This window comes from Aethalodelphis obliquidens, unplaced genomic scaffold (assembly GCF_003676395.1).
Source record: "Aethalodelphis obliquidens isolate GAN/ISIS:26980383/991018 unplaced genomic scaffold, ASM367639v1 scaffold34, whole genome shotgun sequence".
NCBI classification, from domain to species: Eukaryota; Metazoa; Chordata; class Mammalia; order Artiodactyla; family Delphinidae; genus Aethalodelphis; species Aethalodelphis obliquidens.
In genome coordinates, this window is record NW_020837978.1 from 2,344,183 (window position 1) to 2,413,950 (window position 69,768).

The 69,768-nt window shown below is 50.3% G+C and overlaps 2 long non-coding RNA genes across 2 annotated transcripts; one reads left to right on the forward strand and one right to left on the reverse strand.

The window, feature by feature from the left end:
- Positions 1–30,373: 30,373 nt before the first annotated feature.
- On the reverse strand, positions 30,374–36,922 carry LOC113631685 (uncharacterized). Its single transcript, XR_003437499.1, has 2 exons — positions 35,712–36,922; positions 30,374–32,306 (listed from the first exon to the last, which is right to left on the reverse strand). It is a non-coding gene; the product is annotated as an uncharacterized LOC113631685 (long non-coding RNA).
- A 10,727-nt stretch (positions 36,923–47,649) lies between these two features.
- LOC113631686 (uncharacterized) lies at positions 47,650–54,303 on the forward strand. Its single transcript, XR_003437500.1, has 2 exons — positions 47,650–48,195; positions 53,886–54,303. It is a non-coding gene; the product is annotated as an uncharacterized LOC113631686 (long non-coding RNA).
- The last annotated feature ends 15,465 nt before the right edge of the window (positions 54,304–69,768 follow it).

Below are 69,768 nucleotides of genomic sequence, written 5' to 3' on the forward strand. Positions count from 1 at the left end.
GGATGCTGTCTACTTGCTAAAGGGACCACATATGCTTTCCTGCCACCTAACATTTTGTTATTCCCAGAAATAGTACTTGAATCACTATTTTGATTACCTGAGCCCATCCATGGGAAAAAACAACTGCAAAAAAATAAGAATAGCCTTGGGAAATATGAAACAGACAAATAGTAAAACAAACAAAGAAACAAAAAACATCCTTACAGGAAAGAGCTGGCGCTTGGACATGAATGCTCCCTCCCCACCCAGAACCCCAACGTAACCTGCTCTGCTGTAGGGGGTGATGCTCGTCCCTCAGGCTTGGGAAACCCTGTCTTCCTGAGTGTCAGTAACAATGAAACCGCACCTCAGTGTGTGTCCTTTTTCTCACAGGGGTCACGTGGGGTCTCCTTTATCTTTGCATCAACAGGACGCCTGCTCCACAAAGCCTCGGTGGGGGGAGGGGGCGCCGTCCTTTGCTCCTCTTTGCCTGTGACATTTACTGACCTCATTGCAGAGGCTATTTGCTAATCAATCCTTCTCAGAGGTCACTGCCCGGCTGAAGAGGGCTTTGCTCACATGACAAAGCAAAACTGAAAAGGGAAGGACTTCGGGGCGGGGGGCGGGCGGGAAACTTGGACATCTACCCAGGGCTCTGGCTGGGAACACGCATCCTCCTTGTGGTTCTGTGTCAGGGGTGGGTGTGAATCTAGAAACAGGACGCATCTGGGGCACCTGGTCCTGGGGCCCCAGGTATGAGGTTAACTGCTCTTAACCAGCCCTCAGCTGTGAGTTCACCACAGGTTCCAGAGGCCTCCAGGGGCCACTAGTTAAGGAACTAGCTTTGAATCTGAGTCCACACCGCTGGCCTGGTGATTCAGAACCTGCTGACAATGAATCAGGTCAAAGTTTTCTACTTTTTAAGGGTGAATTAAACCTTTTATGGCCCCCAGAGAGCAATTAGACCCCAGACAAGGGGCTTCTCAATGCCACTGCAGAGCCTGAAAGAGTTAATTGACTACGTAGGGGAGAGATTTATTGCCAAGGATCTTAGGAAGGGGGTGGTTGATAGGATTATCTGGATAATACAGATAAAGGAAGCCCTTGCTAGGGTGGTGAGTTAACTGGATGGTGCTTCGATCCCCACGCAGAGCCCTGGCTAATAAACATTTTTTCTCATTTTGGAATCAGGCTTATTTATGCTGAGACCTAGACCAGGGAGAGGCAAGTTTTTTCCATGAAGGGCTAGATAGTAAAATTTTAGTCTTCGTGGGCCAGATGGCTTCTGTCACAACAGCTCAACTCTGCCATTGTAGCAGGAAAGCAGCCACAGACAATAGTAAACCGATGGGTATGGCCATGTGCCAATAAAGCTTTATTTACAAACACAAGCCGTGGGCCGGATTTGGCCTGCAGGGTCTTAAGTGGGGGCAGCTTCTTTCAGACACACGCTCTTTTTTTTTTTTTGCGGTACGCGGGCCTCTCGCTGTTGTGGCCTCTCCTGTTGTGGAGCACAGGCTCCAGACACGCAGGCTCAGCGGCCATGGCTCACGGGCCCAGCTGCTCCACGTCATCTTCCCGGACCGGGGCACGAACCCGTGTCCCCTGCATCGGCAGGCGGACCGTCAACCACTGCGCCACCAGGGAAGCCCCAGACACACCCTCTTTTCGAATTACCTGATTGAGTCCTCCCAATGGGCAGATTCATTTGGCAGATTTTCGTTGAGTACCTATTACTGAGGTTTTCATGGATGTATCATAGTGAATCAAAGTCAAATCCTCTCTTCATGCAGTTTACAGGCATGTCTAGTGGAGGATACAGGGAAATGAACAGGCCAGGACACCCTGTATGAAAAGCCCTGAGTGGGGTTATCTAAGGGGTAAGACAAGAGCAGAGGACTCTCCACCCAGACTTGAGAGATCAGAGAAGACTTCCTGGAGGAAGTGGCCTCAGAGCTGTGGCTGGAAGGAAGAGCACACATTGGCCAGGCTGTCCAGGGAGGAGAGCTGGAGAGGAGGAAAGGGACCATCCCAGTGAAGAGGAAACGGTGTGAATCTGAGCAACAGAAAATAAGCATTGATTCCTGAAGCATCAGATTCTGGGGCCGGGGGTGAGGGGTGAGCGGGAGAGAAGGGTGGGGGGGTGAACCACACAGGGTCTCGGGAGCCAGGGAACCGAGGTTGAACTTTGTCCCCAGGGCTACAGGGAGAAGTGACATCATCAGATTTTCATGTAAAGAAGAATCTGTCCACTAGCGCTGCAGCGAAAGCACCAGCGAGGATGTGGGGCAGGCGGAGAAGATGGTGCCTCAACCAGAGCAGAGCAGGTGGGGCTAGGCATCTGCCCCTGAGTTGCTTAGGAGCTGAACTAGTGGACGCTAGGGAGTCTACGTGGATGACCAGCTATTTCTTAGATGAGGAATATGTGGGTTGGAGGCCGGGGAGGCGACAAGAGTTGGCCTGGAGCCAAACTTGGATTGAGCATCAAAGGGGCCCTGGGGAATTCCGGGGGGAGAGATGGGGTGGTGACCGTGATGGAAAGATGCTGATGATTACATACTCAGGCAAGAGCGGGGAGGCTGGCGGCTCAGGGGAGGCTAAACGGAGATGCCACAGTGACTGTCAAAGATACACAAAGTCAGGCTCGAGTTCCAGTGGGAAGGACGGCCTTTAATCAGGAATAAGTATTGCCATAGGGAGAAGGGTCGAGCATGAACACGACTTTGTACAGAGGCGGACAGAGGGGATGGTGCTTCACATGGAGAGGTAGGAGACGAGGAGGGGTGACGGGGCTCAGCGGAGTCGGGGAGTGAAGATCTACACGGGGAGGGTGGGTCCGCGTGACACCACCTGGCGTCGCTCATTGGCGCTTATGGAAGTTAGGTTCCCGCGGAGGCCGGGAGGCGGGATGCGTCTTCAGGTGTGGCTGGGACAGAGGGTCGGTTCTTGGGGGGCTTGAGCTTTCTGAGCAGGCACTTGGAGGGGGCCTCGTGTCCCCTGCGGACGCAGCCTTGAGCTGTTATAAATGACGTTACTGTTTGTTCATGTCTTTTCAGGCCAAGGCCGAGGCCGGGCTGGGAAGAGGGCTCGGAGGAGTCTGGCAGAGTTTGGCGAGGAGTGTCCGTCACCACAGGACGCTTAGCTGCCACGGGGACTCTGGAGCCGATGGCCCTCGGGAGCTGTTGCACGTGTGACCAGCCGTAGCCTGTGGCCGCCCCACGACAGTGGTGTGACCTCAGTCCAGTGGTGGGCAGTTCCTGGAGGGGACTCAGCCCAGGGCCACCAGGGAAAGTGGGTGCCTCTGTCCTCGGGGGGATTCAGTTGAGAAAGGTTATGGATCAGAGGCCCGAGAATCGGTTCTTCCCGTCAAATGGCAACTTCCAAACAGTAGCCCAGCTCCGAAGCAGCTGCGGCTTAGGGATGTCCAGAGTTAAGTCACGTTATCTTCAGTATTTGCGGGGACAGGAGGCTGGCAGAGGCCCAGAGACAAGCCTCACGGCCCCCCTCCTGCTCTGTGGCTGTGAACTTGGTGGGTTTGTGTCCCTCTGTCATGTCAGGTCCCAATTCTACCAGCAGACTCCACACTTAGCGACCTAAAATTTACAGTCTTCATTTTGTTTTAGTTAGAAATACCTAAGCGTCATACCGTCTGTCTGAACCTCCACGTCGCAACGAGGATTAAGGAGGCAGCTAGCTCGGTGGAGGTGCGCTGACGCCCCTGTGCCCTGTCCCCTCCCTAAGGCGGTGCATCGTAGCGGAGGCCACAGGGGTTCCCACGGCGGCGACGCGATGGGTCCCCCCGCCCAGAGCTTTGGGGAAGCCAGGCCACTGAGGGAGGGCGGGGCTCAGCTCTGTTTCCCATCTGGGAGGATTAGACTGTATATTTACTACTTTCACCATCATGTTTCTTTTCAGATACAATCAATTAAAAAGTAGACATTCAGGAGAGCCTTGAAGGGAGTTACTGAAGTATTCCAAAGAGTTTCTCTTCTTCACTTTAGTGTGGAATATCCCAAAATGTATGCCCACCACTGTCTCCAGAAACTGCCCAGCCCCCCAAGAGAGCACACAGGCAGCAGAGTCTGTATAATCAGTAACCACAAGGTATTTCTTGCGGGTGGGAGGATGAAACCATATCTCAGGTTGTATGATTCTAAGAGATTATCATTTATTATTCAGAATAAAAGACCCAAGTTTAATATCAAAAGAAGATGGCCCCGTTTGAGTTTGGAAACAAATTTAAAGCAAAGTGACTACTCTCCGAGTTCTTAGGTCAGGAAGATGGGTTGAATTGCAGAATAACCCCCTTATTCTATCATTAACCTAACCTCACAGGTCACTGGGGCACGCGAGCATCTTACAGGGGCCTAAAGCTGGGAATTAAGTGCTCTCTTTCTCTTTTTCTTTCTTAGAGGCACATAGATTCCGGTGCTCGACAGCCTGGGTTAGAATCCTGGCTCTGCTATGGGACGGGAGGCAAGTTAACGCACCTCTCCGTGCCTCAGGCTCCCCCCGTCTAACACGGGAACAGCAGTGGCTTCTAAGCTCAGCAGGTCGTGAGCGAAGGAACGGATGCCGAGGACGCAGGGACCGGTACCGGTCGGGAGCCCACAAGGTTAGCTGTTGTTACTATTTCCCACTCCCCCCGGGCGGGGGTGGCCCATCCCAGTATCAGGGGAGTTGGTTACAGTATCAGCACCTGATCCAGACAATAGTTGTAGAAAGAGACCCAGCCTTTGAGCTCAGGGGTCATGGTAATTACCTTTTCTTATTTTCAATGTGTGGTTTTCACAACTACTGTAAAAAGGGCTCCTGGGCTCTGCTTGTCGCTGTGGAGGGTGGCGGGTGATAGTTAGCGGAGGCTTCAGAGCAGGGGCTATGCTGAAGACCACCACTCTAGGTGCCCCTGGGGACTCCAGATCCCCGACGTTGCCATTGGCCGCGGGGGAGCTCGTACGGCCTGCACGGAGGGGCTGGACTGGATGACTCGCTCTGACCTCGAGTCTTGGTCTGCACTCCTGTTCGGCCCTCGTTGCAAAGGCAGGAGCGAGAAGAACACTCCTCACGCTCACTGCAGAGTGTGCGCAGATTGTTACGGCGTAAAAGTCTTTTCTGGACTCTTCCAGGAAATATTTTGTTTATACTTTTCTACATCTGTCATCTCCTTGACGTCTAACCCTTGGCCCTGGAGCAGTATCTACGGAGAGCAGAGATCGATACGAGCACCTGGGTGTGTTATGGGGGCGCCATGAATCTGTGCTGGATGAATAAAGGGTTCAAAGTGCTGGGTGGGCGAATAAATGAATCCGCGAGGCGTTCGGACGGAGGTGGAATCACCCCAAGCCCCCATCTGAACGACTGGTGGTTGACATGGTCCCCCAAAGGTATCCATGAGTTTCCAGACAAGAGTGGGAAACCCCATGGTCCAGAGGGTCTCCAGGACCCTACCTGAGGGTGTGCCGAGGGTCCAAGGCCACGGGCAGTGCTGAGGGTGCAGGCAGCTGGCACTGGCAGGACGTGGGCATTCATGACCACGTGGATGCAGAGGGTAAGCGTGTTTGTTTCACGTTCTCCAGGCAAGTGGCCGCAAAGCCATGACTGCTGAAGGGGACCCCAAAGCAGGGCAGGCCCCCAAACGAATGCTGGCTGGGGGCTGCTGGGACAGTACAGTCAGACGGGAAACACACATGCAGGGGACACACAGCCCGGAAGGAGTGCCCTTTGATCTTTGCTATTTCAGGCCACTGTTTTCAGGAAGTAAAGTGTACAGATTATGGACAAGAGTTCCAAGCAGGCAGCTGTCAGGCTTCCCTCTCTGGTGGTGGAAGTGGTGGAGTCAGGGAACTGCATCAAATCCCTGCTCCTGGCTTAAAAGCTGTGTGACAGTGGGGAAGTTGCTCAACTTCTCTGAACCTCATTTCCTTTTTTAAAAAAATTTGAACCTCATTTCTTTATCTGATCTGGGGATGGGATGTAAAAGTTTGGGATAAACCTCAGTAGAGCTGTTAAGGAATAAATAAAAAAATAAAATCCACCTTAAAAAATTAATTGAGATACACTGTGTGAAAACGCTTACCTGGGGTGACACCTGGCACGCACATACAAGGTAGACGGCGCTAAATGAAGATTTCCTTCTCCTCCTTCCCCTCACCTTCCCTCCGCTCCCTTCCCACCCCCTCCTCAGAGGGACACGGGTTCCCTAGCCCCTCAGGAGCCCAAGGTGTGGGGGGTGAAGCATGCTCACCCTGACTTGTGCGATTCCCAGGGATTCTCAGACTCGCCCCCCCCCAACCCCGGGGGCAGTGGTGAGCAGTGCACAGGCTCAAAGCCCAAACCCAAGACAGGAGGGCGAGGCGGGCAGGGAGCCCGGGGGGCCTGCTTGTTTATTTTTGCCCTTTACCCCAAATATTTATTTATTTATTTTATCTTTGACTGCGTTGGGTCTTCACTGCTGCGCGCGGGCTTTCTCTAGTTGCGGCGAGGGGGGCCACTCTTCGTCACGGTGTGCGTGCCTCTCATTGCGGTGGCTTCTCTTGTTGTGGAGCACGGGGTTCTAGGCGCGCGGGCTTCAGTAGTTGTGGCACATAGGCTCAGTAGTTGTGGCTTGCGGGCTCTAGAGCGCAGGCTCAGTAGTTGTGGCGCATGGGCTCAGTTGCTCTGCGGCATGTGGGATCTTCCCGGACCAGGGCTTGAACCCATGTCCCCTGCATTGGCAGGTGGATCTTAACCACTGCGCCACCAGGGAAGCCCCTTTACCCCAAATCTCTTTTTTTTTTTTGCGGTACGCGGGCCTCTCACTGCTGTGGCCTCTCCCGTTGCGGAGCACAGGCTCCGGACGCGCAGGCTCAGCGGCCATGGCTCACGGGCCCAGCCGCTCCGCGGCATGTGGGATCTTCCCGGACCAGGGCACGAACCCGTGTCCCCTGCATCGGCAGGCGGACTCTCAACCACTGCGCCACCAGGGAAGCCCCCAAATATCTTTTAAATAAGGTTTCTCCTGTAGTAAGCAATTGCCAGGAGCAAAATACTGGGTGGAGCGAACACAGAAATACTCCCCTGCCTTTCTTTGTGGTCACTTGCTGCCGGGGAAGAGTGGTGGGTAGATCTTAGGAAATGCGGTGGAAAAGAAGGGAAAACTGGAGTTCCTTGTGCAAACGGAACTTTAAAAGAAACAAACTTTCAAATAAAAAGGAGACTTTAAAGATTAAAAAGAAAGAAAGAAGAGAGAACTGAAGTTTCAGTTTCTTGTCCGACTGATTATTGAGAGAAAAGCTAGAAACTGAACATTGGTGATTAATTACAGGGCCTGTGAAAGGAAATGGTCCTGTGGCCCCAGGAAGTGTGGAATGGGGGAAACATATGAAAGAGAGAAATTGCCTTTCCAAGCATTTGTCAGGTGTTTCTTTTTATGCCTCTCCAGATCTGAACAATTATTTTAAGAGTAAAATGTGTACAAAGTAGGAGGGAAGACATCCCTCAGCCCCCGCGCCCTCATGCCTTCATTCCCTGGGACCCCGCCTGCTTCCCAGAGGTAAAGGTCTGGGTATCGTACTAGACCTTCACCTCACACTGCAGCTCAGTGGTGCTGAGAAAATTAGGTTCATGTCTTTATCTACATCTAATCTGGTCTTCCTTCTGAGCTCTACCTGCTGGTTAGCAGGGGAAACATTTAAAATTAAGCTATATCTTTAAATTAAAAATGTAAATTAACGTCCAGTGTGATTCCAGTTTTGATTTGAAAATGTGAACGATTTCTTGGGATAACTCTCTTTCTCTGGGCTGGTATGCCCAGACTTTCAGACTGACTTCCCTCCCCCTTCCTGCCTCTCTCCTTGTCCAACAGGTAGAAAATGGGGGCCGTCAATGACCTTGGCCATCCACCTGGCCCTCCTGGGCCGCGTCATCTGCTGGGGGACGCCCCACGCCCCCACTGGGGCTGTCCTCTGGCATTTGCAGCGGACGCTGTGCTGGGGTCGGTCTACTCCGGCCTCCCACTGGTGTCCACCTGGCAGAGGGAGCCTCACCTGCCACGGCTGCAGGCCCCAGAGCTCCCTCTGCATCCAGGCCCCTCACCTGCTCCCCTGGGCTCTGCTGTGGGATCTTTGCAAGTGGCCACGACAGGCCTGCGGCTGGCCCGTGGGTGTCCGTCCAGGCAGGGTCCGTGCCCCTCTGACACTGGGGCCACCCAGGGCCATCTCTGCCCTGCCCGGCTGTCCCGCAGGTAGATGTGGCCACCCCGAGGTGGGCCATGGCGGCTAGGCCGGGAGTGCTTTTCGGAGACCGAGATAGGCAGCAGAAGCAAGAGCCCACTGTGCTCCGTGTTCCCTCCTTTACCCAAAGCACCTTGTCTTCTCTGGGCCGAAGCCACACCCCGCATCACACCAGTCCCACCAGCAAACCCAGGGCTCAGCCCTGTAGGGGGAAGGCAAAGGCACCTCTTCTGCACAATGCCAGTCAGCTCTGAGGGGACAGAAACAGCAGAAGGTCCTCCTTCAAGCCAATCCCCTGGCTCGCTGCCGCGTGGGTGACACTCCTGTCCCAACTCTCATCTCCTCACCTCCCTGTCGGTCAGCATCCTCGGGGAGGGGCAAGAGCCCACAGGTGGCCCTCAGGGGCCAGGTCTGCGTGTCGCTGAGGTGGACCCTGGCCGTGTGGACCCCGGCCGTGTGGACCCTGGCTGTGTGAACCCCGGCCGTGTGGACCCCGGCCGTGTAGACCCTGGCTGTGTGAACTCCGGCCGTGTGGACCCTGGCTGAGGTGGACCCCGGCCGTGTGGACCCCGGCCGTGTAGACCCTGGCTGTGTGAACCCCGGCCGTGTGGACCCCAGCCGTGTGGACCCTGGCTGAGGTGGACCCCGGCCGTGTAGACCCTGGCTGTGTGAACCCCGGCTGTGTAGACCCTGGCTGTGTGAACCCCAGCCGTGTGGACCCTGGATGAGGTGGACCCCGGCCGTGTGGACCCCGGCCGTGTGGACCCCGGCAGGTGGACACTATGGACAGCTCAGCCCCGGCAGGAGGGCTAGCTCCCGTCTTGCTTAGTTATTGACGGTAATATTTTTTGGGGGGTATAATTGCTTTACAATGGTGTGTTAGTTTCTGCTTTATAACAAAGTGAATCAGTCATACATAAACATATGTTCCCATATGTCTTCCCTGTTGCGTCTCGACGGTAATATTTTGACGGCAATGTTTTGTTGCTTCTTTTGCTGTTGGATGTAAATTAGCGGGTCGGGGGAGGAATCTCCAAGTAGGAGGGTTGTGCTGTGGGGCTGGGAATTCCCAGCCCACACAGTGAACACATGCACGCACGCGTGCACACACACACACACGCACGTTTATTTCTGTTTCTGGGGACCTTTCTGTGCATTTCTCTGTCCTGTCGAGTGACAGCTGAGGTAAAGGTTAAGCTCTGAAGTAGCCCATTGGGCTCCAATTGCACGTAGACAAACTTGCTGTAGAAAAGCCCTGAAGGGGGCCGTGAAGTGCGCTGTACAGAGCGCTGGGCTCCCTGAGCTCCACAGACCGCCTTCTTCCGTCGCTGGATCCCATCTCTTGCTTCCGCTTGGGTGCTGGGGAGTGGATGGCTTTCTAGGGGGGCAGAGTCATGTGAACTACACGTATCCTTACATCAGACCCCCCTGGCTCAGGGAGAGCCTCACATCACCAAAGACCCGGCCCCTGGGGCTGAATATCCCAGATCAAGGCGTCACGGGGAGGCCGGTCCTCCCGAGGCCTCTCTCCTGGGCTGTGGACGCCACCTCCTGCCTGTGTCCTCACAGGGTCATCCCTCTGGAGACTCTTCATGTGTATAAATCTCTTCTTCTAGGGACACCAGTCAGAATGGATTAAAGCCCACCCTAACGACCTCATTTAACTTTAATTAACTCCTAAAGGCCCTGTATCCCAACACAGCCACATTCCGAGGTCCTGAGGGTCAGGACGTCAACATGAATTCTGGAAAGGGGGCAAAATACGGATTTGTCAAGATTTTCTTTATGGAACAGTCTCTAAACAATTTTTGTAAACAGTCCATGAGCACTTAAAAAAGATTTTCTGTTTTATACAAAAATAGTATTTGTATTAAATTAAGCTTATGTAATTCAAGTACTCTCATCATGTGAAGCCTTTTCCTACTAGATTTGTTAAATTTTGATATAAAATCTCAAAGGTCTTCGTGATCCTGTCAAAATACCCTTGAATTCCTAACATTTTTTTTGTTTCAAGTATTTCCATGCAATGTAGTTTAGTGTGTAAATGTTTACACACTAAACATGTTACAATTTCTTTAGGGATAGTATCTTTCATCACTAAAATCCCTCTGTGCCTTATTTGATGTTTTGACCTTAAAGTGTACTTTGTATCATGTTAATATTTTTGCCATTTGTCATTGTTAGCACTTTCCTGATATATCCTTACTCACTTCTTTATTTCTAACTTTTTCCTTTATCATTTGTTGTCCGCATGCACCTTAAAAATAACAGCTAGCTGATTTTTTTCTCTTTCACTTGATCTGTTCTTTTCTTCTCAAATGTAAGACAGAGCGCAGAGAATAATTTTATCCATGCATGTTATTTACTGTGTTAATGATACATTCAATCTTTCTCCTGCCATCTTATTTATTATTTATTTTTTACATCTTTATTGGTATAATTGCTTTACAATGGTGTGCTAGTTTCTGCTTTATAACAAAGTGAACCAGCTATACATATACATATGTCCCCATATCCCCTCCCTCTTGCGTCTCCCTCCCACCCTCCCTAACCCACCCTGCTAGGTGGTCACAAAGCACCGAGCTGATCTCCCTGTGCTATGCGGCTGCTTCCCACTAGCTATCTGTTTTACATTTGGTAGTGTATATATGTCTGTGCCACTCTCTCACTTCGTCCCAGCTTGCCCTTCCCCCTCCCTGTGTCTTCAAGTCCATTCTCTACATCTGCATCATTATCCCTGTCCTGCCCCTAGGTTCTTCAGAACCTTTTTTTTTTTTTTTTAGATTCCATATATATGTGTTAGCATATGGTATTTGTCTTTTTCTTTCTGACTTACTTCTCTCTGTATGACAGACTCTAGGTCCATCCACCTCATTACAAATAGCTCAATTTCGTTTCTTTTTATGGCTGCCATCTTATGTTTTATGTTCATTGTGATGTCTTGTTGCTTCCTTTTTTTCCACCTTTCCTGCCTCTTCCTTGTTTGATCATTTTATGTCTTCTTCTCTCCTCTAGTGGGTGTGAAAAATTACATCTAAATGCTATCCCAATCGTGGTTACCCTTCAATTATTACAAACATATTTCATCCTACCTTCCTCTCTCAAAGCCAAGAATTAGCCATTAATCATAACCACCAGCCTTCACATAGTCAAGACTTTGAACGTGCATTTACTTCCCCTTTCCCTCTCTTATCGCCTGGTTTTTGTCAAGTAATCTGGAATTTTCTTCATATTTCTCCCTCTTCCGTTCATTCCTTTAAAAATACTTTAAAACTCACAACACTGTAAATCAACTATACTTCCAAAAAAATTTGAAAAAGAGACAGATCCCAAAATAGTTTAAAACTCATTAATTGTGAACATTACACGTAAAGGTGGAGACCGGCAGCTGCAGTAGTTTCAATGTTTTAGGAAGGAGAAGAAAAGGATTTTGGAGGGTGTACCGCTCTTTATTTGAAAGTGCGTTTTGGTGAACACTTTTGTCATGTAAGAAAAGCATCTACTCATCAGGGGAAAGTAACCCAAGTGCGGCTGCTTCGGACTGATGTCAAGGGTCTTGTTCAGTATGGTGAATTTTTGTGAATCTGGACAAAGGCTGACCCGTGGTGAGACCACGGCTTGTTCTCGGGGGATGCGGACTTCTTCCTATAGGCTGCTTGCTCAGGGCGCGGTTGGTCTATAGCTTGGGTTTCAGGCGCCGCTGATTTCCTCTCCGTGTCATGTGGAAGGAGTGACTGGGCCTGGCACACAGAGCTAACTGTTTTGGAGCAGAGCTGTCCCAACACGCTTCTTTAGGATGGAATGCCCAGGTGTTCGGGAGAAAGCCCTGTGTGTAATTCAGATTCTCTTCACTGGCCTGTGAGCCTGGAACATCAGGTTTTGGGTTGGGTAGGGCCATCTCAAAGGAAATAAAAGTTTTTACTGTCAATTGTCCAGTATTTCTGAATACTTGCTTTGCTCTTTGTGTATATTTTTTGTTTCTGCTGCTGCTTTCAAAGAGATTGATACTGACTCTCTGAGACGTATCCTCGGAGCTCTTATCCTGTCTCCCCTTCACGGTTTCTACCCCTTTGCCTTTTTATCCTGGGGGCCACCTTCTTCAGCTCCTCTATCAACTCCAGAATTGTATTTTCAACAGTGTTCTTTCTGCTGCTCGGTTTCTGGATTAAATATTGTACTTCTTTAATTATTGTTTTCTTTCTACAACTATTTTCCTCATCTCTAAGGGGTTCTTTTCCACGGGAGCCTTTGGTGGTGGTTTTATCCTCTTGGACGTCGCTGTGAACGCGAATCAGAATCTATAAAAGATTCTCTTCTGTTTCCTGCATCTTTTGAACTGGGAGCCCTTCGTGCTCTTCCTTATCTTCCTCCAGAGTCTAGCGACTTGCCTTTGTGTGATCATAGTTATAAGTCAGTCGGGGCTGGTAGGGCATCCTCAGCGCCTAGGGTGGGTTCATGTGTAATTCCCACCCAGGGAAGGTGCTAACCGGAGAACATTCTGGAATCGAGGAGGGCAACCAGCTGCTTTGCTTGAGAGACTTTGAGGGTTCCCAGTGGCTCCCTGCCCCCTCCCCAGCCCACCCCCCAGCAGATTCATTCAACGTATTACATCGTTGTCTTTCAGTGAATAAGGATGGCGTTTAATTCAACCCAAACTGTCTTCAAGTCTGCTGATAGCTCTTCAAGTTGGTGAAAATGACACAGAAGATTTCTTCAGGTCCAGTGTAGTTATAACTCTCAAGATTCCTTTGGGGAGGTTCTTTTCTTTTCTTTTTTAAAAATTATAGGCAATATCATTATCATTCTCAGAAGTCTCCCCCAAATTTTTAACAGAGTAAATGTACCTTCCTGTGTATTTAAATACCTTTTAATGACTGAAATCATGAAATCTGTTTCAATTTCCTTATCTGTTAAATGAAGGTCGATTATTCAAACACCTTGCATCCCAGCAAGGTTACTCGTTCCTTCATTCAGCAGGGATCCGTAGCCAGATATGGAACTATACACACGAATATAAAAATAAAATACTAAAAGAAAAAGAGGAGAAGGAGGAAGACCAGGAAAACCAGGACCTGGAAAGAATTCCTGCTTAATAATTCATCCCAAGTATGATATTTAAATTTAAAGGCACAACGGCCATTTAAATTAAGTTGCTGGCCGGTCCACACAGAGCCATTGGAAAGTAATGGCAGCCCGATCACTACTTCATGAGCTGAGTGACAACACCGTCCCCTCCCCGACCACGTCCGGGATGCTGCTGCCAGCTCCCCTCCCAGCTTCACCTGGTCGCTGGCAGCTGCGTCACAAAGCTCTCCCAGTCAGTGGCTCTTGAGTTAGAAATGGCCACGGACAATCGTGGGGCAGATTCCCACAGGTAACACACGGCCTTCAGAAGCTAAGTTGTACCTAAATGTATTTCTGATTACGCAACAGGAACAATCATTCCAAGCAGGGCCAGCTCAGCCGTTCCACCGCGTCTCAGGTGGAGGTTGGGACACTCAAGGTGGAGTCGTGCCGGGGCAGGGAGGGGGATCCAGTCGAGGCACGGGCTTGTCTAGGGAACACCCACAGGAAGGATGGCATTACTAAACAGAGTAAGATGATTTCACCTTCCTCCACACGGACCTGCAGCCATTGCTTGGTGGGATACGCTGTGGCTACTGTTAGAAACAAGCCCCATCGCTAGGTAACAGTCCTGATGGACTGTCAGACACCATCTCAAAAGTATACGCATCTTAATTTTTCCTGCTATGGTTTTTCTACCCTACATTTGTTTACTATACTTACTTCATATCGACTCCCCCAAATCCTCTAGAGGCGCTCAGAATAAATTCCTGCCACCTGGCAACAGCTGCCCAAAGCCGTGCAAATCCCCTCCCCTCTTGGCAACTCCTAGGACACCCGGTCACCCCTCTACCCCTGCACCCCCACTCTGGGTTCCCAGGCGGGCAGTGGGAGTCCTGGATTTATTGCCGAGGCTGCACCAGGGTGAGTGTATTCCTGGCATCCCAAGTTGGAATGATAGTAGCTTTGCAAAACGATGTTTAGAAAAGCGATTTGGTTGTCTGGAATAATTAGTAATGTAGTCACAGTGCAAAAGAGCATTTGGAAGGGGACACGTGGTGTAGCTGTCTTTGGAAACACAATCTTCTGCAGGGTCTTTCCAGGTGAGGGGCAGGACGTGGGAGGATGGGGAGGACTCTGATTCTACCGTAGGAGACAAAGCAGTATTGTGCTCGCCGGGAGCTGCATTGTTCACCTCTCCCAGCGCGCTAGTAGTTTAACACGACGAGTATGCCCATTGTACAGGGGAACGTGAGTCATGGAGAAATTATGTCATTGTTAGATGTCACCCAGTTAGTAAGTAGTGGCGTCAGGATTCCCACCCTGTCCACACAGCTCTAGCATCTGCATCTCCATCGCAACTGGTACCATCTAGACCCGTGGTTCTCCTTCACAAGCTCCTCCATCAATATTAATTGGGCTAGGGAAGATGACGCACGCAAATTTCAAAGCCCATCTCCTCTTGCTATGTTCTGAGAAAGCCCATCTCCTCTTGCTATGTTCTGAGAAAGCCCATCTCCTCTTGCTATGTTCTGAGAAAGCCCATCTCCTCTCGTTATACTCTAGCTATTAATCTTATATTTTTGCGTATCTAATTTCCACGGTCCTGAGATTTGCAGGCTCTCCTGTTCCCTGTAACGTGGTCTCTGCTTTATCCTCATCATTAAAAACATGTTGATGTTGAATTCCACAGTCCCTCTGTCTGTGACCGTTCCCTGCTCAGCAGAGCACAGGTAACTGTATTTGGAGATATTTCCCAGCCTTGAAGGTAGCTTGCAGCTGCTGGCAACACACTTTAAGCTTGCAGGCGCCAGGCTTCACATGCTGTTGGAAAGCTAAAGGCTTCCATTGTGGGAACAGCACAGGTGGCCCATCGAGTTTTGCTCTAGTGGTGGGAGCAGCTATTTTAGCCCTGCTCTGTAATCTGCAAACTCCAGTGAACCTGGCATTTTTTTGTTTTTTCCCAAATGGAGCAGGCTTATAGATTTAGCTGCTATTCAGAGACATGGTGAGTATGTGTATGTACATGTGTGTTTTATAAAACAAAACCTGAGGTCTAAAAAGAAGCAAGTGAACACTCCCTGCTCCTGTCAGCAGGGGCTGGTGCCTCTCCCCTTTGCTCCTGCAGGTGGGTTTAGAGGAGACTAAGGCCCCCAGGACACACAGACGCAACGTCTGTGTTAGCGACCAAAGACCAGGACAGGTGGAGTGTGGCTGTGTAAGGAATAGAGTCTCATCTGCTTTTATCTTGTTTATTTTTTTCATTTCTAATATTGAAGTTCACGCTGATCTTGTCATTTTTCTGGGAAGGGCTCCAGTCTCATTTTGTCCCTACTCTTCAAGCATTTGCACACAGTAGGTGGTCACCAGATATTTGTCAAATGGATGAATGCGAAATTTTGCCTTTTTATTAAATAACTTTGTACAATGTGATGCCGAGGCAGTCCTAGATCTTACCAGATCTCATTGCCAACGCCAGGATGTCGTAGACTTCCGTGGCTGAGGTCCTGGCATCACCTTCCCATGTATCGAACAGCAGGTGGACAGGCAGGTGGGGGGGAAGGATTGGTCACCAGTGCAGAGAAGACTGTCTGAGGTCTCAGGGACCGCTGCTGTGTGTACAAACAGCCCCGCCTGTGTGAACGTCACTGTCAAGGCTGCTCCGGCACAAGTGGGAATCCCGTCTGGATTTCTGGGCCCCAGAGAGTACAGATGTGGAAGCACCGAAGAATTTCACCCGTGGGAGGGCCTCACCCAGAGCCTGCCCGCCCTCATTTTAGTTGCAAACATGGTCATTCCGTTTCCCGTGGCAGGTTAGAAGTTGTAGGTCACATGGGGCAAGGGTGATGCTACCAGAGCAGCCCAAGCTGGTGTCCTTACGGCAGCCTCTGCCTCTCGGTGGAGGAGCTGTTCTGCCACTGCAGAGACCGTGAACCACAAGTGGTCTCAGCATCCTTCTGAACCCGAGCTGCGGGCGGCTCACGAGAACCTGCTATTCTCTGCTGTTTAGAGGGGCCTCGGATTGGAGGTCTTGAGACGGTGACTCAATGTGTTCCTCCTTGGGCAGGTTGTTTTCTTTTTAATTAAAACATGTTTTTAATTGCTCAGCGTTAATAGTTTTAATGATTTGGGATGAAATTTGTAATTTGTTTTCCATGGTCAAACATTCCTTCAGTAAAAAAGCAAAATTTTCGCAACTGTGCTATTGTGACCCTGTATCCACCCTCCTTCCCCACGGGGCATAGGCAGAGGGACAGATGTTGTTTGGTTTTCAAGCACTCATCTTTAAACAGTTTTTGTTTCTCGGGTTTCTAATCATGGTCTCATTCTATATGCCGTGGAGGCAGGGCCAGAAAAGGGTGCCTTAAAATGTATTTGCAAAAAACAACCCATGGAATCTGCGCTGGGGAAGGAAAGTTATCAGCACTTAAAGTTCTCTCTCTCTCCAAAGAGAGTCTGGCCCAGGATCTCTCATGAGGCTGCAGTCAAGTCGTCAGCAAGACTGTCTCATCTGAAGGCGTGACTGAGGCTGGAAGAGCTGCTTCCAAGCTCAGTCCCTGGGCTGCGGCAGGAGATGCCACGGCCTCAGATCCTCCCCGTTCCTGATGGAGTGGGGGGTCTCCACAGCGCAACGTGCAGCCCCTTCCATGAGTGAGGGGTCCACGAGAGCAAGGCAGAGCCAATGACTTTAATACCCTGGACTCCAGGGCACTCACCATCCCTTCTGCACTTTTGGTCACACAGACCAACCCTGAAGAGTTAGGGAAGGAGCACACAAGGACGCGAATGCCAGGAGGCAGCTTCCTGGAGGGTCGCCCCAAAGCATGACTGCCATCACCCTGCTCTGAGGGGCTGATTCAGACTCGTCTTTTCAAGCCCAGTATGTGGCACAGGTCTGTCTAGGTAGGAGATACCCAGAGAGGTCTGTGGATGACAGATGCTGGACACTCAACAGAAGCTGGAATCAAACTACTCCTGAGGATGAGGCATAATCAGAAATATTTCCTAACGAGCATAATAAATCCTGCAGAATATTTTTTTGAGTTTTTTCAATGGTTTTTATTTATATTAATGAAGTAAGGCTTGAGCCTAAATAGAATACAATTAAATGTCTGGGGGAAGATCTGGATGGGTTCTAGCTGATTATTTCCTCCCTAAGGACCGTAATAGACACTGATTCTGTTCAAGAACCATCAGAAAGATAAGGCATCATCAGAGAATAATCGTCACACTTACATCTCATGTCATCCCACGTGGATTTATAGTGAGTCCTTGCCTTGTATTCTCAGAAAACTGAAGTTGGACTCCTTGGGAAGAATGAAAATTCTAAATTCAACAGCCATGAACTAAGGATTTGTTTATTTATAGACGTGAAAGAAGAAGTTGTCTCCTCTCCTAACTTATTTGCTCTCCATGAGTTCTTAATTCCCAAGACCAGAAGAAAAAAGTATTTTTAGGTATAAAAAAATTTTGGTATAAAAACTTCCCCATCATTTTTCGCACTGTTTTCCAATTTACAGAAAAATAAAGCTGAAGTTAAAATAATGACAGCTACCATCTATCGTGTGCTTCTAACATGCCCCACACCGTGCTGTGAGGTGGACTCATTTTGTTTCTTCCATATTTCATGGTGATGGAGACCCGAGACTAAGGGAGGAAAGTAATTTGCCCGAGGTCATAAATGCACCGTGCGATGTCAGGGTCCCTTAACTACTACCTTATCCGTCACAGCCTACAAAAATATAAATCTTCCTTCAAGAGAAAATGGCACTGAATTACAGAGTTTAATAAAACTTTATATGAGAATGACTGGGAGTTATATATGCAAGGATAACTTTTGGTAAATGAGGTCTCAGTATTTAATGTTTTAGAAAAGATGAACAGACACTGGCCTTTCTTCTACTTGATTCATGCTTTACCTCCCAGAATAGGCTTAAAAGACAAGTCTGAGCAATACAAATTCCTTTTAAAAAATTTTATGGAAATATAGTTGATTTACAATGTTGCATTAGTTTCAGATGTACAGCAAAGTGATTCAGTTATACATATGTATATAATATTCTTTTTACATTCTCTTCTGTTACAGGTTAGTACAAAATACTGAGCACAGGTCCCTGTGCTATACAGGAGGTCTGTTGTTTACCTATTTTGTATATAGTAGTGTGTATATTTTAATCCCAAACTCCCAATTTATCCCCCCCTTTCCCCTTCGGTAGTCATAAATTTTTTTTCTCTGTCTGTGAGTCTGTTTCCGTTTTGTGAATAAGTTCATTTGTATCATATTTTAAACAATTTATATTGGAGTATAGTTGATTTACAATGTTGTGCTAGTTTCTGCTGTACAGCAAAGCGCATCAGTTATACGTACACCTATATCCACTCGTTTTTAGATTCTTTTCCCATATAGGTCATTACAGAATATTGAGTAGAGTTCCCTGTGCTATACGGCAGGTCCTTCTTAGTTACCTATTTTATATATAGTAGTGTGTATAAGTCAGTCCCAATCTCCCAATTTATCCCTCCCTCCCTTCCCCCCGGTAACCATAAGTTTGTTTTCTACATCTGTGAGTCTATTTCTGTTTTGTAAATGAGTTCATCTGTATCATTTTTTTTAGATTCCACATATAAGCGACATCGTATGATACTGGTCTTTGACTTACTTAGTACGATCATCTCTAGGTCCATCCATGTTGCTGCAAATGGCATTATTTCATTCTTTTTTATGGCTGAGTAATACTCCACTGTGTATATGTACCACATCTTCTTTATCCACTCGTCTGTCGATACCCTGTTGGCGGCAATGTAAATTGGTGCAGCCACTGTGGAGAACAGTATGGAGGTTCCTTTAAAAACTGAAAATAGAGTTACCATATGACCCAGCAATCCCACTCCTGGGCGTATTCTGGAAAGGATGGAGCTCTAATTTGAAAAGATACATGCGCGCCAATGTTCATTGCAGCACTATTTACAATAGTCAAGACGTGGAAGTAGCCTAAGTGTCCACAGGCAACACAGATGCTTATTTAATAAACGCCTGCTCTCCTCCTGATACACTTGATGATGTTGGGCTGAAATATCATAATAAACTATAAAGCCAATAAGAAAAATTGTCACTAGAGTTTGGCCTACAAGTGACATTTGGGTCAGTCTAGATGTACTGAAAAGAAACTTTGGAGAAAGAAAGACAAAGGAAAACGGAAAAGACTCACACGCTTGTGAGCCTCGTCCAAATGCAGCAGCGGGACAGGCATCCGATCTCATTGTTTCCATTGCGTTAAAAATGGTCACCTGGGCTTCCCTGGTGGCGCAGTGGTTGAGAGTCCGCCTGCCGATGCAGGGCACACGGGTTCGTGCCCCAGTCTGGGAAGATCCCACATGCCGCGGAGCGGCTGGGCCCGTGAGCCATGGCCGCTGAGCCTGCGCGTCCGGAGCCTGTGCTCCGCAACGGGAGAGGCCACAGCAGTGAGAGGCCCGCGTACCGCAAATAAAAAAAAAAAAGGTCACCTGATCAGCTCTCAACTGACTGACTGTTCATTCTTTCATCCTTCAGCAAGTGCTGCTGAAGAACAGATTTCTATACTCCAGCTACTTTGTCCCTCCAGAGCCTCTCACTCCCAGTCACCCACACAGTCACTCAGCAGGGACATGGCGGGTTGAAGTCTGGGCCCTCTTGTTGGGAAGAGGCAGGTCCTAGAAAAGCACTAGGACAGCCTCCCTTGGAAGGCATTCCTGGTGGCCTGGCCGAGTCCCTCCTTGGCCTTTTCTGAGGAGCAAACCAGCTCCCCGAGGCTGATGAGAGCGTAGGGAAGTCACTGCTGTCCCCTCAGCTCTTAGGGGGAGAGCATGTTCTCGGAGCCCCCGCAAGCTGTGTCCACAGTCATTCGGACGTCCAGGGAGCTGGACACCTCCTTGACGTGAGAAGCGAAGCGGGAAACTCCTCTGGGGGTGGCTGATTCTCGTATTCTGTGGTTGTTCTAAGAAGCTCCCTGACTCTGTAAGCAGCGCGTGGGCTCGGGGCTCCGAGGGCAGAGCGGCCGCTGGGCTCGTGCTTGTCCCCTGCGTGCTGCCGTGACTGTGAGCCTCAGTTTCCCCACCGGGGAAGTTAGGTTGCTGTGGGAATTAAATGGGACGATACGTTCAGAAAATTCACAATAGTTCCTGGCAAACAGCGAATTCTCAATAAATGTCAGTATTTCTTGTCCACGTGGCTGAGTGCATTTCATGGAATCCCCACAGCTGGGTGAGTGAGGTTGCGATCCCATTTTACAGATGATGAGATGAATTTGGAAGGAACTCACAGCCCAAGGCCACCTGTAGCAGGTGCGACCAGAAGGTCTGAATCTCGGGCTTCTGACCCCAGAAGCAAAGCTCGTCATGGAGGCGACAGCTGCCTCAGAAGGACAGGCTGTGGTAGTGGGCCGGTTGTGGGGTGGCAGGATGGAGAGCCCGGGACTGGACCAAACGGGCTTCCGCTGTTTCCCTGCTCCTTCCTTCACTGCAGACTGAGCACCTGCTGGGACCCTGGGGGGTGAAGAGGCGCCACGCGAGGGCGGGTTCCTGCACTCGGTCCGCAGAGACGGACTTCACGCCCTAATGGGAGGAGTGAGGCACAGGGCGGGGGAGAAGGGAGGCTGCAGGCCAGGCGCTTCCGGGGACAGGAGGCCTGCAGTGGTCTGCGGTCCTTCGAGGAGTCGGGGAGGCTGCAGCCGAGGAGCGGGTGGGTGGAGACAGGGCGGGAGAGAGGTCTGGACCAGGTCAGTGGCCGTTCAGCCTCGTGCAGGATGTTACCCTCGACGTGACGTGAGGAGGGATGTTGGGATGAAGGATGGTCCGGCTGAGGGTGGACCGTGGTTTGGGGGGCAGCACTTCAGAGGAGGGAGGAGGCCAGCTCTCTGCTCATCCAGCCTCGTCCCCTGCAGTGCCCCCCGCCCCCCTCTCCAGGAACATTCTAGGCACCCAGGACCATCCTTGAGTCACTCGGGACGCTAAGGGGCTTCAGACCTTCCACCACCGGCTTCCTCACTCCAGTCAGTGCTCCCACTTTCCCTGTGCCCGGAGGCCGCCCCCTTGTGTCCCCTCTACCGACCGTCTTCTGCCTCTTCTCCTGGCCTCCTTGCCTCCACCCGCAGATGCTGCGTTTATTGTGATAAAAACGTTCCACAGCGCCGTCTCCCTGGCAATGCTTCTCCACTAACGTCAGAATTAATGATCTAAATTTGATTTGCACGGGGGCTCACGTTTCATTTGAACCTTTCCTGAGTTAAAAGCATTTTAATAAATGATATTTAACATACCCATGAGGTACCAAATATTAAAATAATTTAATTTCTTAATATAGGGCTTTTTTTCCATAAAATGAAAATTTTTCATCTTTCATAAAATGAAAAAGAGTATTGCCAGTGAGAAGCTCCTTGCCTGGACCACGTTCTCATTGTAATCTGCAATTTTGCTCTAATCTCACGTTGCACGGTGACACATTTTGTAAGGGGGAAATGACAAAGAGTTGGTAGTCCCAGATAGAAGCTTTCCAGTTGGTTTCGGCACTGTCCTCCTCTCCTAACCCCAGGGTTGTCACCGCTCCTTCCCCTGCCTTGGCCTGAGACGTGGACTGAATCGCGTGATTCCAGAAAAGCATAGAGAGGGGTTAGCTGACCTCCAGCTTATAATGAGCATCGGCTGAAAATACGGTTTCTTTCACTGCGTTATGTTGAGAAATAAAAATGCTCATGCGTGTTTTATTGTTTGATCTGAACATTACACCTCACGGCAAATATGATGCGTTTCATTATCCCAGCAGCTATGTCCACTGAAAGTGACCTTTCTGATTATCGCCCCGGTTTGAGGAATTCTGACAAAGGGGCTCATCCCTCACCTCCACCTCCACCCCCCGCCCAGCGCTGCCCATCCCCACCTGTGTGCTGACCTCGGACCAGGGAAGGACTGGACAGGAGAATAATCAAGGAGACACCTGGCCGCTCATTCCTGCCTTGAGCCAGCTTGGGTGTCCTGCCTGCCTAGCTGGGGTCCACCTCGGCTCCGGACACCCCGTGTGCCCTGCGTCCACCTCCTAAGCCGCAGGTGGCCGGGGTCTCTCTCCAGCTGTGCTCCTGGCCCCTCTAGACACCGCCACTCTGCTCTCATGGCCCGTGGCTCTCACCTTGAGCCTCTCTGGTCCTCTGCATCTGGTGGTTGCCCACGAGCGCCCCATGTGTGACCCTCCCCCAGGGACTGGGCCTCGCTTGGCTGGTCCGTCTGGCTGGGCACTGATTTGGGAGAGGCAACGTCTTTTCTTGCTGGGAACAGAACCTTGTCCTCAGGCCCCTGTGCCCCCCTAACCCCATGCATGCTGTAGGCTGATGGTCAGGGCTCCCCACCAAGGTGGGTGGCCGAGGTGTTTCAGAATGTCAGGCTTTGGAGCTCAAGTCCCTGTTCCGACAGCCTGGCGCTAAGTTACACAGGGCCTGGTGTCATGCACCCGTGGTTCTCAGACCTGAGCCCCTCAGAACCCCCTGGGTGGTTGTGAAGACAGATTGGGGCCTACCCCAGAGGTTCTGATTCGGCAGGTCTGGGATGGGGCTGAGAATCTGCATTTCCAACCGGTTCCCAAATGATGCTGCTGCCCCTGCCAGGTGTTTGGGAGACAGCCAGGCAGCTGGTGGGGGGAGGCTGCCCATCCCCTATGGGACCCACACAGGGGCAGAGGGCACCTTCCAGCAGCCGGCCCAGTGGTGGAGGGGGCTCTTTTATTTGGGGGCCTGGCTTAAAGGCAGAGCCACCTTTGCTGCGTAGCTGGGGAGCCAAAGAAAGAACGTGGGCTTTGGAGTCAAGCACGCCTGGGTCAGAATCCGGGCCCCGTAACTGAAGGTTTGCGCAGCCTCCCTGAACCCACAGGAGAGGGGACAAGCATCTGTCTGGAGGGTGAGGCTGTCATGGGGCTTCGATGACGCAGCCAGGGGTTGCGGAAGGAGCTCACTGGGGGGGGGTGGATGTCTCTATGAATAGGTCCCCAGGGATTTTTCTCCTGAATCCCAGCCTCTGGGAATGCAGGGTGGGGGGAGGCTTGCGTATAGTTTTCCTCAGTATTTTTCCACCCCCTGCAGAGTTTCCATTAGGAGGCTTCGACAGGCAGGAAGGGGAGGGAGGGAACAGACACCAGCGTCAGGAGCACCGTCACACTGGGAAAAGCAGGGATGGGAAGTGGGAAAGGGAAACACAGACAGCTGTGTGCCTGCTCCAGGCCAGCATCATGCTGTGTGAAGAAGGCACTGTTCCCATTTTACAGATGAGGAGACTGAGGTTGAGGGACTCGCTGTAGGAGAAGCAAAACTCAGGGGTTAGCTCCAGGCAAGCTCATTTCAGAGATGAGAGAACCAGAGACGTTAAGTGACCTGCTCCAGGTAACAGCTGGTGTGGTGGTAGAGTCATAGGACAGGCCGCTGCTTCTAAAATCTGGACTCGTCTCACGGTGTCATAGGTTCCTTCTCACCCTGCACGTGGAACAGCTAAACCAGGAGGAAAGGGGTGAAAGCATTTGAGCCCTAAATAACTTCCTGGTTCTGTTATGGTTGTTTTAAACAAATGGAAGCTGGCGTTGGTGTCCTCTTTCAGGAGACTAACTGTCATTTAGGGAAAGCTGAGGGTGTCTCTCTTGATGACGGGCTTTGATGTACAAAACCTTAACCCCAGAGGCCACGCCACGCCTGAGGAAGTGGCCCCAGGACCCTTGCCCAAGGCAGCGGTTGCCTTCAATAAGTTTTGTGAAATGTCCTGCCCACACAGATTCATTTTTATGGACCAAATAATGCGTGGTACGTGGTGATTCCAGCTCTGGAGCAATTCCAGACCCCATGGGAGGTTTTCACATCATCAGTAGCGGGGGAAGAGACCTCGGCTCTGAAGGATTAGGGTGAGCTCCAGGAGAGCAGCCTCGGGTTCATGGTTGGTACGAAGAGACCCATCTTCTGGATCTGCCCTCTGGTTTCATCTCCATCCCCTACACACACACACGCACACGCACACGCACGCACACGCACGCACGCACACACACACACGCACGCACACACGCACGCACACATGCACACACATGCACACACACACGCACACGCACACACACGCACACACACACCCCATTTCCTCTCTATTTCCTTGTATCCAGAATAGAGTCTGCACGATATGGAGTCTGAATAAGTAAATTGTACATTAAACTAGGATAAAATAGGATATGATCCCGTGCTTCTGTGGGGTATTTTATTTTAAAAAATCTGGACGTAGAACGTCTTAACCAGTTAAAAACCCCATCGCGATCTAATTTCACTTTTTCTCCGTCTGAGAGCATCTTCTTAGGGGCAGATGGGGTTGTGGGTTGTGGTGATACATCAGGGGACAAAACAGACTCCTGCCCCCTCACCTTAGCAAACGGTAAACGACGGGCTTGGTAAATAGGGACATTTTTAAGGAGATAAGTGCTACAAGGACGAAGCAGAGCGGGGAGGGGCTGGGGCGGGGCGTCCAGTGTGCGTGAGCTGGGGGCAGTGGAGGGGAGGTCAGGCTACGCCTCACTAGGGGAGAGGGGTGAGCGCAGGCTTGAGAGAGGTACCAGGTTATGGTCCGTAATGCGGGGAGGGAAGCAGATTTTCTCTCCAGGGGTTTTCCTTCCTACTCACGGGGAATAGCTCTCTAGAAGCAGCCTGGGGATGAGGCTTCTTGCTCAGGGAAACATCTAGAAGTTCTCCTATTTTCTTGGTAGGCTTTGCTGACGTGAGTCAGCTGCTCACACTGAATGGGATTTAGAAACACAGTGTTCCAAGGCGGCCTCCATGGGACTGACGCGGATGCGCTGTCTCAGGGTGACTGGATGGCGCTGGTCTCCTCAAAGGCAGACAGGGGCGCGGGGGAGGCTGCTGCCGGACTTGCTGGTTTTACTGCCAGAGCAGCCTGGCGAGCAAACCCTCACAGTCGGCAAGGCCAGGGACCAGGACGGGGCAGGGACGGCCAACAGGAACGCCCTTGGGGTCCAGGGAGACAGACATGAAGGATGGACCGCAAGGAACTAGGAAAAACCAGCAAACACACCTGACGGAAGACGCTCCGGCCACCCCACTGCCCTGGAACCTCAGTGTGGCGGAGCCTGGGGTCCTGGGGTCTGATCCTGTTCTGGAGACGGGTGACACGACAGCCAATGTTTGTTGTTATGGGAGGGATCGCCCTGTACATTTGGTACCGGAATACACACAGATGCTCTGAGCCCGCTGCCTGCCGGGTCAGGCTGGCTGCCAGACGGCGCTCCACCCACAGGAAATCAGCCTTGGGGACAGTTACTTGGCACTGTGGGGACACCGGGGTGGAATTTTAGGGCCAGGCACCGAGTTTCATCATGCTTCCTCTTTGCTGTGTGGCCGGAGGGCGCAGCCCTTTCCACGTCCTGCATTATTCAGAACTCGCTGCAGGGCCCGCAGACGCCGGTGTGGTCGCGCGAAGGACAAGGGTGATTGTACAGGCCTGTGGCCTGGGTACCCGCCTACCCTCAAGCATAGACGCCAGATGCTGTTCCAACAGGTTCCAATTACCACGGTCCTTAATGTCACCACGGGTGGAAAGATGGATCCTCAGAGCTTGGTTCGCTGCTGTGCCTAACTTGAAAGATATGCTTTAAAAAATTCCTGCGGAGACGCAAAAAGACCAGTTGGTGCCTTACCTTCCGTTAGAAACATGTCTTCAGCAATGCGGCACAGAGAGTTCTTAGGAAGCACCGCAGTGAGGAATGAGACAGGAAATGCAAGTGGTTCACATCAAAGAGATTCAAAATGAAGGTCTGACAGGAATGGAAGTCCTGTCTCTTTTGATTTTCAATTCCAAGTTTAATTACTGCCCAGAGAGATAGTCCTGGAAAGTTGTGAGTATATTGAATTTTTATATATTCATTTCCTTTACATCCTTGAGGTATAAAGTCAGTACCACCTTTTGATCCAGGCAAACTGGCTCCCGCCTGTGGAGGCTGGGGATGGCAGGGTACCCTGAGCCTGGTCTGAGACTGTGTGGATGTCAGACATCATTTCTACCTTTGGGACAGTCTCTCCAGCCCACTACCCTCTGTCCTCTGCCTAGGGTTGACCAGATGCCCAGAGCTCTGGGTCTCGCACAGCAGGGTCATCCTGGAGGGTTACCTGGTAATCTCTCACCCGCTGGTACCCAACTTCTTTCATGGCATCACATGAAATCGGGCAGCCGAATGATGCCAGCAGGCTGGCTTTGAGTGACTCGTATTGTTCATATAATAGGGACCCCACACAAAAAATTGTGGCCTCCGTCTTCCCACAGTAGGTGTACATAGAGTACAATTTCCACTGATTCTGAATTTCTGATAATTTGGCCAGGAGATGATTTTTAAATTTTTTTTTAACTTTGTATATGATATTGGAGTACAGTTGATTAACTATATTGTGTTAGTTTTGGATGTACAGCAAAGTGATTCACTTCTACATACACCTGTGTCTATTCTTTTGCAAATTCTTTTCCCATTTAGGATGTTACATACTACTGAGCAGAGTTCTCTGTGCTATACAGTAGCCAGGAGATGATTCAACATTTTAATTTTTTACCATTAAGTGTAAAAGTGGTGGGATTAAAAACTGTCCTGTCAGCACAAGTACGACGGTCAAAATATTATATCTTGCTTTAAGAAATATCAGGATAATAAACCAAATTATTATACAATTTACTCTAACTTTTATTAACTCTTAGGAGGTTGGTAAAGATTATAATTATGCTTTAGACTGAATCATAACTCTTAGAGAAAATTTACAATTAATAATTGTGTTTATTATTTTTTCTGTTTCCTCAATTTTATTTATCTTGTTAAGAAACATAACCCTCAAACTTGACAGCACAATATATGTGAAGATTTTTTCTCTAATGTATTTCTTCACTGGGATTAGAATCATAGCATATATTTGGCTGTTAGAAAGCTCGTTACCCGAAAGCCCCTTTTCTCACATTCTTGTTTTTGCCCTCAAGTCTGTCTCTCTATGAAAATCACTGGTTAAGGTGAATTAACAGCCAACTAAATACCTGAAAAATAATTTGCCGTTTACTTCAGCTGAGATAGTGTCAGCTGTGGGACCCTGGAGCAGGTGGCTTCACCTCTCTCAGGCCCCAGGTCCGCTTCTGTGAAATGATGGACCAGGCCACGTGGCCAGTGATTCTGCGTCCTGCACTTGTGAGGTATTTTCCAAAATACAATTCTTTTTTTTTTTTTAATTGAAGTGTAGCTGATTTATAATGTTGTGTTAGTTTTTGGTGTACAACAAAGTGACTCAATTATACATATAAACATATTCTTTTCCATTACGGTTTATTACAGGACACTGAATATAGATCCCTTTGCTATACAGTAGGTCCTTGTAGTTTATCCACTTTACATTTAGTAGCTTGGATCTGCTCATCCTACATTCCTGATTTACCCCTTCCCTCTTTCTCCTTTGGTAAACATAGGTTTCTTTTCTATGTCTGCGAGTCTGCTTCTGTTTTGTAAATAAGTTCATTTGTGTCATATTTTAGATTCTACGTATAAGTGATATCATATGGCATTTGTCTCTGTCTGACTTACTTCACTCAGTATGATCATCTCTAGGTCCATCCATGGTGCTGCAAATGGCAATATTTCATTCTTTTTTATGGCTGAGTAATACTCCATTGTGTATATGTACCACATCTTCTCTATCCATTCATCTGTTGGTGGACACCTAGGTTGCTTCCATGTCTTAGCTATTGCCAATAGAGATAGTCCCAGAGAGATAGTCTCTATGAACATAGGGGTGCATGTAGTTTTTTGAATTAGAGTCTTCTCTAGATATATGCCCGTGAGTGGATCGCAGGATCATATGGTAGCTCTCTATTTTTAATTTTTTAAGGAACCTCCATACTGTTCTCCATAGTGGCTGCACCAATTTACATTCCCACCAACAGTGCAGGAGGGTTCCCTTTTTTCCACACCCTCTCCAGCATTTATTATATGTAGGCTTTTTTTATTTTTTTTTTTTTTTTTTGCGGTATGCGGGCCTCTCACTGCTGCGGCCTCTCCCGCTGCGGAGCACAGGCTCCAGACGCGCAGGCTCAGTGGCCATGGCTCACGGGCCCAGCCGCTCCGCGGCATGTGGTATCTTCCCGGACCGGGGCACGAACCCGCGTCCCCTGCATCGGCAGGCGGACTCTCAACCACTGCGCCACCAGGGAAGCCCTATATGTAGGCTTTTTAATGATGGCCATTCTGACTAGTGTGACAGGCATCTCTCATTGTAGTTTGGATCTGCACAAAATATAATTCTTTATAAAAAGGGGGTGCATGGCCATATAAGTACGGGAGCTGCCTGACATTATATTGTCTTCTTTGGAAATTCTTAGGCACATTTGCATAAGACTCTGAGAGGCACTGAGTAAAAGAAACACATACAACTTGATTTAACTCAGTGCTTCCCAAGTTCGTTAGATCTGAAAACTTTTCTCCAAATAACATCACTGAACAGCCCGCAAAACTAGGGTCGCGCAGCAGAGCACTCTGGGCAGCCTAGCCCACAGCGTGAGCACCTAGTAGGTCCCCGTACGTCTGCCTTCCTTGGTTTGGGTCTCATCCCCAAGTGGAGGGCTGGACCTCTGGGGCTTCTGTCTGCTAAACACACCCATTGACACAGTTTCTAGTGAGGACCCAAAGTCTAAGGAGGGACAGTAAGGCTGTGGCTGGGGCCAAGAGGAAGACACATGGGTGTCAGGCCACCACCCCTGGCCCAGCTTGAGGTTGGAGTGTGTTCACAGGAAAGGGACACCACAGGCCGTCACGTGTGTGTGTCTGTGTGCGTGTGTGCACGTGGGATGTGCCCGGCCATGGCACTGGGAGGCCAGGACTCAGTGCCTGCTGTGGGGTCAGCACACACACACACACACACACACACACACACACACACACACATGCACACACACGCACACACACACACATGCGCAACACCTCGGGGAAACTTCCAGGGTTTAACACAGATGAGTTTTTGGCACGTGCAGTTGAAATTTAGGGTCGTTTGAGGAAGGAATCAGGACGACAGACCAGGAAAGGGAAAGAAGTGGTGTCTGCCTGGCGCTTGTTTTCCTAGAAATGAGCGTGAGGGTCTCACAGGAAGACGGCAGGGTGGATTCCCAGGACACGGAACAAGGGGACCCCAGAGACTCTGGCTCCGCTGGGCTCACTGCGCAGACAGGTGAGGGCGAGGGGTTCCTCCCGCTGCCCCACCAAGGGGACAGCAGCTGCAGACACAGGTGACACGTCGAGGACAGTCGCTACAGGCTGTCCGTGTTTCTCGGCTTCTTTTTTTTCCGTACATTTCTACGGTCTTAGACGGTTTCACATTTGTTCCCTCCTGACCCCTCCTCATGCTTTATCCTTTGAACATATTCTTCAGTGAGTTGATAGTTTTGAATGCCCAGAAGTAAAAAAATAAATTCTTAACTTTACACTGTTCTCCACCAAACTTAAATCTAAAACTACTAATCTGATCTCTGGCTCCTACAGGTAATGTGGAAAGAAATGTGTTTCCAAATATTTATAGGAAAACCCTCACTCACCTCACGTTTGTGCCAGGTCCTGTTTTTGCCTCTGAGAGTTTTCATGAATAAAACAGACCCAAATCTCTAACCTGTGGAACCAACATTCCAGTACAGGGCGTTAGCTCTGTAAACAGCAAATATCGCAAAGAAGTAAATTATGTTGCCTGCTGGAATCGTGCTTCTCAAACCTCAGTGTGTCTGCAGGTCCCCGGGGGCCTTGCTCAATGCAGACTCAGGTTCAGTAGGTCTGGGCGGGGCCTCAGCGCTCCCAGGGATGCTAACGTGCCCATCCTGGAAGCACACCTTTAATGCAGAGTATGAAGGTGAGCGCAGCACGTAGTGGGGGCGGGGGTGCAGGGCTGAGAGTCTGGCCTCACTCGGAATGGGGGAGGAGAGAAGGACGCAGGAGATCGGGCGGGAGCGGCGATGAGCAGGCCCAGGCCGCGGAGGCACGTGTGGTCCACGAGAGAAGCTGTGGTTTTCTGCCAAAAGAAATGGGAGCCAGGGAAAATTCTAACAGAGAAATGCACACATTTTACCAGCGTCCCTCTATTTGTTTAAAACAGGCTGAGTTGAACAAGGGTGGAGGCAATTATCGTTGCCTTTATCCTTGGGGAGGGTGAGGCATCCTCCCCCTTCGCCCCGCGTCCCCTCCCCCCAGCTCCCAGTGCACATGACGCCGGAAGCGGATGCGGTCACGGAACCAACGAGTGGCCTGGACCAGGTTCGGGCAAGCAGCAGCTCCGTAGCCGTGGACGGGTGCAGTGGCTTGTCGGCCGTGAGCATGGGAAACACTGACTAGGCTACCCTTCCCTGTAGCACACGGGCCGGCTTGGTCCCGCTCGCTGGATGAAGCGTTTCTGTCTGAGTCACCCGCCTGAGGCTCAGAGCTGGTACGACTGGCTCTGTTTGGGTTCTGCTTCTGGTCCAGGGAAATGTTTTCTTGATGCTGAGAAATGCTGTCTCAAGGCAACTTTTCTGATTTTACTTTGTCTACCACTGATGTGTGTGTGGAGCCTAGGGGCTAGGGCACCCCTCAAAGAGGACGCTTGCAAAGCCATCGGGAGCAGACACCTCCTACCCCAGTCTATGCTCAAACAGGCTTAATTTTCCAAGCACAATGATTTGTGTTCAACAGAAATCTGAGTCTGCAGTTTCCATCCACTGGTGGTGGTACGTCCTGCAGCCGCATAATGTCTTTAGACTCAAAGCACATGTGCTAAAGGGGAGAAACTCTAACATGATTCTTCCCAGTCACATCACAGGCTCACAGACATGAGGACTGGTCTCCTGTTTACACCTCCTGCTATCAGTGCGGCATCAGAGAATGGAAGTCGTTTTCGTAGGATCACACAAGTGGGTGGTGGCAGAACCAGGACTAGAGCCCAAGTCCCTTGCTTTGCCCGTAAGTCCAAAGCCAGAGGGGCTCTGACGCCACGAGGTGGGCTTGTGTGATGAGTCATGGGCATCGCAGATTGAAACCACGTGATTCAGTGTCCCCATTGCTCAAACCCTTTTTCACAAGGTGCACTTGCTCTGCAGGCATTTTTCACTCTCTTGATGTGGCAAGTGAAAGAAATATCCTTACTGAAAAGAAATCAGAACTTTACTTAGAAATAAATTCCCAAAACAATAGTAGGGAAATTTCAAGTTAGTGAGTATGTGTTAAGCTATTTCATTATTCCTTAATTGGATGAAAGAGTTTGAAAGGTACCTGCCGGAATAAAACCACTGATGTCTACTAATTTCATGTTTCCAATTGGCATAGAGATATTAGTTCAACTCAGCAAATTGCTCTATGTAAAGAAGTGTTCTTTACTATCGGATGTAAAGATTTTGACTACCTGTATCTTACATTTATATGGTCCTTAAACTTTTTCAGACTAGTTTTCATTATATTTTTATCCTCCTTTAACCTATAAAATCTTCTGAGATAGACACTGTTTGTTTCGTTACCCCCTTTTAAAAGACGAGGACACGAAGTCCTGGAAAGAACACATGACTCATTTTAAGATGGTGCATCTAGTTAATGTCAGTCTCCTACCTCCCACTTGGGCAATCTTTCCAGAAGACACAAGTTCTACAAGATCTACAAGGTCAGGTCCTGTCCTACCTGTTTCAATGTTGTCTCAGATGCTGACACCAAATAAAAAGAATATTGCATAAGAACACAGGCCCCTGCTGAGACTGTGGTTGGCGGTTAAGATCTACAGCAAAAGTGGTTTCACCTCCTTATCATCTGGGATCGCTCATGAATGCCCTTACATTTTACTGAATACTTAGGCTGTGTGTCCACTGCTTTGACTGGGATCGGGGTACCTGGAGGAGTTGGCTGGGTTCTCTGGGCTCCCCGTACCAGCCTCTTGAACCTGGCCGTGTGCCGTGAACTTGCACAGACCCTCCTGGATCCCTGTGACCAGCACCTCCTCTCGCCTTTCTCCTGAGTGCCTGATGGTCCACGCAGCCCTGCAGGTGATGCAGGACAGGTTCCTGTGAATGATGATTTCATAGCCCAAGCTTGTCTCAATAGCTTGCTCGACAGAGAATTAAATTCTATTAGCTCCAATTTTTTCCACACTGCCCTCTGGCCCTGAATTTGTCCTGGTCCCTTCAAAGAGGTAGGTCGGCCCTGCTCCTCTGGGCATTTAATTATGTGCCTGGATTTTCACTCATGACCCTCTCACACATCACTGATATTTCAAGGTGACGAGTCAGGTAAGAAGCCTCAAGAATTAATCCAATGGTGAACCCAGGAAAAAAGAGTTACAATGGCCCCAGGAATCTCTGGAAATCTTACAAGTATTTCATGAGACCAAACATTCCGAAATCATACTGACAAAATTGCAGGAGAGTTCATTGCTGTCCAGGGCTTTTTATTCTCGCCTAGAAGCTGTAATGAGGTAGAGTTCACATACAATAAACCACACATATCTCAGCTGTGCAATCGGATGTTTTGACCTATGAATGTACCTGTGAAACTGTCACCACAATCGAGGAAATGAACATGTCTATCACAGCCCGAAGTTTCCTCATTTCTAGAATTTTATGTAAATAAACCACGCAACATGTCTTCTTCTTTGGTCTGTCTTCTGTCAGCCGGCATAATTATTGTGGATTTCTCCACTTCGCTGTGGACAGCAGCACACATTTTATCACTGAGTAACGTTGCAGGCGTGCCATGGTTTATTTCCCGTCCAGCTGTTGATGGGTACCAGGGCTGTTTACAGTTTGGGCCTCTTGCAAATAAAGTTGCTATGAATGTTTGTGTACAAGTCCTTCATTCTTCTGGGGGAAGTGCTGGGAGTAGACAGCTGTCGGAAGGTGGCATTAGTAAAGTAACTGACAAGCTGGTTTCCAATGTTTTGGCACCATTTTGCATTCCACCAGCTGTGTACGAGAGTTCCACTTCCTCACATCCTCTTCCACCTCTGGCCTCATCAATCTTTTCACTTCCAGCCATTCTAATAGGTGTGTAGCAGTAGCTACGCGCTGGCTTTATCTTGCATATAGGGCTGTGTTTAAAATGTAATTTAGAACACAAGTTCTGCGATCATCATTTATACTACAACGTACATATACCTCTATGTAAGTCATTCAATGCCTTGCAATTCTGTTTTGTCATCTAAGACTTAAAGATATGAACACCCTACTTCTTCTCCGAGCAGAGTCAAGGGAAGTGTAAAATGTTTGTGGTCCCATGATCGGACACACTGACCCTTCCTCACCTGCCCTCAGGTGTGGAGTCTCACTTGTGCTCCTGCAGCTCCCAGCTGCGCCGGGCGCCCCAGACTTGGCCAGCGTGTGTGGGCAACAGCAAGGCCTCTTGCTGGGGTTTGGCTGCTGGCCCCCTGAGCCTGTTCTCTTAATCCTTCACGAGCCCTTGCAGATCCTCACAGGTGGCTGCCGTTACTCCAGCCTCACTGTCGGTGTCCTGCACCCTCAAAACCGCAGGGAAGTCTTGGGTGGGGTTGGGGAGCTGACTCTCTCCTCCAGATGTACCCTGGTAAAGGGACCCCAAAGCAGCGCTTGGGAAAATCTCTGTTTTTACCTAGAGCCCTCTCACCTTTGAAAATACACACTCCTTATTTTCTTTCTGATGAAAGCCGAGGTTCGGATTGCTTCAGTGATTGGCCCAAGATGAACTCATGAGAAGATCAGAGGCACAGGAAATAAATCCAGCGTGAAACTCATTCCACTACATAGCGCTCTCCTGTTCCGTGTTTGTGTGTGTGTAGACACGTCCACACAGGTGTTAAAAGTTGTGTGCAAGTGGGGCGTGCCTCTGCAGCACGTGGTGTTCTTATAACACATGTGACACGAGGCAGCGAGGTGACTATATGCCATTTCATTCAAATAAAATGAATAATTCAAAACAAATGAATAATCAGTTTTGTCATTCTGATTAGAAATAACTGATAAAAACTGCTGAAGTTAAGTCATGGAAAATAAAACGAACCTTCAATTAGCGACGTGGCAAAGGCTGAAAATGCAATTAATAGTAAATACACGTGTTGAAAACCATCGTGCTTTTATTTTTCAATACCCTCCCTGAGCAGGTCTTGAGTAACATCTTTCTTTCTGAGAAAAGAAAGTCCCTTTTTATTATACTTAGTATTAGCTGTACTTACTATAAGTGATGAAATGAAAAGCCCTATTTTTATTGTCGGGAAATCTAGTACAATAACACCACTGAGAGCTCATATAGCAATTCGTGATTTTCAGAACATTTTGGCAACAAGAATTATCTGAAGTCTTAAAAATAATCGTGTATCTTGCAGAGCTCTGAAATTTCTAGGATGAACAAAGGGGGTGACGGAAGCCAGTAGTTAATTTTCCAGAGCTGTGACGGGCGGTTTTATTGGAACATGGGCTTTTCAAACCCAGAGGTATCCTCACATCGTGGCATTAGTGGAGTTTAAAGAGAGGGTGCAGCTTAGCGATTAAAGAACAGAATCAAGGAACACAATGTCACCTCGCTCACTCGGAGAACCTTTGTAGCACCCACTGAAATGTTCTCTCAACGTGTGGTCTGAGAATCAAATAAACCAGAGCCTCCCAGGCAGCTTGAGAATTCTGATCCTCGGTCTCTGTTTCCGCTGAGTCAGTGTCTGGGGGGCCGGGGAAGATGCCTTTAAACATCTCACCAGGTGCTCCCGTCCTTCTGGAGTGTGGGAGCCCCACTGCGGAGGGCATCCTTGCTCAAGGTGTCACAGACACAGATAGGGAGATGCAGCAGCGGCCGGAGGAGAAGGGTGGTGGCTTTGGGCAGACACCGCGGGACACCTATCAATATTCTAGAGTGACCTGGGGCTGGCTCGCAGGTGATGCGCTCCCTCCTGTGGCCTGCAATACGGTGTCAGTGCTTTAGAATGGTTCCCCACGGTGCAATTTCTCCATCTGAAAACCAGAGTCACATACACAAGGACCACAGTTCCAGCCCGAGTCCCTCAGACAAAGCACACTGTACGGTCACCAAGAGCTGTGTCATCGTCACACCCCTGGGCCCTGGGAAAGCCTCTCAGACTCGCTCACCGGACACCTGGCCAATGGTCTTGGACAGTCGGGCCCTGCGAAGGTTCAGGAAACTGTATCAGTAAGACATTTCTGTTCTTCTCTTTTTCTCTCTCTTATACTAAGTGAGAAATTATTTAATTCAATTCAAGTTGGTACCCACTAAGAGCTTAGCACTTACTTAAAATTTTTCATTTATTTTATTCAGAAAACAATAACCGATAACAGCACTGAGAGCTGACGTCAATGGCACCCCGGCCGCTGGGCCATTTGACTCCTGCTGTGTTGAATCGTCTTCACAACCCTGTGGGGAAGGCACCGTAATCAACCTCCTTTGTACCTTATTCGGCGTGTACTAACCTCCATCGTAAGGGGACAGAGGCTTGAGGAGCTAAGTTACAAGGTCGTAGATCTTGTGAGTCTTGACCCGGGCCTGCGCTGCCTCTAGCACAGATGACAGGCAGGTAGCCGCCAGGTTCTCCCTTGGGGCTCCTTCTGTAGAAATAGTTTGCTATTCAATACACATTACGTGAGAATCGACCATGTGCAAACCTGTGGGACAAAGCCCAGTAAATGTTCCTCAAACAGAAGGGACTGGGCTACAGGTCGGGCGTGGGAAGTCAGTGTGGCAAGGAGCCCGGCCCTCCAGGCAGAGACGCGAGGGGAGACACAGCTGCTCGTAAGTGACTCTAAGTCAAGGGCAAAACATGCCACAGAAATGACACTGAAATTTGCTGTGAGCATTTGGTAAAGTGAGAAATGAATCCTGATCTGCAGACAGAGGCTACAGCAAGCCCGAGGACGTTCCATTGAAACGACGCAGAAGGTGACCTGAACGTCTGGCATCGGAGCAATTAGATAAATTGTTAATCACCCGCTCAGTGTAACATAAGAAGCGATTTTAAATGATGCCACAGCAGAAGAGGTCTATTGGTGTGGAAAGACGTGCACAGTCCAAAAGCAGAAAACAAAACAAAGTGAACATATCAGGTTACACGAGATTAGGTTATACATCATCTATTTTTGAAAAATAATAGATATACACACATATAAAGATACACGTGATAGGCATGTATGTTCTTATGAGCACAAAAGACACGTGAGGTTCATGTGTTTGTATACATATTAAAGTCACACATTATACACCTGTGTTTGTGTGTCTATGAAAGGCACAAGTGACTTGCATGTGTGTTTGTATACATGGGAAAGACACACATAATGTATGTGTGCCCCTGCAAGCATGTGAAAGAACCATCAGAGGTACCTGTGTGTTTGCTGCACTGGGAAGACACACAATGCATGTATTTATATGTTTACATATAAGACACATAAATGTACATGTCTGCATGCACAGGGAGGCACATGTGATGTACTCTCTGGAAAGTGTGGAATTTGCCATTTCTACCTGATCTTTCCTAAATGAAAATTTAGGAAGTAGAAATCCTTTGTAAGGCCTTTCCTCCTCCAGCACAAGACACACACACACTCTCACACATGCACTTTTACACTCACACACATATGCACACACACACCACACGCACACACACTCTCACAGACATACACTTTCACACTCACATACACACATACCCTCACATACACACACATTCACACACACACCACACACGCACACTCTCACATACACACACTTGTACACACACACTTGTACACTCACATACACGCACAGTCTCACATACACACACTTTTACACACACATAAAGACACACTCTGTCTTACACACGTACACACACACGCCATACTCACAGCCTGACCAAGATAAACCAGGTTGGGGTGTGGAGACAGGGGGATTCCTGGGACCTTTGCAGGCATAAAGTGTCTTTCTTCCCCCTCCAGCTGATTTTAAGATTTTCTCTTTATCTTTGGTGTTTAGAAATTTCACCCTGAATTTGCCAGATGTGTGTTTTTTTAAATCCTGATTTATGATACACTAAGTTTGGGCCATTGGTTGACCCTCCATCATTTGGAAAATTCTCACCTATTATCTTTTCCAAGATTTATCCTGCATTATTCTATCTCCCCTCTCTTGGGACTTCTCTGTCCTGGTCTTAGCTCATTTGATGTTGTCCCTCAGATCTTGTGCACTTTGCTTCTTTTTTCTCCTATTCTTCTCGGTTTGGATAATTTTTGCCAGTCTGTCTGCTGCATCCAATCTATTGAAAAGCCTATAGATTGAATTCTTCATTTGTGCTATTTTTTATACCTAACATTTCCATTTGTCCCTTTTTTGTCTCTATGCTGAAATTCTCCACCTGTTCACACATGCTGCCCACCTTTTCCACTACATCCTTTAACATATTTATCACAGTCATTTTAAAGTCCTTCTTATTTCGAAGTCCAACATTTGGATTTAGTGTAGATGTAATTATAGTTACTGTTTTCTCTCTTGACTGAAGGTCATATTTTCTTCCTTTGTTGCGTGTATTGCAATTTTTATCGTGTGCCAGGCATTGTGTGCAAAACAGAGTAGAGACTGTAGTAAACATTTGCCGCAGAAAAGGACAGACCCTTCTTCTTCCAGGCTGCATGACGGGTGCTGAATCAGTCTCATCTGCAGTTGAGCTGGGTCTGAGTTTTGTTGAAACTTTAGTGACATTCAGTTCACCACTAGTTTCTAGTTTTTGTTTTGTTTTGTTTTGTTTGATTGTATAATTTAATGACAATATAAACAGCATAGTTTTGTTCTTTTTCCTTTAAAAAGACTAAAGCAAAAATGATTTAAAGCTAACAAAAACTACTGTGACATCAGTTTGACATTCAAAGTTTGTTTCTTAGCAAAATGGCCACAGATATTTTGACTTGATACAGAGTATATAATATAAAGACTTTTAGACCTAAAAATCTTCAAACATTATTTGAATTTAGCAAAACATAAGCAAAATTTTAATATCAAAGTGCTAAACAGTACTGCCTTAAAAGTCACTGCAAATGAACCATAAAATAACCGCATGGGAAGTAACATTTATTGTACAAATGGTTAATAAAAAGACACATTATAAATATATATATGTAACCTGCTATATTTATATATATATTTGTTTATTTAATTTCTAATTGGTGTATCCAAGTTCACTGGGAACACCCCATTTAAGTACTCTGTAACTCAGCTTCCAGGAGCTGATGGTCTTGCAATAAATACAGGCAAAGCTATTACAAATGTCTTTGAGGAAGGGTGTCGCAACTTCTCCCCAGCACAACTCGGTACCTGAGTCCCGGCAAGACTCTGGGGTCTCTTCCTGCTGCACGGCTCAGCCACCGGCCACGCGAGGTGTGGGAGTTTTTTCTGTGCCAGCTCTTTGGCTCACTGGGAATCCCTGCTGGCCTCCAGTCCCACTCCCGTCTTCCTGTTCTTCTCTCCACCTGCTGCCTTGCCCCGGCCTTTGGATGTTCATTGCCGGACACGGGGGCCCACAGGGATTTCTCTCGGCTCTCCCGCCTTGTCCTGCGCAGTCAGCAGGCTGCGGCCTTGAACTTGGGCCTGGATGGAAGGCTGACCCATGGCGTCTCGGAAGGGCTAGGTGCTTGGTTTGACCCTTGCCGGCTGTGCTGAAATTCTTTATAGTCTTATCTTTGAGCTTGTGCTTTGTAAGTGACGTCTGATGGGCTCATGGTGTGCGCACCGTGGAGAGACACTGGGCAGCTGTGCAAACACGACAGGCCCAGACCTGCCAACGTGGGAAGCAGTGTGGGCGCCGAGGCATCGGCCGGGGGCCCAGGTGCAAGCTGCAGGGCATCAGGGCACTGGAAGGGGGCCAGGTCAGAACACAGGCCCAGAATGGCAGTGGCAATGGTGGCAGCAGCAGTGGGAGCGGCAGTGGCCATGGCTGCAGGAGAGGGCAGGGGCCTGCACAGGAGCCGCTGGGCCCCGAGGTGGGAGGCCGGCTCATCTCTCCATCTGTAGGTCCTATCTCGGTGGCATCTGCACAGACACTCACCCTGTGGCCTGATCACCAGGACAGGAAGGGCTGGCGCTCAGGAAGGAAACTCTGTCAGTAAATCATTACAGAAGGAAAGCGCGGACACTGCGATCAGGTGGATAGGGGCGCTAATTTAACAATCTCCATCCAGAAATACGTTCTACTGGGCACCCTGCCCGTAAGTCATGCTCTGACGCAGACCATCAGCATATGCGCTTGTCAGGCTTGAGCGCCCAGGCCAGCCGTCTTCCTGCTGGCATCTGCCTGCATCTCCTTTCTGCTTCCGCCTCCCGTCCCCTCCCTCCCCTCCCCGTGTCCTCCGGCTTCAAGTTATGACACACTTTTTAAAAGTACTGCGATCTCTCAGTCTGGGAGCTTTGTGGCCCTCACTTAGGGTCACCCCCGGAGCACAGGAAACTGGGGGAAAGTGTCCTTAGTGTTCACGTTGGGATCCTCACACCAGGATGTGGGGAGCGGCAGGCATAGGCCAAGAGAAGGGGGCCACTTGATGAAAGAACCTTAAAGAGACCACAGTCACCCCGGAGCCTGGCACCGTCACCCCTCTGCCAGCAGCCACCCCCCTTCCCCCACTCTCTGGCTTTCTTCTTTGACGTCGCCTTCAGGGTTTGTTTTAGCCCATTTAAAGTGTTGGTGGCTGGGGGGGTGGGGAAGGCAGAGTCGCTGGCCAAGTTGTGGAGACCCAGCTTGGCAGCCACGCCCCGGGTCCCCCAGGCCCAGCCCGACACTCCCCGTCCCACGATGCTGCCGCCCTAGGCCTCCCTGGCTCCTGACCCTCTGATCCCAGGGGCAGGAGAGGAAACAAAGGTCTACAGATTCAACGAGGAGCTCAGCTGCTTGGGGTGCCCTCTCCCCTCCCCATCTGAGAAGGGTTTGGAATGGAGGTTTCAAGGCTTTAGGAAAAGAGGATTTAGGCCCTTGGAACGATGCTGTCTGTTCTCTTGTGGAAGAACCGGAGGGGAGAAGAAAGAACTTGCTGGAAGTTCCACAAGGCAAAGGAAAGAAGATTTACACACACACACACACACACATGAGGTTTTTGGAAAAAATAAGCATAAATCATTTTCTGAAAGTGGATTTTTTTGGGGGGCAATTAGTTTGCTATAAGGTTAAGATGAGGGTGAAGAGATGTTATAAGGAAACAAGAGAGTGGACAACGTTGTCAAAGACGGAAACTTCCTGAATGTTCTTGACGCCCCCTCACCCCTACCGACAGCTTGGCCTGTCCACCTAGACTGGCCCAGACCCCAGGCCACTCCTGGAGGTCACCTCCTGTGATGGGACCACCGGCCGCTCCCAAAGGCCTCCGGCCCCAGCCCAGCAGCGGTGTGGCCGAGGGCCCACGGGGGCAGCCGCGGAAAGGGCGTCGTTCCCGGGCCTCCTCCGAGCCTTTCCTTAGGGGCACCTTGATACACCGGTGCCTAGGCTCCAGCTCCTCTCTCTGGGAATGAGCGAGCTACTCCATCAGCAGCTGATTTGCCGGCTACCAACCCGCGAGTCTCTCCTTGTTCAAGGCTTGCCACGCTGCTGGGTTCCTGCTAACAAGGCACAGGCGGACGCCCCCTGCACAGCCGCATCCGCAGCAGCTCCAAGCCCGTCCACAGGGAGGGTCACGGAGCCACGCTGGGTGGGGGGTGTAACCTGGGCCACATCAAGACCCCCCGACCTGGGACGGAGGTCCGTGTGTTCCTGGAGCCCAGGGGTCCTTTGAGGGCGGGGCTGTGTCTTCTCTGTGTTTCTCTGGCACCCAACTCGGTACCTGAAATGGCAGGAGCTCAATAATGAGGACGAGAGAGAGAGAGAGAGAGAGAGAGCAAAGGATGGGAAGAGAGAGAAAGCACCATCCTGGCCCAGTAGCCTCGGGGAGAGCGGGGTTCTGCCTCTAACTCAAGGCCCTGCCTTCAGAGCACAGACGGCGGTGGAACCAGGATGCCTGTTCCCTGCTTGCAGGCTCGTCTGCCGCTGTTTCCTCCGGAGCAATGACCAGGCGACAGCCTCCTCCTGTGATGCCCCAGGGAGATGGAGCTGGCCAGCTCCAGCCGGCACTGAGTCCGGGCTCTGACATCCCTTCAGCCTGCTTGCCTTAGCCTGAAACACGCTCCCAGCTCACCCCCATCCCGGTGAGGGAAGCAACAAGGCGAGTCACAGCAATGATGCCATGACGACACTTCAGCGGGGCCAGACGGAGACGCGGGTTTCGAATCTCCAGGATCCAGAAGATGATACACAAGTGGCGGTTCACTCTCTGCCCAACAGGAGAAGCTACCTTGCCTGCTCCTCCATTCAGGAGGCCCTGCAAGTGACAGGGCTGCCCTTCCGCGTGCTGTCCGTAGACGGAGCGTCCGTTTGTTCCCGGAAATTGAGCGGTTTGGAGAAGGTTTGATTCAGTCTTGGTCCTTTCTCTTGATCATGAGATACCTTACACACTTTCTTACTATTATACAGTTCCTTGTGGGAGGGCAGGGATTGTGTCAGTCTTGCTGGACACCAAGCCCCTAACCCCAGCTTTGCAGTGGGTCCCAGGATAGAAGAAATTGTGAATGTTGCAGGACAGTTCCGAGTCTGATTGAAAATACCGGAAAGGGCATGGATTTTCTAAGTGAGGCAGGGAAAGTGGGGTGGGGGGAATCCAGGACCCAGGACTAATCACAGGGCCTTGTCTCGCCCCTCAGTTCTGGCTGCCGGTACCCGGACGTCAGAACCTCCCTGAAGCCCTCACCATGCGCCAAACCCTCCCACATGTCACATCTGTGACACTTGTGCTGTTTTTTCTAGAATAAGCTGGCACGGGACCGGAGGCGATTCAAATCAAGCCTGGGAAAGAGTTCTCTTCCTCCTGAAAGGCTGGCTGACGAGGCCACGAGGAGAGAGCAGGAAACACTGAAATAACGCTGCTCTCAGCTTCCCCCCACCTTTCGTCTGAGGGTTTCAAAGCGCTCCCTGAATTTCCATCACATTTTCATGATGACACGTCTTATGGCAGGTGGGGAACTAAACCTTCGCCCCTGCTGTTCCACCTGTGCACCTCACACACATGCCGCTGACAAAAGTCCCTGACTTGTCCCCAAAGCGCTTCTTTCCTCTGCGTTCCCCTGGGCAAATGCCCACCAAAGCTGGCATCATCGGCGTCCAGCTGTCCACCCCCCGCCCCTCACACTGGTTCCATTCCCAGGGCTGCTTGTCTCCAGCCCTCACCTCCCTGGGCTGTTACCCACGTCCTAACTGGAATTCCCACCTCCTCTGCCAGCCTCCACTCTGGTCCTTGGGTGTCTTCCTTCAAGGCCAATGTGATGACGGCCGCCCTCGGCCTGAAGCCCTTCAGAAGCCCTGCCTTCTCTCGTGGGCGAATTCAGACTCCTTGTCACATCGCACAAGTCCCTCCAGGATGTGTCTCTGCGGCCACCCTGTCATTCCTCAGCTGCTTCCCCACGACACGCTCTTGCAAGTGAGAACACGCACACACGCACATGCTCACACGCATACATACACGCTCACACACACGCTTACACATGCTCACAAACATACGCACTCTCGCACACACATGCTCTCCCACACTCACACACACGCACACACCCCTACACAAGTTTCAAGCCCATAATCCCCTGAGCCCGCCACGCGGATTCTCCCCTCCCCCTGGGCCTGCCCACTCCCAGTTCCCCCTCTGTCTTTCCCCATCTTGCAGGACGCAGCCCGAGTGGGACTTGCTCCAAGGGGCCTCCTGTCCTTCCAGGAAACCTCGTTCATTTTCTTTAGTGCCAGCGAGGGAACGTGCGGTTGCTTCATTTCCATCACTTACCGTCCCGTGTGACAGCGACGGGGTTGGATCCACAGCCTTTACTAGACGGAGGCTTCCTCTGAGGGCAGCCGAGGCTGACTCCTCTTCACGTGCCCGGCACACGGCAGAGCCTCCGCGCGTGTCCGAGGGCCTCGATGGATCAGAAGTGGGACCCAGGGAGATGGCACACCTCACGCCAAGGACAGAGACAGAAGGGTGGGTTGCAGCCAGGAGTCCAGTCCATCCAGACGCTTCGTGAAGATGGAACTCTTATCTTCACGTAACTACTTCAGACAAACACCCCACAGGAATGATGACTGGAGGGGACTGACACCAAACGTGAGGACACTTTCTAGAAATGCAGCTGGGGGAGGGGAAGGTGTCAGGATGATCCCATGAGTCAGTGGGGCCTAAAGTATCTTTCGACAAAGGCTATTTACCCACCCGTAGGGTAGGCGCTAGTCTCACAACCTATGAAAAAACAGGCGACTCACTGATGGGAGAGCTTAAGGCAGGGAATGAATTTGTGGCCAGTGGGCCAGAGTGAGGAGTTGTGTGACAGGTTACACGAAGAGGCAGCTTGGAGGGTGAGACAGGGACTGGGGTCGGGGCCTGAGGATGCTGTCCTCCGGACTGGCCGACCGGCAAGCTGGACAGGATAAGAAGCCTCTTTGCCTCTAGAATTTTAGAGTGGAAGAAATAGTAAAACAATGTACTTCAGCGTTTCTCATCCAGAGTGTCAGAATGCCCTGGGACTCCTGATCAAGTATGAGAAAGGGTAACGTCCACTACAAACTAGGGAGTGTGCTCCCCCCGGGCGATTGGATCACCAATGCTGCTGAATTGCGGTGTGTCCACCGTCGACCTGGATTCCAGCAAAAGAAACAGGAAAACCACAGGTTTAGCCCAGTTGCTTCCTTCTAAGAAGGAAGGAACTAAGGGCCAAACCCCACTGTTCCCCTCCTGCTGGGTCCCAGGGCTAAGTTAGGTCTCAGGGCTCCAGGTCTGCAGCCCGCGGTCCGCTCAGTCCTGTGGGCTGCTCTTAGCGCCACTATTGTTATACCCCGCAGATGTAACACGAACGACCCTGAACTTTAACAAAGTGCTAAAGGTTTGGGGTTTGGGATCCTGAAATTCCTTTAGGACCCATCTGCTTTCTGTGCTAATTTAATAACGTGAATAACAGTAATTGTTGTCTTTGTGTGCGTGCGTAATTATTATTGCTAGGGTAAAGATTTTAACCTACAGTACATCTAAAGCGGTGACCCTCAACTGAGGGCATTCTGCACCCTCCCACTCTCACCCACACCCCCGCGCACTTGCCAACGCCTGGAGACAGTTTTGATCGATGCAGCTTAGGGAAGAAGTACCACGGGGATCTAGTGGGCAGAGGCCAGGGACGCTGCTAACACCCCACAGGGCGCCGAAAGGACCCACAGCAAAGAACGATCCAGCCGCAAATGTCAGTCGTGCCCAGATTGAAAAACCCTCGTCGGAAACAAACACCTCGTCCTGAAACAGGGTTCTGTCTCCTTGGGGGCAAGTGGGTTCCGCAAGAGCGCCTCCTCTTCCTGGATAGACCCAACCCTTTGAGTAATCTTGGCCAGAGGAATGGAAAAGTTTTCCAAATAAATCCTCCCAAACTGTAGGCTCATTCCAAGGTGCGTAGGTGGGAGTGAAGCCACAGCCTGTTTTCAGGAACTAATCCCCAAACCGCCCAGAGGAACCAAACCAGCAGGAGAAACTGTCCTCCAGCGAAAGGTGGGGCTGCGAGGACCTGAAGGAGAGGGACCAGCTCTTCCAGCCTCAGAGAGCCTGGAGGAAGGTCCTGGCCCCAGTCCCGGGGAGGGGAGGGGCCGAGCTGGCGGTAGTAGCTGGATGGGGGCTTTGATCCAGTAGCTGTCACTTTGACAACATCTCCCCACTGTTGCCCCTCTCCCTGCCGTGACGTGGACGCTGAGATGACAGAGATGTTCAGATTCTGTTTACAGGGAAGCTATTGATAGAAAGTGGGTGATACTGTACACAGCACTGCTGCACACCCAGAGGTTCCCATACACTCGCCCCTTTGCCCATCAGCGTTCTTTTCCTTGGGTTTTGCAACTCCAGAAGTCAGGGACGGTGACAGTTCACCTGACAGAGCCCCTGGCAGAGTCCTGCTTGCATGCGTGCCGAGCGAGCGTGTGGTGACGGTGACGGTGACGATGAACAGAAATGCACCGCATTGCAGGTTCCTCTCCCACAGGGACAGGTCTCCCAGGTGGTAAGTTCATCATACATCAAGTTCCCCTTAGACCCTACTTCTTAAGGGAGAAGAAAGAGAAAAAAATGCTTGTTGCGTCTTGTCATTTTAACAAGAAGACAGAGTTCTAGGCTTCTTGCCTTTAAACAACCAAAAATTAGATGAGAGTCGCCCTTCAAACGTCAGAATGGCATTTAGCCCGACAGCTCTCTCCTTGTCATGCGCAGGGAGCTGCTCTAGTCAAACCTGTCGGCGTGGAGTCAGTATCTCAGCCTTGGGTCACTGTGTCAAAGCTTTGAGCAAGTTGGAGAGAGAGAAGCCGGCCTGGGTGTCCTCTGACACCGGGGGACACCCAGGTGTCCCTCCCCACCATCACGTCTGGAAGAGGAGGGAGCAAGCCTGACATGGGAAGGGCCCGGGAGGGACGCCTTCAAGTGACTGCTTTGGGGAGACCCTAACGCCTCTGCTGTGATGGGTTCAGAGACAGAACGAGGGGCCATCCACCCGGGGAGCTTCTGGGGCTCCAGGAGCACTGAGGCCTCGCTGGGATAGACTGGGATTGTGTGTCAGTTACCACTTTCCACGTGGACTCCTGACACAATCTGGGGCACGGACACTGGGTCCACTGCTGCCGAGGAAGCCACGATTGATGGAGATTCGCCAGCAGTCCAGGCAAAGGGTGATATTCCTTCGGCGCAGGGGGAGTACACACCTTCCCACCCTCTGACAGCCTCGCAGGATGGGAGAAGCAGCTCCCTGGGCCAGAGTTCAGGTGCCCCTGGGCCTTTGGCATCCACGGAGGCACCCGTGTTGCATCAGAACCGATGGTGCAGGGGAGAGTTGAGCTGAAAATGCAGAAGCTGTCTTTGCCACTTCCCCTGGGGTTCCAGACCCTCCCGACTGTTCTAGAGGCCCAGGCTCTGCACCTGCCTCCCGGGCAGGTACCCTGGCAGGTAACCTGGACGTTTCCCAGACCGATGCTCCGGCGCCTCCTGCCCCCCACGCACCCTGCAGGTGTGGCCACCTGAGTCTCTCTCCCCTGAGTAACTAGGGTGGAACGACAGCACAAACCCAGCCCAGCCCTGACATCAGGCAGCCGAGAGTCGCCTCGAGCCAACAGTCAGAGTCAGCGAGAATCATGAAAACGATAGAGGCAGCACAGTGAAGTGCTTTTTATTGGAAGCACGTGATTTATTTCATTATCCACATTTTAGGCCGTTTAACTTGTTTGTGGCTGCCAATAACTCGTGTGGTTTGGAGAATGACATCTAACGGATGCATGTAACAAATCCCTTACTTTGGACAAAACATAAAGGATACATGATATTTATCTGTAAAAATTGCCGCCACTTCTAAATAAATGTTGGATTGTTATTTAAAGAACACTGTCAGGGGACTTCCCTGGTGGCGCAGTGGTTAAGAATCTGCCTGCCACTGCAGGGGACACAGGTTTGATCCCTGGTCTGGGAAGATCCCACATGCCACAGAGCAACTAAGCCCGTGCACCACAACTACCAAGCCTGAGCTCTAGAGCCCACGAGCCACAACTTCTGAAGCCTGTGTGCCACAACTGCTGAGCCCATGCGCCTCAACTACTGAAGCCCGCGTGCTATAGGGTCTGTGTGCCACAACTGCTGAGCCCGCATACTGCAGCTTCGGAAGCCTGCGTGCCTAGAGCCCGTGCTCTGCAACAAGAGAAGCCACCACAATGAGAAGCCCACACACCGCAACGAAGAGAAGCCACTGTTCGCCTCAACTGGAGAAAGCCCGCACGCAGCAACAAAGACCCAACACAGTCAAAAATAAATAAAATTAAAAAAAAATAAAGTGAAGAAAGAACATTGCCCAGGAAGGGTCCAAATTATCCTCGGGGCGCCTGTCTGTCTTGGTTCTGCCCTGCGGGCAGAGATCGGTGGAGACATCTCAAACTTTGGGAAAAAGTAGTTTATACCTCAGCTAAAGGAGGGCCTTTTCTCTTTCTGCTACTTGCAGGGTGGGGTTGGGAGGGGGGCTGAGAGGGGAGGAAGGGAGGGACTTCAAGCAAAGATCAGGGTCCTACAGAGAACAGACTTGTGGCTGCCAAGGGGGAGGGGAGTGGGGGAGGGATGGAGTGGGAGTTTAGGATTGGCAGACGTAAACTAGTATATACAGAATGGGTAAACAACAAGGCCCTACCATATAGCACAGGGAACTATATTCGATATCCTGGGATAAACCGTAATGGAAAAGAATATGAGAAAGAATGTATATGTATGAATCACTTTGCTGCACAGCAGAAATTAACACAACCTTGTAAATCAACTATACCCCAATTTAAAAACGATGGGGGTCCTTCCCTACCCGCTGGGGAGTCCATTTCCACAAGAATATGAGACGGGGAGCTTGGGGACACCCTCTCTGCGACTGAGGAACTCAAGTTTGCCATGCGAGAAGCCACTGGGCCAAGGCTGGCAGTGATTTCGGGGGAGACAGCACATCACTTTCAGGGTTGGCCTCTAAGAGCCGGCAGAGCCGTGACAGGATTTTCAATCTGGACACACCCGCTCCTCTCTGGGTTTGGGCTCAGATTCCACGGCCAAATCTGTGCCAAGTCTCCTGTGTTCAGACTCGGTAGGCGGTGGATGGAAGGCGTGGAGACCCCTCCTGAGAGCGACAGCGTGGGCCAGCGCCACCGGCTAGGGCCAGCCAGCCAGGGAGCAGCCCGCCCCGTCATGCCGAGGGAAGCCAGGCCTCCTCAGTGAGGGTTTTGTCTTCAGCAGGAAAACAGGAAAGGAGGCCATGGAGCCACCGTGCAAACTGCGGTCTCTGTGCTCCCCAGACCCCATCGCCTCTGTGGCCCTGAGCACCGCGCTCGGTGCTCTGGGCAGCAGAGCTCAGGTGAGGGCCACCTCCCCGGGGAACGCAGCTCTGAAGCCGGGCTCACAGCTGGGTGAGCGGATACTGGCTCTCTCCCGCCTTGCCTGCCAGCCGGGCCCCCTGAAGGCCGGCCACGTGCTTCTCAGAGGAGCCACCGCCGCTCCCTTAGATGACCCGTCCCATCACTGTCATGGTTCACTGTCCACGTGGTCCCGTCGGTCCAGGCACTGGTCCTGATGCAGGGATGGGAAGGGGAGCTGGTCTGCTTGGAATGAACCTGAGTCTCTCTGGGTGGCCAGTGACCTCTGGGAGATGGTCACTCTCCTGGTCAATGCCAAGGCCCTGGTTTCAGCCTGGAGTCTGAGTTACAGGTGGCCTGGCTGCCGTGGTGAAGGCCGGTGACAGAGTCCCCTCAGCTCAGTGCTCAGGGCATCTCCTGACACCTCCAGCGCCCCTGTCTTTCTGACACACCGCCTGACCTGCCCCAGGAGGGACTTAGCTGTGAAAACCTGCGTTTCTCCAGGGCCTAGAGTCAAAACTCACATACATTTGTCCCCAGCCTGGGCGGACGTCACCTTGAATGTTCTGAGATATCTTGGTTGTCAACCTCCTGAAGCGTAGGCTCTGTGTAGAGTTCCCCTTACGTCACGCAGAGCCCAGCCGTGTGGTTTGTGGCGACGGGGAGAGTACGTGACGGGGGAGATGGGCTTGGCGCCCAGGAGACCGAGCCCTGCTCCCCACCGTGTCCCGACCGCCAGGCTCACATGCGGACGGCGGGTGGGCAAGCGCCAGGTGGACTGTCCACCCTTGGGGGGCCTTCCCCCACCCCGCCTGCAGCATCCCCTGTGTCTCTAAGCCACGGCCCTGAGTGAGCTCCCCTCGGGGAGATACCCAAAGCTCTGCCTGCTTTGATGCGTGCACAGTCATTTCTGCCACCGCGTGGCCATGAGGCTTCTTCTGGGAACTGGTGTGGAGTCAAACATCTAGCGACCTGTCCACACGACGGCCAGTGTGGGGCCGCGGGCCAAAAGGAGCCTGAAAGTCCTTGCGAGCCTTTCCTGCCGCGGCCGGGAGGAATCCAAGCCCCTTCCCAGCCCCGCCCCGACTGAAGCCACTGTTGTCTCCTGGGTTCATCATCATCTGTTGCTGGGGGGGCTCGGAGGGACAAAGTGCCCTCCCATTGGGGCACATCCCACGCTCACTGGCAACATGACTGTCCTGCAGGGCACTTCCAAACCCGGGCCCTGACGGGCGCCCTGACCAGGAGGTATGTGGTCACCCGACTCTCGTGCCATCTATGCTGCCCCGGAGCCCACAGAGCTCCCTCTCCAGCCTTGGAGGGAGGGGCGTCTCAGCCGCCAGGCCAGCAGCTTCCAGATTTCCTGAGCCACGGCCATCCTGAGGAAGACATTGTGCATTGGAGGGCTGTCTACGCGCACACGCACACACACGCACACACACACACACACACGCTCACATTCACCCCACACACTCACACACATGCATACACACACATACATACACACGTACACACACTCACACACATGTACACACACTCACATTCACACACATGTGTACACACACTCACATTCACACACATACATTCATACACACACTCACACACACGCACTCACATTCACCCCCCACACACATGCATACCCTCACACACACACACACACGTACACATGCTCACACACATACACACACTCACACACACGTACACACACTCACATTCACCCACACTCACACATGTACACACTCATATTTGCACATACACATGCACACCACACACACGTACACACAACAATCAAATGTGCAATGTGTCCTTATAGTTCCTCTTTTATTTTGCCCACTTCCCAGTTTTTATTTAAAGCTGCTCACAACTATGCACCCGATTTCATGAGTCACTGACGGGTCACAGTCCACAGTGTGAAAAGCATGACTTGGGTCTCCCAGGACCACCAGGTAAAACTAGCCCGGGCCGTTCCCTAAACTCAGGTCCGACCGTGTCTCTGCTTCGAAGCAGCCTCTGGATGTCTCCCGGGAGCCTGTCGGAGACGCAGATCCTCAGGCCCCACCCGAGACCCGCTGACTCAGAATCTGCACTTTACCAAGGTCCCCAGGTGACTCCCACGCCATTAAAATCCAAGAGACACTGATTTAAACGCCTCTCCCAGCGGAGCCGGCAGGAATTTCACAACTCCGTGCTGGCGAAGCGCTGAAATCACCCCCGGGGAAACCAGCCGGGGCGGGGCTGCTCTCTAGTTTGTTTAAGGAGCAGTAGGAACACCGGCACCCAGGACCCCAACCTCTGCGGCAGGGTGGGCGTCACTGCTGGGAGCTGTGCGAGGGGAGTGGTCGCCCTGATGAAAGGCGCGGGAAGCTCAGGGTGACCAGGTAGGGTAGCCAGGCCTAGCAAATACGAATACAGGCAGTACCAGGGACACACTCATATTAAAAAGGTTGTTGCTGTTTATCTAAAGTTCGGGTTGAACTGGGCATCCTGAATTTCACCTGCAGCCCTGCAGCAGAAGCCGATCTCCCCGTGCAACGCACACTTCTTTCTCTCTCCTGTCCCAGCCCTCCCACCCAGCCCTGCCACCTCCACCCTGCAATCTTCCAAAACAACGGACAGAAATGGGGCACTGGGGACGTGGTGGCCCCAGGCATCCTGGGAGGTTGGTTCTTGCCCTCTGTCCTTCTGGTCTGGTACAAAGTCTACCGGCACCTGGCAGCTGGGTTGGGACTGGCACCCCGCCGCCCCCCGCTGCCCTGGTTCTTTCCATCTGGGGACCGCCTCTGACCTGCCTCAGCCCAAGAGCCCTCCAGCCTTTACAGGCAGCCCTACTCCCACCTGGACAGAAGGAGGGCAGAAACGCCCACAGGCCCTGAGCAAAGCTCTCTGGAACCCCCTTCACTTTAGTTCAGTGAGGTTTTCCCGCAATGACTAAAAGGCTTTCAGCAATGGCAGCCACCAGTCCAGCTGGGGAGAAGGGCGGTTTCTCATGGGAGAATCTCCCTCTCTCGGCGAGCACATCATCATGTTGCCTTCAGTGGAGGCTGGAGAGAATTGCTGCAAGGTGAGGGGTGAGGGGTCCCCAGGGCCAGTAGGGGTCTTACTCTCAGGGGAGACGTCAGGGAGAGGGGCCGGAAGGCACCCTGGGCGCCCCCAATCCAGGCCGCCTGGTGTTGCTTCTCAGGTAACTATGGTGTTTCCTACCATCCGGTGTGACAGGCCACCTCCCACCCCCAGGGCTGCCCGGCAGGCTCCTGGGCGCCCTGCTATTGGAGAAACCCCGCCAAGTGCCTGGGGACGGGGGCAGCAAATGAGGAACTGCTGGGTATTTTGCAAAAGAGGCGACTGGGTTATTAGACAAATCATTTTAAATATGCAACACCATTCGGGCTGCTGCAGAGTTCATAGAAATATGTTACAAAACCAAACAGAACATGGTCCCTTCCCTTAAGGAAGGGAGACCTTTGCAGCAGATGCAGGCAGCTCTCTGGGACCTTGGACTTGTGCCTGTGACGGTCATGTCCTCAACTGGCTGTGTCGCCCGCCCTGACCTGGCCAAGGACCCTTCTCCCCCGACATAACATCCATTCATTCCTTTAGTCGCAAAAGCTGATGTCCTTTTCCTTGGAACACGGACATTTCCAATCGAGCCTATGGTGTGGATTAGATTTTATTCTGCCAGGAAATTCTGTAAAACACAACCATGCCCTTGTTTATACATTGGGCAAATTTAGAAAAATTAAATAGGCGTTAGACCATCTTTCCGCCATGTGCCCTTTGAGTGTGTGCCGTCATTCACCCAGTAGAACATGGAGACTGAGATGAATGCCAAGGGCAAGTCCCCGCGGGGTGTCAAGCAGCCTCCAGGCCGGAGGAGGAACCGGGGAGGAAAACACAGGGGAGGATGCGGTCACAGTTGTCAAACCGAGGGAGGGTTTTGTTGTTGTTCTTTGTTGTTTTTCCCAGAAGGAGGAGATGCTGTCATGAGGTGAGCATAGACATGGGGGTCTGATTCCCCCACCCGTGCACTTGCACGGGTCACTTAGTCCAAATCAGCCCAGTTTCCTCGCGAGGGAACGGGGACCCAACAGTGCCCATCATCCCAGAAGTTGGTTGAGAGACTCCGTGAACCGCCCAGAACTAGGGGGCCTCCCTGAGGTTTCCTCCTCCTGGGGAGGACGTTTTCACAGCCTCAAATAAGCAGGGGTGACATACCCAGCTCACCAAACTGACACCTCACTCTTTGTTCACAGCCCATCTCCATAATTAGAACATGAGTTTCAGGAGGGCACAGACAGGAATGTCAGGAGGGAAAAGACAATGCCCTATTCATAGGTAATTGGCACTTGATAAATGTTTATTGGACAAGTGGCTGAAAATGGGAAAGAATGAATAGTTAAGGGCTACTGCCGCTGAGTGGCAGAGTTTTGTTCACACATTGGACACACGCACTTGGAAATCAAAGGATATCCTTATTTGCCTGGCAATTATGTAAATGTTTGCCCTTTCCCCAGAAGGGTTCTGGGAAGCAAGTTGAAAAGGGCAATAGAAACAATGCCACAGCTGTATTCCGAGGACAGGTATGGGCAGGTGTTAGAAAAAGAGCTACAGGAAGAGATCAGGCATTCAAAAGAAGGAAAGGGCAAGGCTCGGTGTGGCAACACCACCATTTTCTCAACCCAGAAATATTTGGAGAAGGATTTCCAACTTTGTGCTTTTAAAGCCAATTGTCATTAGTGAACCCAGACGTAAGACCTCACAAGTGTGTGTGACCGCGGTTTATGCTGAGCAACTGTACCCACGTCCCCACCTGCCCGCCCACGGTGCCCTCCAGGTTAGAATCACAAGGAAACATGGCAGGTTCTCTTCTTTGCAAAGGGGCCTGGAGGCCGGGCGGTCTTCTGCCTGTCATTTGGAGCTTACTTTCCCTTGTGAAAGAGGCGCATAGGCCGAGAGTGCCTACAATGTGTCTATTTTTAAAAAACTCTTGAACATGCCAAGTTGCATGGGATGCAGGCATCAAAAGTTAAGTGAATGAGATTAGAAGCCAGACACACCTGAGCGGGTGAGAAGCGTGGATCTCTGGGGAGGGCCAGCCCATGGTCTTAGACGTGGAGCTGGAAACGTCTGCCCCGAGCCGGCCTGGCTTCCTGTCCCTCTGGAACAGGCGTCCTCCTATTCCGTCTACAGTCCCGCCCTCATGTCCAAGCCTCATCAGCAGAGAGTACAGACCATCTCCCATCACTAGCCCTTTCTCCGAGGGCTCCGTGGGGAGTGGCATTTTCTGGAGAATGATTTGTCTAATTGCTGGCAATGTCACTTCCTTGAAACCTACTTGGATGGCCAAGGACCTCAGCAAACCATGCCCCGTCACACAAACATCTTGTCAAGTGTGTATCAGTGCTTGACGTGCCTCCACCACTAAGTTCAAACTCAAATTCTTAAAATAGGGATGATTAAATCCAACTGAATCTGCCTGCTTTTTTTTTCAATTGCCTTGAAAGTTCACTCTCAGTTTTTGTCTGGGCGCCTCAGAAGAAATGTAATCTATTATTATTAGATCATCACTATTATAAGATCATTGAAATGCCACCTTATATAAGAGGAGCTGCTTAGGGGTTTAAGCACCCCTTGAAAGGAAGCACGGGACTTTCTGAGAATAAATTAAAACATATATCTTTTCTCTTCCATTAAGATAAAATGCAAATGAAGAAAATCCGATTCAAACGAATTTAGGAGAAAGAGTAAGTTACTGGCTCTTGTAAGGGAAAACAGAGATGGAGTTGGCTTCAGGGACGGCTGGATTCAGGATTCAGATGCCCCAGCCTCCCCTCTCCCCGCTCCTCTCTGCTTCCCTCTATATCTGGACTCTGTTCTCTCCACATGCAGAGTGGGTCCCTAGCTCCACTAGAAAATCCTGGAAATGAACCTTGGCCACCTAAGGTCAGGTGGCCAAGCCAGTTGCTTGGTCACCTGACCAGTTGCTGCAACCGTGGAGATGATTGCATGAGAAGATGCCTCATGACAGAGAAGGGAAGAACTTCCTCAAGAGAAGAAAGTGCTGGGCAGACAGAGCAACAATTGTTTCTTATTAATCATGTCTCTTTACTCTGTATTTGATCTTTGATTTCTGGGGTGGACTGCCCCTCCCAGGGTCAGCCGATGCCTAGAGATAGTAAACAGCTCACCTGCTGGGGAGCCTTTCATACGCAAACCAGCCAAAACAGACCAACCACCTCCTATGAGGGGCTCTCGCACTCAGGCCACGACCCCTCTGCCCCCATCGCTCAGGTCCAGGGACCAGACAACCAGGGTCTGCTTGGTCTGCGTGGTCTCTGCTGGGCTCTCACAAGGCCACGGCCCCAGACAGGCTGCCCTGGGTGAGGAACCCTCCCCGTTCTTGTCACGTGAGTCCAGGGCAGCGGGCCTGGTCACGGCACCACGGTCACTCAGATGGTCACTCTGTCCCGCGCGGCCAGGTAGCGTGCTAGGTGCTGGAGACGGTCCCAGAAGAAGGTCTCTCCTTTTCCACTCTGTTACAACCTGTGACAGCGGAGAGGGACCCTTGGCAGCCACACGTTCCATGATACAAAGCGGGGCCCCAGGGCCGGGCAGATGGTCAATTATTCACTTTCCCTTGGGGGAAAGGAGATACAGTGGCTCTTTTTCAACCCCATGGAATTTTCCAGCTTCCAGTGTGGCTTTTGTAAGGTGTTAATTATTGGTTAGGGTCTTAGGAGATGTCAGCAGATCCGAGGTTGGAAGCAAGGAGTCGCGTGACGGAGGGGAGGGTGGGGGACCGCGGCCACGCTCCAGCCAGAAGACCGCAGGCTCACCCTCAGCTCAGCCCCCAACACAGCCTGGAAACTCACGTCCGAGAGCCTCCCTAAGCTTCGTCTTCCCACCAGCAAAATCGGGGTGATACCTCCCCACCTCACGGCCCAGCCGAGGGGATCAAATGAGACACTGGCTGTGAAGACTTTTTGGCAAACATAAGGTGACCCACGTTATGGCTGTTCATTGTGTGTCATCGTGAACATCACTGGTTCTCACTTTTGCCCCAAGCCTGCCACTGAGAATTATTTCCCCTGTGTCCCAGCGGGCAGCGTTAGCAGCCCTCTTTTGGGACAGGAATGGGGAGCATTGCAAACCTGAGGCTAAAGGCTGCGACCAGACTTGCCTCATTACCCCACGAGCCACGGAGGGAAGGAGGAGAAGCCTCCTGGACTTTCCTGGTGCGGGTGGAGACAACGGGGACCTTTGTGTTGGCAGGTTTCACTCGAGCATGTCCCCAGGCCCGTCCCGAGTCCCCATGTGCCCCTTCATTACGTACTTGCTCCATCAGGGCCTGTGGCCTCCGTCCTTCTTAGGGAAGGCTATTTTACTGGTAAGTTAGGGCCGCACGGAGCCACGACCAAGGCCTGATGTGAGCCACGTGCCTCGTGACCCTAACCTGGCCCAATCTTTTCTTTTGACAGATCCTTCTGAAACGTAATATTAAGAGTGTGCAAAGCAGAGGCTCACTCCCTTAGCTTGGCTGACGCCTGGTCAGTCACTCATGGAGTAAGGCCTACGATGCTCCCTGCTCCACGCGAAACCCAGGGTCGCAGGACATCCCCCCAGAGGTGTGGCTGGGCCCACGCAGCCCCGCAGAGCTCGGGGATCTGCAGGTAGCATTCGCAGGATTGCCAAGGGCATCCTTCCCACAGGCAGGGATTTGATCTCCTCTTTCCTAATATCCCAGGCCAACACAGTGTCTGGAGTTTTCTGTTTCCACTAAGCAGCTAATTAAATGGGTTGGCCAAGCGCACATTCTACACCTCAGAATCCCATCGCCTGCTGTGTGCTCCATTAGGTGTTTATTGATGTCCCATTAGTAAAACACGCACTCTTGGGAGTGTGAACCTAGGTGAAGATGGGAGTTTAAAACCACTTATAAATGGTCACGTCAGTGACGTGCAGAAGGAAACTTGGCCCTGGATGATGCTCCAAAAATGGAGCTGGGGGCTTCCCTGGTGGCGCAGTGGTTGAGAGTCCGCCTGCTGATGCAGGGGACACGGGTTCGTGCCCCGGTCCGGGAAGATCCCACATGCCGCGGAGCGGCTGGGCCCGTGAGCCCTGGCCGCTGAGCCTGCGCGTCCGGAGCCTGTGCTCCGCAACGGGAGAGGCCACAACAGTGAGAGGCCCGCGTACTGGAAAAAAAAAAAAAAAAATGGAGCTTTCAAGTCAGACAATCACTTGAATACAAGAGTCCTTAATACTGCATCTCAAAGGAAGCTTATAGATCCAAAGGAATGAGGGTGACTAAAACCTAAATATTGTACAAAAGCAATAAGTGTGACTAAAACCTAAATATTGTAAGATCTATTCCTTCTGTTTTTGGAGTTATATTTAACATGTCGAGCAGTTTCTTAAGGGAAATCAGATATGAGATCCAGCATTTTTCTTGCTGTGACTTGTAAATCTGTACTCTTAGAGCCTCTTCCTACTTACACCCGACAGAAAATAGCTCTTTGCCAAGAAACTACCGAGGCTGCAAAGCTGGAGAATGGGCAGCTAGCTGGCTCAGGACCTCCAGGACGTGGCTCCCAGCTGGGAGACCACCCACTTCCTCACCTGTTATATGGGGTAAGCAGAGCCAATCAACAGAGCTCATGTGAGAATGAAGGAATGTGTCTGTAAAGCACGATAGAAATTCACAGCCCTTCACTAATGTTGGTTGTTAGGAATAAATGTCTGGGCTGGAGCAGGGGATGCGGAGGGACTGCTTGGCGGGCAGGGGTCCATTACTCCTTCTTCTTAATTCACAACCAATGATTGGTCTGACAGAAGGTGAGAAGTGACATTTCTTTAATTTTTCAGCATGGGCACATTGAGGATAGCTTTAGCCCCTCGCATACCGGCTGTGGGGTCTGCACACAGGGCAGGTCGCTCTACGGACCCCCAGGCATCCTCACGTGCCTGGTACCTGGCTGGACCCCAGGGGACGCTGCACAGAAGCACGTCCTCAAGTTTCTTCTCTCTCAGCATAAACCAAATTGTCTGCTGCTGCGGCCAGTCCCTTAAGGCTTGTCAAGAAACAGTTGCGAAGCGTGAGGCATATTGAGCTTATCCCTTGGCAGAGAAAATCAATTCAGTGCTTGTAGGAGAAACCTCATCGTGTATAAGATCAGGTGGGTGAGCGTTTCAGTCCCTGTCTTTTCTGGTCTTTATTTTTCTCCATCAACATACATGCACGGAGGCATCCCTGTGTGCCTATAGCTGTCATTCCCTTTCTGGGTATTGAGTCCAAGTTTGGAGGGAAGGAGGGAGGGAGTGGAGAATTTTGCTTTCGATAAAGAAAGAACCCTGCTATCCTCCTGGAGCCTCACTCTCCCTGCCTCAGTGCAGGCTGTGCGGATGTGTGCGTCCAATTAGTTTGTAGGACGGGAGACTGAGAGGGCACCCGCTGCTATTAGAGATCTAAAAACATACGTGAACCTCCAACAATATATGCAGATCTTGCAGAGGTCTAAAACAGATGGGATGTTTGGGGTTTTAAATACATTTATATATTAAGAATATGCTATTTAACCCTTAGCCGCTATGATGATTGAGTGACAGAATTCAGAATGGTTATGTCCTCTGTTGGAAACCTGAATGTCGAAGATGGATCCAGGCAGCTCTTCCTGGAGAAGCATCCCAGACAGAGGTCAAAACACGTCTCCTTGGCTGGACCCATGACCACAGTCCAATAATGCAAAAGCCAACTTGTGAGATGTGTGCAGAGGTATTTTCTCACATTTTAACCAAGGGACCGAGGTCATTACGTATTTAGACATCATCCCTCCCTACTTCTAACTGTTCTTGCGATGGTTATGACATTGACCGTGCGTCTCATACATTGTCAGCCTTTACTAAGGGTCCATTAGGTGCTAAGCACACTGTGCTAAAGATGAAGTTTTCAAAGCCCACGGTTGTGAAGGGCTGGTGGCGTTTCACAGAGCCAGACATGTAAACATACGAGGTTGGGGGCGAGTGGGGAGATACAGCAAGAGTAAGCTGTGGCCTCTAGTCTGGGGGTGTCTCCACCAGCCCCCGGGCCCTTCTCCCGGTCCAGATGAAGACCTCCCATCAATAAATACCCAAACCAAGTTCAAATCACACCAGTACAGCCCAGCTGGTATTCCCAGCTTTCACTCACCCACACACACCCAAAATGAACATTTGATACAAATTCTCATTTACACATTATTCCTCACTTGGAGGCTGTACAATTTTTGATAGTTCTTGCTGCCAACTTAGATTTCCAGTAATTATTTTAATTTGTTACCCTGAGTCTCTAGATCTTCATGCATTTCCTCGGCAATGATCACACTGCCCCCCGACATCTCCCCCCCTGCCCCTGTCCGGTGAGGGGACTGCTCTGAGACACACAGATTGGTAAGTTTCCCAGGTAACGATTTGGTTTTTTTTTTTTTTTTTTTTTTTTTTTTTTTGCGGTACGCGGGCCTCTCACCGTTGCGGAGCACAGGCTCCGGATGCGCAGGCTCAGCGGCCCTGGCTCACGGGCCCAGCCGCTCCGCGGCATGTGGGATCCTCCCAGACCGGGGCACGAACCCGCATCCCCTGCATCGGCAGGCGGACTCTCAACCCCTGCGCCACCAGGGAAGCCCTTGGGGCTTTGAACATGGAGTCGCTGGAAGTTCACCAGAGCCGTCCCGCCTTGAGCCCTTTTCAGTCCTTTTCAATAGCGAGCGTCAGCATTCCTACCGGTCACACTCTTCTTAAGACCCCCCGACTCCCAGTGACACCCCGCCTCACCTCTCACACCTTGCTCACCAAACCTGCATCCCTCCGAAGGTCTTAGGCAAACTTCCCTCTTCTCTGGACTCAGTACCTTGAGGCAGACCTGAGATCACAAATATGCTTAATTCTTTTTCAGAGTCTCCGCCCTGGACCCAGCCTCCAGAAGGGCTTTAGCCACTGATTCACTTAGAATGCATCCAGTTGCCACCAAGACAAACTCATCTATCGGTGGCCTAAAACGTGAGGACATTTATTGCTTATTAACAAGTCCCAAAGCGGCGGCCCCAGGCTTCGTTCACTGACCCCACGATAGCACTGAAGACCTAGGGCCAATCCTCCTGCCTGGACAACCTCAGGGTGCAGGCGCTGTTCCCGCCTTGATCACAGCATCCGTGTAGGAGCTCTAAGCAAGGGGTCTCCCCCCTCCTTTTCCATCCCAGAGACAGACTTGCTGCCCACAGCTCCTTCCCTTCCCAGCACACGTCCACTCATGCCCCCAACCCCAGAGCAAGCACCACAACTGACGTAGAAAAATCAGGATTGGTCCCTGGGGGAGGGCACGTTGCCAACCCCTCCCCCTGAAAATCGGGATTCTATCAGCAAACTAGAGGGGCGAGTGGCAGCTGGGAGGCAACCAATATACTTACCACAGTTGCTTTCTCAAGAAGTTATCTAAGAACAGACATAAATCTAATATTGGAGCTGGGGCTTCATTTCCACTGTTTGTCGCAGCATCTCTGCAGAAGAGAAGAACAGGTTCCTAGGTCCTGCCAGCCCCAGCACTCTCCTGGGGCATCCTCCAGCCTCCGGAGAAAGGGGGTGAGTTTGACTTGGCTCGGAAGGGTTTGGTCCTTCTTCTGGGGGTGACATAAAAATGTCCATCCACACAGCTTTTCGGCCAAATCTGCAAGCAGCTCAGGGGCTCCTGGGACGTGAATGCAGGACCCAGAACACAGGATACGCTGGGGTCCCGCGGGGAGAGAGGGAGGGGGCTGTGGGTGACTGTTTCGCATCCGCCCTCTTTTGCCCTCCCAGGACAGAAGCAGTGCAGTTTGGGGAATCGACTCCAGCTTCAAGGAGGGCTGGGGCTTTGAACAAACCAGCTCACTGTGGTTGACTCATCTCCTTTCTCTGTTCTGGGTTCAGGAAACCAGACCTAAGCCAGTTCGCAATTGGCGTTCCGACTGCGACAGACACTGGTCAGAAGGGAGGAGGTGGCCCCTGCAGGGACGACTCTTGTTCCGCTGTGGGAGGAGAGATGCTCCCCACTGAGAGAGCCAGCTGCCATCAGCACTGGCTTTGCAGCACAGGGCTAACGCGGAGCACCACTGAGAGACGCAGAGGGGCGCCGTTCTCGGTGACGTCACCAACCCTGCCGTCCGCGTCTGCCCTGGCCTGCAGGTTTCTGGGCCTGTGGGCTAAGGAACTAACTCTGCATTGGTTTTTCTATTATTTGCAGCTGGCGGCATCCTAACCGATTCATGGGATCAGCAGAGGCAGCAAGAGCAGGTGCTGGGATGCAGACGTCGGGGTACCGACACAGAGGCAGCTCTGAAAGGGCAGCCAGACATTCCACGTCCCAGTGCAGGAGAGTCAGTCAAGGGTGATTCGGGCAAGTCTCCGTGCCGGAAAGGCCAGCCTTGTGGAACCGGGCACAGCAGCAGGAGACCCAGGCTATGGCGAAGTACTCAGGAAAGCCCCAGAGCCACACAACAGGCACAACCTCACCATCCAGTCCTCCGGCGGGGGTGGGAGGTAGGGTATGGGCACCCACCAGAGCTAGTAATTAAATGACGGTATCTCCTACGATTTATTAAGGGCTGACTGTACGTCAGATGCTGTGCTGTGTGCTTTACATACGTTATATCATCTTAAATGCTCTTTTTTCTTGGCTGCATTGGGTCTTGCGTTGCGTGTGGGCTTTCTCTAGTTGTGGCGAGCAGGGGCTACACGTCGTTGTGGTGCGCGGGCTTCTCATTGCGGTGTCTTCTCTTGTTGCGGAGCATGGGCTCTAGGGCGTGCAGGCTCAGTAGTTGTGGCTCGTGGGTTCTAGAGTGCAGGCTCAGTAGTTGCGGCGCATGGGCTTAGCTGCTCCGCGGCATGTGGGATCTTCCCGGACCAGGGATCAAACACATGTCCTTTGCATTGGCAGGCGGATTCTTAACCACTGTGCCACCAGGGAAACCCTTAAATGTTCTTTAAAAAAAAAAAAAAAGAAAGCTTAGATATAAGTAATGATTGCCCCTGCTTTCAGATGGAGAAGAGGTTTAACATTTAAGTGGAGTTGGTTAAACATTCAAAAAGTAAACTGCACCATTCACCGTATCAATAGACCTAAGGACGTGACCATGTCAATAAATGCAGAGAAAGCATCTGATAAAATTCAACCATCATTCACGGTAACATCTCTTAGCAAACTAGGAATTAAAGGTAATTTCCTCACATTGATAAAGGGCATCTACAAAAAGCACTATAGCTAGTGTCATCCTTCGTGATCAGACTGGATGCTTCTCCCTAAGGACAAGAGCAATGCAGGAACGTCCACTCTCATCCCTCATATTCAGCATTGTGCTGGACTTGCTAGCCAGTGAAATAAGGCAAGAAAAAGAGATAAAAGGCATCCAAAGGAAGAAATAAATCTGTTTCAATTTGCAGATGATATAACTGTTTACTTAGAAAAATCCTGAAGAATCTACACAAAAGCTATTAGGACAAATAAGTGAGATTATCAAGGTCACAGAATAGAACATCAATATACAATCAATTGTGCTTCTCTTTACATGCAGTGGAACAGCTGGAAACTGAAAGTAAAATGTGAGCGATAGGTGTGAGAGGAGAAATCAGGAGAGTCAGACCGGCTGCTGGGTCCTAGCGTGTCTGCTCCCAGTTCCTCCTATTCTCACTGCCGGCAGGAGGTGGGGATAGCTACACCTGGCGTCTACACGGGGTCACAGCACACATCTCTGAGCCAGGTGGTGTGGACTTGATGTGAAGTGTAAGAGAAAGCGATTGTTGTCCAGATTGTCACCAAGATTTTAACATGAGAGACTGGCGTAAGGGAACACGCATCACTGAGATGAACAGTCCTTAGAGGACCAAGTTGAGGTGAGGAATGTCAGCCATCCAAAACTCCACTCGATTCAGGTAAGTCAGCCATCTTTGGCAAGCAGTGCTAACTACCAACCCCAAATCCATTCTCCCCTCTTCAGGCGGGCACTGATATATGCTCAACCAAGTATCTTCATTTCTCAGCATCCCTTGCAGCCAGCACGCAGAATTCTGGCCAGTTGGAATCCTGCTGGGGATTTCTGGGATATTCTTGCTTTCCGGATATGAGCGTTTCTCTTTATTCCTTGCCATTTACTTAGTTTACTAATTTACTAATTCCTGCCTGGAGTTGACATGAGGCTAGAGGTGAACCATAAGGGTGAAAGACACACGCAAAGGATGACACAGAAGAGAGACAGAAAGAGCCTGGGACAATTAGGACAGCGTGAAGCACTGACCAGCCTGGACCGCTGTCCTTGGTCTTCTTGTTAATTGTCAGAAATAAATCCCTATTTGGCTAAGCCACTCCTGTCGGGTTTCCATTACGAGAAGTCAAACATAATCTATATTACCTTCATCTAAGTCATTGATTTAAAGAACGGTAAACTGAGCACTAGGGACCAGCTCTCTTTAGACAGGCATCACCTGTACATTTGCAGTCTTTGGGTACTAAGTTCACTAACCGTATTATCATCCATCTCTCCAAACTCCAGTGTCCACAGAGACGTAATGAGAAGCTCTGTCTTCTAGAAATCCAAATGTGTATATACCCACACCACTCCCCTCATCTGTCAGTTTCCTGACGTTATTCATGTGGCCGGAGGTTTGTCTGGTCTTCCTTATTCTCAGGTGAGCCCGGGTTGGCTGCCGTGGCCTCCAGTTCTCTCTCTGAGCTTTCACAGACCACTGATCTGATTGTGTCAGCACTCTCCCTTCGAGGCACATCAAGCCCACGGTCTGTAACTGTGGCAGCTGCATCCTTCCTCCCCATCCACTGCTCCCATTTCCGTTCTTGTTCTACACACAACGCAGATGCCTCCTTCTCAGCTTGCTGTGGGGGGCACATTCCAGGACCGGACCTCCCGACCCTCCCCACGGATCTCACGGATCGTGGCTCTCTCTCACATCTATGCTTGGAATATGCCCTTCCTCCATCTGCTTTGTTCATTTTCTCTAATAACCTGGAATAATTCTAGATTTACAGAAAAGTTGCAACCGTAGTACATCGAATTTCAACGTACCCCTCCACCCGGTCTCCCCTGATGCTAGCATCTTGTATAACCATGGCACATTTATTAAAACAAAGAAATTAACGTTGGTATATTACTACTAAACTGCACCAGTTTTCCCACTAACGTTCTTTTTCTGTCCAGGATCCAGTCCAGGACCCCACGTTGCACTTCATTTAATCTCAGATATCAAAGACCCTTTAACAATTGTTGTTGTTGTTGTTGTTGCTGTTGTTTTTGCGGTATGCAGGCCTCTCACTGTTGTGGCCTCTCCCGTTGTGGAGCACAGGCTCCGGACGCGCAGGCTCAGCGGCCATGGCTCACGGGCCCAGCTGCTCCGTGGCATGTGGGGTCTTCCCGGACCGGGGCACGAACCCGTGTCCCCGGCATCGGCAGGCGGACTCTCAACCACTGTGCCACCAGGGAAGCCCCCCTTTAACAATTTTTGCCTCCACATCACAATTATTTGACTTGGACCAGAGGGATCACTCTGTCCTCCTCATAACTAATTTTGTTTAATTTGCAGGCAGGTGAGTTTTTTCTTGAAATGCCATTGAATGAGACCCAGAAGTCAATCTGTTAGGACCGGGGTGCCTACCTCCATGATGACTGAGGAATTAGCTCAGAATTTGTGCCACGAGGGTCAGCTTATCAGAGTTTCTTTTTAGCGCTCGTTCACCAACGATTCCTCCCTGTGGGCTCAAAACTGGTCTTGAATGGGCATCTCCTCAGTGAGTCCTAATCTTCTAATGAATTGTCCTAAGATGATTTGCTCAGAGCAGAAACTTGGAAGGATGCAGAGACGCCTACTGGCAGCCCAGCCTCCTTGTGTGCAGGGGGAGAGGGGACAGGTGTGTGTCCTGAGGGGTCTCAAGAGAGTGGCAGCTATTCAGACACAGCTCGTCCCTGGGCTGCAGCCTGATTGTCACTGAAAGAAAAGGCTTTAGCTCACAAAGTTAATAAGCCTTTAACGAGGTTAAAAGGTAAACAGTGGTGATGAGCACGGCTGGGAGTCCCGCCAGGACAGGTGACAAGTCCGTGACCGGATGGAACGGTCCACCTGCACGATGGTTTCAGCAGAAACAGAGCAAGTTAGTTAGTGCAAAATAGAAAGAGTGCAGTTATTAGATGACAACTTTAACGTTAGTTAGGGAGTCCCTGGTCACTTCATATGACATTTCTTTTTAATTACTCAATGTTACGAATGTACAAACTGTTGAACATTTGTTTAAGTATTTTTCTCTATTTAATGCTATCTCTATACATCAAGACAGCTGGAATTCTGAACTGGCTAGAACTCATCTCAAAAATACAATTAGTCTTGGGGCTTCCCTGGTGGCCCAGTGGTTGAGAGTCCGCCTGCCGATGCAGGGGACACGGGTTCGTGCCCCGGTCCGGGAAGATCCCACATGCCGTGGAGCGGCTGGGCCCGTGAGCCATGGCCGCTGAGCCTGCGCGTCCGGAGCCTGTGCTCCGCAACGGGAGAGGCCACAACGGTGAGAGGCCACAACGGTGAGAGGCCCGCGTACCACAAAAAACAAAAAACCAAATAGTCTTGAAGTGAACTGAATTGAATTTCTAGTGCAACAAAATCTAAGCTTCTTGGTGGTGACTTTTAAAGGCCTACTTAAGAGTTACCACAGAACGCTAACGACAATTTTTTTAAGTGAGAGTAAATGTCACTTGGTGACCAGAAGTGGCCACAGTCCCAATATCAGAGAGCAAAGCCTGAATAGTGGACAATTTACCAAGCGACTAAGACGTATGTGTTGAAGACTCGCACCATTAAAGTTCTACACGTTGTCTCTAGTCCTGTTAAATCAGTCCATAACCATCAACGGTTGGTTCAAGAGGCAGATTTGCTTGAAAATAAAAGATTCTGCGGTAAAGATGTCAGAAACATCTCAGAATCTTATCCTAGGATTTAGGTCCACCTAAAGCTATGTGGATTTGCATCTTCCTTTTTTAAAATTAATTTTTATTGTGTATGTATAACTGATTTGCATCTTCTTTTGAAAAACAGGATCCGGGACCTGATGGAATTCAATGAGGTCCAGGGACGTGAGGCCGGGAGAAGGTTCCGTCTCGCCGTATCACCCAAACAAACAAAGCGATGGCTCCCGGCACCCGCTGGCACTTTGCGGATTCGACGTGAGTCTCTAGCCATGACTAATATCTTCTGTAGATGACGGGACAGCCCTTTCCTTTAGCAGCGACCCTGGAATGTTACCATCGATGAAAGTGAGGCATGTTTTCCTAGACACAGACATTTCAGGTGGCTGGTACCTCCAAGGAGCCTTCAATTACCTGTGATCCCAGCCTCCAAGACCTTCACGCCCAGAGTTTGTTCTCTAATTAGAGAATAAGTGGAGTAATCATACAATAAGGATGAAAATAATAATGAGGGGAAACAATATAATGAGGGGCATAATATTAATTTTTTAGCTGTCACGTCAAAATGGATACAGTTCCTCACTTGAAAAGCACAAAAAGATTGAGATTTTTTTAATTAATTTTTATTGGAGTATAGTTGCTTTACAATCTTGTGTTAGTTTCTGCTGTACAGCAAAGTGAGTCAGCTATGCATGTACATATATCCCCTCTATTTTAGATTTCCTTCCCATTTAGGTCACCACAGAGCACTGAGTAGAGTTCCCTGCGCTATATAGTAGGTTCTCATTAGTTATCTATTTTATACATAGAAATGTATATATGTCAGTCCCAGAGATTGAGATATTATTGGGATGTTGAATTATTGCTGGCAAGGCTATTTAAGCAGTATTAAGAAATTCCTGCGAAGGAGGAGACATTTGGCCAGGACTTAAGTTCTCCCTTGGAACGTGGTTCAAGGAGAGTAAGAACAAATTCCCTTTATTTTCATAGCAAAAATGATGCAGAAAATTGGCCCCAGGTGGGTGAATGGGGTGAACGCACAGTTTGGCAGGGGGGGTCCAAAATCTACAATTGAGAAATATTCAGATTCCAGCATTCAGAGTGGCTTTTTATGGTAAGCCTGCAGGGTTTGCTCATTAGTGCTCGCCAAATTATAATATTTAATATTTATATGCTAGGGGCTGGCTATACACTTTATATGAATCTTACTCTATTCTCATAACAGCTCTATGAGCTTGGGTTTTCTACCCTATTTTGCAGATGGAGGAACTAAGACTGGGGAGTTATCTTGTCCAAGGTCATATGAACATAGGCCTGGGCCAAGGTCCAGCAAACGAGTGAGGATGGGTGCTCTGATTCCAGCAAATCCCAGGTCATTCAGAAGCAAAGACACACCTCATAACCAGGTGTGTGATATTAACTTTGGCTTGTGAAGGGCTCTCACGTATATTATCTTGTTCAATCAAGCAGCCCTGTGCAGTGTGATTTGTATTCAGTAAATTTTTTTGGTTTCAACAAAAACCTTTTCCAAGAAACTGATGTACAAGAAGGTTGTTTGGAAAGAACATTGGTGCAGCTCGTGGAATCCAAGAACTGGAAACTCAAGCCTTGGGAAGAGAGAGAACCAGCTGCCCAAACCCCCCTAGTGGGAGATTAGGAAAATGGCTCCTAGCACAGCCCTGTTCCAGTGGCCCTCCCTGGCTGAGTCACTGGTTTCAAATTCCTGGGAGAGACCATAGGGTGGGCGCAGCCTGTGCCAGAGATACTGCAGGTTAGTCGGCCATGGCCAGAGGGGCAGGACCACAGAACACAGATGGGACCACAGGGCCACCTCCAGGATCAGGACCTTCCGGAGCACAGATGGGCCGGGTATGCTTTACAGCCCAAGCATCTTCACTCCCTGGACTTTTTCGGCAGAAAATAAAGGGACCTTCCATCCCCAAAGCCTCTGCCTCCTAGGGGCTGCTTGCAGTTTGCTAATGCTTTTTCTCTCCCCAAGCTTACATCCATCTGAGTTTTAATAAATCCTTCAGCACTAAGTGCTGGGCTTTACAGATAAAGAAACAAAGCTCAGGGAGGCTGATTGCCCAAGGGATGCACCTCGTCAGTCCAGGGCTGGGACCCGTATCCATGTCTCGAGACCACAGCCCTGGGCCGCCTGCACTGGAGGGTTGAGTGGTGTCCAGGACACCAACCTTCTGTCCATGAGTGGATCCATCCCATACGGGCAGCGTCATCAGAACAGAGAACAACGAACAAAGCTTTCAGCCTTAAGCCACAGAATGAGCCACGAATTGGAGCCCTTCTGGCAAGATGCCAGGCCTGCAGCAAATGCTCAGCAAATATTTGTGTAACACGGGCATGACTTCATGAGTGACTGAGGGAATTTATCAAGGAAGCAACGAGGAGGAGGTTGTCTGGGGACAGGAGACATTCTTGGTGTGTGGTCACCTTCCTCCCCCACTTAGGTTTCTTGGTGGAGACTGGAAAGACTGGACATGACCCTTCCTCTGGGTTGCACTCACCAGGAATGTGAAACCAAAGACTTGGCCCAGACCACAGGCATTTTCAAGAAGAGTTTTCTCTCTGCCTGAACCCTGCCTGTGGCCTGATGGGTTGACCGTGGTGCTGAAGCCTCAAGCCCCTGACTCACGCTGGCCCCTTCCAAGGCCCTGGGAAGGGCTCCAGCAGGGTGTTCAGAAACTCACACGTTCCTGTGAAATTTGCCAAGTACGGTATTTTATTTTGTTTATTTTTTTTCAAACTTATGATGCCTTTATTAGATATTAAGATGATAAAATTATAAACTCAACCTGAGACAAAACTTACAGTAAAAATAAACTGCTTAAGGTATGTCAAGCCTATCAATAAACAAAAAGAAAGAAAAGAAAAGAAATCTGTATGTTTAACTTCTCCAAGGACGTTATTGTAACTGCCGTCAGTTAAGGCCGCTGCCTCTTTCCATCCCAATTGCTCCCCCACCCGCTCCTGCGGGGCGGGCGGGATGCTGCGGCATTGGTGGGAGTCTCTGAGGGAAGCTAAGTTGGGATACGTTTAGTTGGGACTTAGCATAATACATTAGCAAGGCCGGCAGCCGCTGCTGTATGTATGGTTAAGATGTTGCTAGCCGCCCAAACGCAGAGTAATGGCTTCCAGAAAGAAATACAGAGCATTCAATTTAGAGCAAGATCTTAAAAGATCTGAACACTAAAATATAAAGTTACCTTGAAAAGCCTACATGATCATCTAGATGTTAGCAATGACCAATCATACTTTCTCAAGGCCTTTGTTCTCCCGCCTCAGCCTGCCCTGGAGAGATCTTCTGAGTCACTTGCTCTGGCTTTCCCGGAAGGAACGTGCTTCTCTTCCTCTCCTTCCTCCTTTATCGCTCTTTCCACCCCCCACGTGACCTCTTTGGGGTGGTGGGACTTTCTTTTTACAGCTTCATGTTTATTCTCTTTACAGTGTGCCTCTTATTACTTAGCCATACAAAACAATGAACTCATGCCATTTGCAGCAACACGGAGGGACCTGGAGATGATCAGACTGACGGAAGTAAGTCAGACAGAGAAAGACAAGTATCATATGATGTCGCTTCTATGTGGAATCTAGAAAAAAGGGTACAAATGAACCTATTTGCAAAACAGAAATAGAGTCACAGACGTAGAAAACAAACTTATGGTTACCAAGGGGGAAAGCTGGGAGGCATAAACTGAGAGACTGGGATTGACACATACACACTACTATATACAAAACAGATAACTAATAAGGACCCACTGTAGAGCACAGGGATCTCTAACCAGCACTCTGTAATGACCTATATGGGAAAAGAATCTAAAAAAGTCTGGATATATGTATAACTGAGTCACTTTGCTGCACAGCAGAAAAGTAACACGACATTGTAAATCAACTATATACTAATAAAAATTAATTTTAAAAATGTGCCTCTAAGTTTATGGGCTTAAAAAACTTGAATACTATATTTTTATTTTTGACCACATAAGAACGTTCATGTTCGATTATTGTACTAAAAGCTTCTGTTTTCGTTGGTAATAAAGTATGACGGAGCTGAAGAGCGGGCTAACCTTAGCTGAGCAGATCACGTGAAGGCTGGAGGCCTTTGTTTGAATATGAAAAGGCCCTCAATTCTGCTCTGGAAAGAGGGTGCAGTAAACCAGGAGCCCTTCTCCACAGCATGACGTCATCAGGCTCCCCTGTACTGTTTGCTATTTTCATCAACAGACATCAACATGTTCCTTATATACTTATATATTTTCAGTGCAGCTCCAAGTTTGGCTTGGCTGTCAGCCGGAGATGCTGGAAGCCCGTGACCTGAGCCTCCATCAGTCCTCCTTGGAGAACCTGCATCCCTCCCCGCAGTCTCTCCTCCCCCCTCCTAATGGCCAGTGACGCTCAGCAGGTGCCAGGCTCGTCCTGCGACTCCCCACGTGGGGCCCCGGCACTCTCCCCCTTCCTCCTTCTCTACTTCTAATTTTCCTTCTTGTTTTTTTTGTTTTTTTTATTACCACTTCTCAGGCTGTGAAACATGAGAGAGACATATTCTCTACTTTTAATTTTCCTTCTTTTTTTAAATTTTATTCCCACTTCTCAGGCTGTGAA